This window comes from Cervus canadensis, chromosome 10 (assembly GCF_019320065.1).
Source record: "Cervus canadensis isolate Bull #8, Minnesota chromosome 10, ASM1932006v1, whole genome shotgun sequence".
In the NCBI taxonomy this organism is placed as follows: domain Eukaryota; kingdom Metazoa; phylum Chordata; class Mammalia; order Artiodactyla; family Cervidae; genus Cervus; species Cervus canadensis.
The window spans coordinates 36982981-37051846 of NC_057395.1; the positions used below are offsets into that span (position 1 = coordinate 36982981).

General features: G+C 39.0%; 1 protein-coding gene across 2 annotated transcripts; it reads right to left on the reverse strand.

Annotated features, from left to right (window-relative positions):
- Window positions 1-21280: 21280 nt before the first annotated feature.
- LOC122448225 (mitochondrial poly(A) polymerase) lies at window positions 21281-47310 on the reverse strand. Of its 2 annotated transcripts, none has more exons than XM_043479385.1 (9): window positions 47124-47310; window positions 42398-42570; window positions 41628-41861; window positions 39756-39980; window positions 33147-33358; window positions 30721-30947; window positions 23855-23947; window positions 23701-23774; window positions 21281-22033 (listed from the first exon to the last, which is right to left on the reverse strand). In XM_043479385.1, exons 1-9 carry the CDS (start codon window positions 47275-47277, stop codon window positions 21674-21676), a joined length of 1752 nt encoding a protein of 583 aa, XP_043335320.1. In that variant the 5' UTR covers window positions 47278-47310; the 3' UTR covers window positions 21281-21673. The 2 variants fall into 2 exon arrangements, with proteins under 2 accessions (XP_043335320.1, XP_043335322.1); XM_043479387.1 differs by lacking the exon at window positions 47124-47310 and adding an exon at window positions 46814-47076.
- Between the last annotated feature and the right edge of the window lie 21556 nt (window positions 47311-68866).

The following is a 68866-nucleotide window of genomic DNA, read 5'->3' on the forward strand; positions in this document are numbered from 1 at the left end:
GGCACTGCAGATCGTGCAGGTGGAATTTGTGGCGTGCACACAAGGATTTGTTTACTGGACGAGTGACGACAGCATTGCCCCATTATTTTCAGATGGAAGCAATTCTAAAGCTTAGCTGGGTGTTCTGAGCATCCAGTTGTCAGAAGCACACTCTTCGGTGAGGCGTTCCCTTTATGCAGGCATTTAACACGACTGGTAGGGAGACAGGCAATTCCGACTGCATTCTAGACTAGGGTTCCTGCAGACGGACCTAGGCCTGCGAACTCTGTATTACTAGTCCCAGATGAGATAAGTACCAGAAATGGAAAGTGAGAATAGTGTATCTGCTGAATCCAAGATTTAAAATTAAGCTTGCATTTTACATTTCACTTTCTATTTCATTGTTACTTTTTCCAGTAATTCTTTTTTTGTTTTTTAATTTTACTTTACAAAAATGTCAGTCCAAAATAGATTGGAAATTAAAAAACCCAAAAGCACTGGTCCTACACCAGTGCTAGTCTGAGATGCACTGTTCTGGTCTACATTTTCTTCCAGCAAGAATGACAATGAAGTTCCAGTAGAAACTGCGGTGTCCTACATGGCAGCCACTGACCACCACACATCGCTATTAAATGTGGCCTGTCTAAATCATGAGGTGCTGTCAGGGTAAAACACAGACTGGATTTCAAGTCCTGGATCAAAAAAAAAGTCAATGTTTTAATAGTGATTAAGTGTTGAAATGACTGTTTTATGATATATTGGGCTAACCAAAATAATTGAATAGTTTTCATTTTACATTTGAATGTGGCTTCTAGAAAATTTAAATTACATGTGTGACATTTCTGTGGCTCACATTACACTTTTCCTGCATAGAGCTGAGTGCCGCTGTAGATTTTTCCTGTTCCCTCTGAACCAGTTTTGTGGTGTCCAGTCTTTCCACTACAAATTCAGCTCAAATATCACCTCTTCAGTTAAATCTCATGAACCATGATTATAAATAAAGCTGCTTTTTATGTGAATCTTTATAGATTCACATAAGGATTTTTGTGAACAATATTGACTGATCTTAAAACATTGAATCAAACCTGTATTCCAAGAACAAACCCCACTTTAGTCATACTGTCTTCTTTTTTCTTGAGTGATTTTACGTCTCTGTTCATAAAAGATGTTGGTCTGTAGTTTTCTTTACTTGTAATAACTTTGGTTTCAGTATCAGATTAATGCTGATTTTACAAAATGAATGGGGAGTGTTCTGTTTTCTGAAATAGGAGGCATAGAAGTGGTATTATTTCTTAAATGTTTGAAAGAATTCACCAGCTAAGCCATTTTGACCTGGAATTTTCTTTGTCCTCTGGTTTTCAATAGTTTGGATAGGAAATCTCCCGGGGGCTGTGTGTGTTTTGGTTTTATCCTGCTTGATATTCTCTGAGCTTCTTGATCTGGTATTTGTGTCTATCATTAATCTTACAAAATTCTCAACCAAGTATTTCTTCTGCCTTAGTCTTTCTCTTCTTCTCGGGTTCCAATTACACATAGTTACACTATTTGTTATGGTCCCATAGCTCTTGAATGCTTTTATTTTCTACTCTTTTTGCTTTAGTTTGAATAATTTCTTTTATTTTTCCATTGAAGTATAGTTGATTTACAATATTATATTAGTTTCAGGAGAATGGCATAGTGACTTAGAATTTTTTGCAGACTATACTCCATTATAGGCATTATAAGATAATGGCTATAGTTTGGATAATTTCTATCAACCTTCTTTCAAGTTCACTAATTCTTTCCCTAGCTGTGTAAGTCTACTGATGAGACCGCTGAGTTTCTTCTGGACCTCAGGTACTGTTTTTTTTACCTTTAGCACTTTCACTTTATTCCTTTTTTTTTTTTTTTTTTGATTGTGTCCATCTCTGTTGAAACTGTCTATCTGATCTTGCATGGTGCTAACCTTTTCCTATGAACCATTAACATATTTATCAATTATGGTTATTTTAAATGATTAGTCTGATTTCAACACCTGTGCCATATGTAAATCTTGTCTGTCGTTTGCTTTTTTTACTCTCTGTGTGCTGTTTTTCTCGTTTTTTCATAGATCTTGTAGTTTTTCCTAGTGTTAGGCAGTAGTGACTCAGTTAAGTTGTTTTTATGCCTGGAGTCCTTTAGTAGAGGGTTTTAAGTCAATAAGACTGAGCTGGTTTTAGGGTTCACTATGCACCAGTCTTCGAATTCTTCTATAAATACTTGCTTTCTGGAGTAGGGCTCAGAGGATTTCTCTCAATAGCTGTTCCTCCTTCAGCTTTAGTTTATCTCTTTGTGTGTGCATGCATGCTAAGTCGCTTCAGTCAGGTCTGACTCTATGTGAGTCTATGGACTGCAGCCTGCCAGGCTCCTCTCTCCATGGGATTCTCCAGGCAAGAATACTGGAGTGGGTTGCCATGCCCTTCTCCAGGGGATCATCCCAATTCAGGGACTGAATCTGTGTCTCTTACGTCTACCTGCACTGGCAGGAGAAGCCCATTTGTGCTGTACCTCTTGATTCCCGCTCTCACAATTCTTGCAGCAGTATTTCACTGTTACTTGTGACCTGACACAGTCGTGTGGCGGAGGTCAAAGAGGAAGCACTCTCTCTTGTTCTGATTAAGCATCAGTCTTAAGCTGACACCACGTCCCTGAGTCTACGGATGTGGTCCTCAGTGCTGCTTCTGTCCCCACAGTTTTGGATCTGTATGTAATGCTACCCTTCCTCAGGGGGACAGCTCTTTTCCTTTTGCTTTCTTCAGCTGCAATGGTGTTTCCTCAGTGCCCGAAGAGTGAGCATTTGTTACCCTTTCCTCTGCAGTTGAAGGTTTTTAAGGGGGAAAGGATCCGGGTAGGATTTCATACCTTTCCCACATTAGCTGCTATTCCCCTTCTTTGGGCCAGCACAAGAGACCCTTTCTCAGAATTTTCATGTATTATTTCTCTAAACACCTAGTGAGGTCTGTGAAGAAAAGTATACACCTGGATGCAATTTCCCTTTGCATCTGCAGTCTCCATAAGCTCCAAATTCTATCACAAATCCCACTTGGCTCCTACTAATTTTCTAACAAACCTAGCTAAATTCTCCCTATGATATTAGTGTGCATCTTACCCAGGTAAGCTCATATCGTGTCTCTCCCTGCATGTGCTTGCTTCTTATTAGATCTGGGGTTAGCCGGTAGCACTTCAACCTGTTCTCTAATGAGCTCAACAAAGTTGTGAACTTGAACATTCCTCAAGTTTCTTATTGTTGTAATGATGAGAGTGATGATCATTCAGCTTGATACATCCTCAGTGGAAGCGGGTCATAGATTAAGCGTATATTTAGCTTCAGTAACTACTGCTAAATAGATTCCCCAAATGGCCACAGTGTACGACTTAACAGTCAAACCAACAAGGTATGAGAATTTTAGCTGCTCTCCCTCCTTGAAAACATGTGGTAATGTTGATCTTGTCTCTATAAATTTACCTACTTTAAATACCTCATGTAAGTGGAATCATACAATATTTCATTTTTTGTGTCTGGTTTATATCACTCAGCATAATGTTTTTAAAGGTTTATTCATGTTGTGTGTGTGTGTGTGCTGCATTGCTTCAGTCATGTTCGACTTTTTGTGATGTCATGGACTGTAGCCTTCCAGGCTCCTGTGTCCATAGGATTCTCCAGGAAGAAATACTGGAGGGGATTGCCATTTCCTTCTGTCTGTCCATGTTGTAGCACGGACCAGAGTTTCCTTCCTTTTTAAAGCTGAAGAATATTTCATTGCTTTTTATAAACCATATTTGACTTATTTAACTATTCAAGGACACCTGGATTGTTTCTACCTTTTTACTATTGTGAATAATGCTTCTATGAACATTGGCATACAAGTATCAGTTTCAGTCTCTGCTTTCAATTCTTTTGAGTATTTTCCATATGGTGTTGATCATATGGTATGGTATGATCACTCTATGTGTACTTTTTGAGGAACCACTAAATGTTTTCCACAGGGCTGCTCTTCTTTCGTTCCCACCAACACTGTACCACGGTTCCAGTTTTCCCACATTTTTACCAATGTGGGTTATCTTCCAGTGTTTCAATACAATAGCCATCATAATGAGGATTTGAAGCGGTACCATACTGTGGTTTTGATTTGCATTTCCCTAATGACGTCACCGCTGGACATGAGTTTGAGTAAACTCCGGGAGTTGGTGATGGACAGGGAGGCCTGGCGTGCTGCGATTCATGGGGTTGCAAAGAGTCGGACATGACTGAGCGACTGAACTGAACTGAACTGAATGACTAATGATGTTTGAAGATCTATTTTTTGTACCTATTGGCCATTTGTATAGAAATGTGTATTCAAATATTTCACTTATTAACTGGGTTGCCTCTTTGTTGTTGTTGAGTTGTAGGGGTTTATATATTCTGCATATTCTTTATCAGATCTGTGGCTGGTAAATATTTTCTCATGTTTTGTGAGTTGCCTTTTCACTCTATTAACACTGCCCTATGATGCTTAAAAGGCTTTTTTAAAAAAATTTTATAAAGTCCAATTAGTCTATTGTTTCTCTTTTTTTGTCTATTCTTTTGGCGTGTTTTCCGAGATTAGCAAATCCAATGTTACAGAGCTTTTCTTCTGTTTTCTTCCAAAGTTTTACAATTGCGGTCTTAAATTTAGGTTTTTATTCATTTTAAATTAATTTTTATATATGGTAAGGGTTCAACCTCATTCTTTTGCATGTGATTATCCAGTTTTCCCATTTGCTGAAAAGACTGTCCCTTTACTGTTCATTAGCCTTGGCACTTGTGTCAAAAACAAATTGATAATATATGTGAGGATTTACTTTCAGACTCTCTGTTTTATTCCATTGATGTACACATCTGTCTTTATGCCACTGTTTGGATTACTGTGGCTTTGTAATATTTTTGAAATCGGGAAGTGTGAGTTCTCCAATTTTGTTCTTTTTTAAGATGTCTTGTTTACTAATGGACCCATGAGATTTCCTATGATATCAAGGACCTAACTCTCATTGACAATATTTGGAGATAGGGTCTTTAGGGAGGTCATTACGGGTAAATGATGTAAAGAGGGTGGGACTGTAGTCTGATATTTATGACTGTTTCTTTTTTTTAGCTGCACTGATACTGATACGGGATCTTAGTTCCTAGAACAAGGGGTCAAACCCAGGCTCTCAGCAGTGGAAGCGCAGACTCCTAAATCACTGGACTGCCAGGGAATTCCCAGGACTGTTGTTCTTAAAAGAGGAGGAAGAAACCCCAGAGAGCTTTTTTTCACAACTAGTTAAGAAATGAGCTCTACCCAGAGACCAGCCCTGATGACTTCCTGACCCTGGACTTCAGAACTATGTGAAAGTAAGTTTCTGTTGTCTAAGCCACCTGGTCTGTGGTGTTTTGTTACGGCAGCCCTCGCACACGGCTATCTTTACCAACTACTGTGTGTACATGGAGAGCAGGAAATCAAGCACAGTCAGTGGTGACAGCAGCTGGGCACTCGTAATGGGGACGGTGGACAGCAAAGTCTGGGCTACGTTCTGGAGAGCAGCCCACAGGACAGGCTGATGGGCTGGAATGTGAGAATGAGGCAATCAAAGGAATTAAATTCCAGATATACTGTAGGTAAATAAATCAGGCCAACTTTCCATTTTCAGTCTGGACTTTAAAAATCACTGAAAAACAGAAATAAGCTTGAAGATGACACAGAAGCTATTTTCAGATGGAAAGAACAGTGCAGTTGCATAAGCACTATCACTTCATACTGTGATGCCATGTAGGTTTTATAGAACAGGATCCTGAAGTCTGAGGAAACTGAGGCAACGGTATCTGAAGGAGACGAAAGCCACTTCCTCCAAATCCCAGAACAAGGCCTCATCTAGGCTCCCCCCACACAGTAACCTATGACTTCTTCCCTCAGTGGAGGAAGAACGTACATTATGACAAAGGTCTATATTGCTTTTAAATCATTTGGGCACCTCTGAGAATCGTCATCATTTTAACGAGGTATTGGAAATTTCTGTGAAGCCACTACTTTAGACCAAATTGCAGCTCTCATTTTGCTTTCACATTTCAGAGAACACCAGTCCTTTTCAGAGTAAGACTTCCAGTCCATGGCAGCAGCAGCGTAATCTGCTTTAGTAGTAGAGAAAAACAGAAGTAATTAGTTTTTAATACAGATTTTTCTCTTATTACTAAAGGTTTGCTTTTTTTTCTTTTTTGGTCGTGTTGAACATTAAAAAAACTAAGATCATGGCATCTGGTTCCATCACTTCATGGCAAATAGAAGGGGAAAAAGTGGAAGCAATGACAGATTTTCTCTTCTTGGGCTCCAAAATCACTGCAGATGGTGACTGCAGCCATGAAATTAGAAGACGCTTGCTTCTTGGAAAGAAAGCTATGACAAACCTAGACAGCATATGAAAAAGCAAAGACACCACTTTGCTGACACAGGTCCGTATAGTCAAAGCTATGGCCTTTCCAGTAGTCATGTACGGATGTGAGAGCTGGACCATAAAGAAAGCTGAGCACCAAAGAATTGATACTTTCAAATTGTGGTGCTGGAGAAGACTCTTGAGAGTCCCTTGGACTGAAAGGAGAACAAACCAGTCAATCCTAAAGGAAATCAACCCTGAATATTCATTACAGAAACTAACACTGAAGCTGAAGTTCCAATACTTTGTCCACCTGATGTGAAGAGCCAACTCATTAGAAAAGACCTTGATGCTGGGAAAGACTGAAGCCAAGAGGAGAAGGGGGTGACATGAACTTGGGCAAACTCTGGGAGATAGTGAGGGACAGGGAGGCTTGGCATGCTGTAGTCCATGGGGCTGCAGAGTTGGATGCAACTTAACGACTGAACAACAACGTGATGCTACACAACTAACTTTCCAGAACCTTCTGTAGCTGATGGGCCTTCTCTGCCTAGAATACGTGTTCTTTTGAGTACAGTTCCTCCTGGATATGAGGAATAAAAGGATAGAAGAGTACCAAGGTTTGGGGCAGAGATGTGCACAGATGCTCTTAAATGAAGCAAACTGCTGTTCTTCTGTTATATGCCTGATTTGGCTCAAATTTTATTCAGTTATTCATGTCCCATACTAAAACCACCCAATCAAAATTGGAATAATAGCTTTAATTTATCCAACAATGACATGATTCTGATCTATTGACCAATATCCAGACTTACTGTCAGCCACAATGTTAAGCTGTCAAAAAGTACAAAATATTTACCACTGCTTTGCTGCATGGAAATGGTATGTGGCAGTTTTTATTAGGAAAATTACTATTAAATTCATTTCTAAAATTTTTCTTATCCAAGATTATGTAGTATTTTTCTTAGTCACAGCTATAAACTCCTTGAAGATTAATATTTATGTCAAGAAATACAAATCATAATGAATATTCTATCAAAAATGAATTATGACTTATTCATACATTTTAGGACCAAGTATTATTACTGTATGTTTGAGGCATTATTTTTTTTTTGGCATTAAATCTGGGGTACATATAACCTTATTATTCATCATTTGTTAACTACATACTAAAACAATACCCATCACTATTCTTTTTTTTTTTTCATGTCAATGTGAGTCATGAAACTTCTACTTTTCTTCCAACACTTAAGTAAGACTAAGTTCTTTCATTTAAATGAGTGGAGTGTTCAAATATAAAGCAGTTTTCAGAGGGAGAAACCAAGCAAAGATACAGACTAACAAAATTATTTTCATTAAACCTAAGAAAAGATATAAATATCCAAATTTAGAAGTTTCCAACTATCTAAATTAGTGTTTTTAAGATCAGAAGGCATTATTTTTTAAAGAAAACAAAGAACCACATTTCCGGTTGTTCTGTTTCCAGATCAGTAATTAGATGCCTGTTCAAGCTTTCTTTCTTTACCCTTGTAACTGCTGTAATTAGTATAAGTCCATAATGACCTAATGCACACAATTATTTTCCTGAGACACAAAAAATAGCTTACTGGCAACAGACACTTGTCAATGCATTTGAAATTAATTTAGTTCTTCTTACTCTTAGGGGGAAGAAAAACCAAAAGATTAGATCGATATAAAGCACTTTTTTAATAGTAGGTTTAAAAAAAAGTACGATGCTTTTTTCAAATAATATATTTGTCATCATTAAAATGATTTTAAAAAGTCCAAAGGAGCTTTTTAATGGATAATTGTAAGGTTATCAAAATAAATCTAGTTTATAGAGTAACTGATGAAAAGCCAAAGTTTACCAATAAAGTTCAAGCTTGTTAAAGGGTTAAAAAAGTATAACCCTAATCATTATATGATTTCTATTAATCAATACTGTCTCTGCTTCCAGACCAGACAGAGTAATAGACTAGATTTACTATCCCACTTAAGACAACTAAAATGTCTATGACAAAACAGTTTTCATGACTTTGGACATAAGGAAAAAGAAATGAGCCATGAGAGACGGTTTTCCCAGCTCACTGCCTTGAGTTGCCCTGGTGCAGCCATGGGAAGGGGACCCAGGACCAGAGGACGTCCTGAGTCACGAAGATGGAGACCCAGGTACCACAGGCTGCAAAGCAGAACACCAGAGAAAAGAGAGGGGCACAGACGGCATAGCATGGGGCCTTGTTTTTCAGTCCTGTCTGCCTCTTTGCCTTTTAATTGGAGAGTTCAATCTACTTTCATTTAAAGCAATTGCTGGTAAAGCAATTTCATTTCTGCCACTTATTTTTTTTCTATGTCATATTTTTTGGTTCCTCAATTCCTCTTTTACTGTCTAGTGTATATTTGCTCTAGGGTACTATTATGATTATCTAATTTACTTTTCTGTATATTTTTTACTTATTTTATTAGTGGTTATCCTATGGATTAAAATTTGCATCTTAGAACTGTAACAATCTACTCTGAATACCAATTTAGCTTCAATAATGTACAAAATCTCTGCTATTACACAGCTTTGTTCCTCTTTTCTGCTGTAACTGTCACTAATTATATCTTTGTACACTGTGTGTCCATTACATGGATTTATTTAGCTTACATGCAGAGGACATCATGAGAAATGCTGGGCTGGAGCAAGTACAAGTTGGAATCAAGATTGCCAGGAGAAATATCAATAACCTCAGATATGCAGATGACACCACCCTTAAGGCAGAAAGTGAAGAAGAACTAAAGATCCTCTTGATGAAAGTCAAAGAGGAGAGTGAAAAAGTTGGCTTAAAGCTCAACATTCAGAAAACGAAGATCATGGCATCCGTTCCCATCACTTCATGGCAAATAGACGGGGAAACAGTGGCTGACTTTATTTTTTGGGGCTCCAAAATCACTGCAGATGGTGATCGCAGCCATGAAGTTAAAAGGTGCTTACTCCTTGGAAGGAAAGTTATGACCAACCTAGATAGTATATTAAAAAGCACAGACATTACTTTGTCAACAAAGGTCCGTCTAGTCAAAGCTATGGTTTTTCCAGTAGTTACATATGGATGTGAGAGTTGGACCCTAAAGAAAACTGAGTGCCGAAGAATGGATGCTTTTGAACTGTGGTGTTGGAGAAAACTCTTGAGAGTCCCTTGGACTGCAAGGAGATCCAAACAGTCCATCCTAAAGGAGATTGGTCCTTGGTGTTCACTGGAAGGACTGATGTTGAAGCTGAAACTCCAATACTTTGGCCACCTGATGCAAAGAGCTGACTCATTTGAAGAGACCCTGATGCTGGGAAAGATTGAGGGCAGGAGAAGGGGATGACAGAGGATGGGATGGTTGGATGGCATCACCGACTCAATGGACATGGGTTTGGGTAGACTCCTGCAGTTGGTGATGGACAGGGAGGCCTAGCATGCTGCGGTTCACGGGGTCTCAGAGTCGGACACAACTGAGTGACAGAACTGAACTGACACTGTGTGTCCATTACATGGATTTATAATCAATTTTATGCATTCGTTGCTTAAATCATATATAAAACAAAAATTACCAAAAAATACAATAGTAAGTTAACTTCATTCTTGTACTTTATCTTGTCATATGGCTTGAAGTTACATCTAACGCTCTTCACGGAAGTCTGAAAGTTCCCATTAGCGTCTCTTGTCGGGCAGGTCTCCAGGTGACTAGCTGCCTCAGCTTTTGTTCATCTAGGAAAATCCTATTTCTCCTTCATCTCTGAAGGACAGTTTTGCCAGATACAGTATTATTTATCAATTTTGGCTGCACTGGGTCTTTGTTGCTGTGCATGGCCTGTCTCTAGTTGTGGTGAGAGGGGGCTACTCTCTAGCTTCTCATCGTGGTGACCTTTGCTGGAGAGTCCAGGCTCTAGGCACATGGGCTTCAGCAGCTGCAGCACAGGTGCTCAGCAGTTGCAGCGCGGCCTCAGTAGTTGGGGTGTAACAGCTTAGTTGCCCCACAGCAATGTGGGATCCTCCTGGACCAAGGATGGAACCGTGTCCCCTGCATTAGTAGGCGGGTTCTTAGCCACTGGACCACCAGGGAAGTCCCAGCTACAGCATTCTTGTTTGATAGGACTTTTCCTTCCAACACTTTCAATGTATTATCCACTCTCCAGCATCCATGATTTTTGATAAGAAATTGGCTCTTAATTGTAGGTCTTGTACTTATTCCATATCAGAGAAAAGAACTGTATTGGAACCAACGTACTATTAGAAATGCGACCAAATCAAACATCCAGTGCTTTGAAGCACAGATACCAAATTCGATAACCATAACAAAGGCCACTAAACTGATACACTAAAACTAGTATTTCAAAATTTTGCTAAATGTGTGATCGGGTATGCTTTTGATGGTCTTGGAAAACAAACACTCCACATTTCCCAGTGTAATGAACTTTTTATTTTTAAAGCAAAACAGATTTCATTGCACAGAATTTAAAACAGACGGTAGCTTATGTAACTAAATCTAATGGCCTAAAATATTTTCTCCTAAATCATGCTGCACATATTTTATTAATCTATGAATAAAATTTATTCCAGGATGGTACTGCACATATTTAATCATACTCAAGACTTTCTTCATCTAGAAGATCAAATATAGCTAATATTGCTTACAAAATGGGAACTACAGAGGGCTTAAGAATTAAGAAACGTTTTAAACCACATTTAAATTCAAATACTACTTAATGCAATTTTTACTGAAGCATCAAGGAGAAGTTTGAAGAACTGGCTTTGTTCAGAGCAACCAAGATAAAAACATCAAATAATTTCAGTTTTTAAAACGGCATTATGAAATATTTAGAAACTTGAATTAAGGTTTCTGGCAATATAGGAGACCTAGAATACATGTAACAAATTATCAACATAAGTTGAAAACTAACAAAATAAGGATGCTATTTTTAATTGCTATATATCTATTACCTAAACAAATATAAGCTGATAATTTAGCTGAAATCTACAAATATGAAATAGTTAAATATTAGAAAAATAACATAGAAAAGAAACACAAGCTATTTCACTGATGTGAAAATGCACTAAAATTTTGTGTTCATAAATAAGATACTTTAATAACATATGCCTAAAATTTAAAAGAGACTTCTCTTATAAATCATAATATTTCCAAGGAGCATTTTGGCCTAAAATGCTTTCATTCTTGGTCTAAACCCAGATAAATATTTTGAAAAACTGAAGAAAAATTGTATTTCATGGTTGTTTGAGGTATCTGAATATGGCTGGAAAAAGAAGATATTTTCCCCATTCTCATTCGGGCGCTTTGCCACTCATTCACACATGGCATAAATTTAAACTGTGAATTGGCATGGACAAAATCCTCTGTGAGGATATCACAATTCAGAAATAAAAGCTGGCAATTTCTGACTTCTGAAGCAGAGCACAAACAACATCTGTAATACCTTGTTTCCTCAGCGGTGAACTAGGCTTTCAATCTGGCCAGGCATCTGCACGACTCAAGGCTTGTTCGCAAATGAGACATCATGTGAAAGCCCCTTACAAGGAAGTAAACTGTATGAATAGTATACATCATCCCTATAAAAGTAAAAATGTTTTTATATACATATAGGACCAGAAGCTGGAGTCAAAAAGAACTCAGTGGCTTCCAGTAATGGCAGCCTGAGTGGTACATACCAGTTCTCACTTGAAGACGGCTCTGCAGCTGGGCAAGACCAACGGCAGCAGCTTGAAAGCATCGAAACGCTAACAAGGCAGTGAGAGCCTAAGGACTGTGGCCATGCAAATTTACAGAGCTGAGCCTACGACCTGGGGCTGCTTTCCCCGTGGAGACACCTGCCGACGAGGTGATCAGAACTGAGCAGGACTTTCAGAAGGATGGCAGGGAAAGGGGACAAGAACTGGAGCTCAGGGCCGCCCAATGAGAAGGGCCCTGCTGAGCGCTCCTGGCTTTCGGTGATGCTAGAATACGGAACTGAACCCAACTTCAAATCTCAAGCCCTTTCTGGATCACAGTGATCCTAAGTGCCCCCACTCACCTTCCAGAAACGATAAATCCATTCTGAAGGAAGATCAACAGCGCCCTCCCTCATCTGTTTTCCACACACAATGTCAACACACAAAACACCACCAGTCAGGCAGCCTAGGAGGGAAGTCAGCATCACGAGTCACAGAGCAGACCAGATAATTGAGTTATCAGACAGACTTTATAGGAAAATTGAAGAGGAGACTAAGAATTCTGTCAGAAAATTAGAAAAAATAATTTGAAATACCACCTAGAAATTCCAGAACTGGGGGAGAAAAAACTCAATTGAAATTAAGAACTGAATGAATGGGTTTAAAAAATTAGACACAGCTAAAGAAAAAAGTTGATGAGCCATAATATAGGTTAGAAACACCCAGAATGAAGACACGAAAGATAGAGAAAAAAAAATGAAAGTTTTCTGAAACCGATAAAAGATATTTTTACATCATTAAGTAATGCTGAACAACTACACAGCACAGAATCATATGCGCCAACAAAATCAGCACTGTCCTTGTTTGAGAAAACTCCCTACGACAGACAATCCCCTATCTCCAATAAATCACAAGAGAAAAAGAGAGATGAAGCAGAAACCTAAAAATTAAAGACTTTGGAAACAGGTTCAACCAATCACTGTGTGGGGACTGTAACTGGATCCTGATTCAAATATTCTTGGGAAAAAAGACAGCTGTGATGTCCATAGACAATTGGAAACTTGAACTCTAAGTGGGTATGAAGATATGAGAGATTTATTGTTTTTGTTTGTTCTACTTAGGTTTGATAATAACTTGTGATTATGTTATAAAAAAGTTACCTTTTGGTGGTAACTGACATATTTACAGATAAAATGACAGAATGACTGAAATATGCTTAAAATAATACCGACTGGGTAAATAAATGGGGGTTACACATTAAAGCAAATTTGCCATGAGTTAATTACTGAAACAGGTGATGGATTTACGCAAATTCATTATACTTTTCAGTTTACTTCTGTGTTCAAAATTCTCCATAATAATAATGTTTTACATAATTATCAGTAAGCTTGACCATCTTTATTACTTGTCCATTTTAATTGCGTCTGTATCTTTTTCTTTGCCTATTATACATTTGTGGAGCTCATTAGAAAAAACAGCCCCTTTTCACAGTATCAGAATTTTGTTTATGGCTGTTTTGTGGCATGGCTTCTCATTTTAAAGTAGTCAAGTTTATCAATATATTCTTTTATAAATTACATGTCATATCTGAAAAGTCTTTTCTACTCCCTTTTCTACGCCAAGTTCATAATATTCATCCAGGATCTGTTTAGTACTTTATGGTTTCACTTCTCCCCTTTCACATTTAAATTCCAACCCACTTGGAATTTATTTGGGTATGACAGTGAGACTGGGACCAAACTGTTTTTTTTTTTTTTCCTCCCAGTAGCTACCAGTTGTCCCTGGCAGCTCAGATGGTAAAGAATCTGCCTGCAATGCAGGAGATGCAGGTTTGATCCCTGGGTCAGGAAGATCCCCTGGAGAAGGGAATGGCTACCCACTCCAGTATATTCTTGCCTGGAGAATTCCATGGACAGAGGAGCCTGGTGGGCTACAAGTCCACGGGGTTGCAAACCATCAGATACGACTGAAGTGACTAAGCACACACCAGTTATCCCAGAAGGATTTACTGAACACTCCATCGTCCTATTGACCTGAAATGTTGCCCTTTATCACATCACTATAAGTCCCCACATATATCTTGAATATATTTCCGGGCTGTTCTATTGGTTTGTCTATCTCAAACCAGAAATATTCTGTTTTAATTATCTTACTTTATATTTTAATGTCATTTGTCAAAATAAAAAAATTCTTTCTCCTAGTGAATTTTATATATCCTTCTTCATACACTTTCAATGACTTTCAAGTTTCTTTAAAAAATCCTTATGGAATTTTAATTGACTGCATCATCATGCAGAGAAGGCAATGGCAACCCACTACAGTATTCTTGCCTGGAAAATTCCACAGACGGAGGAGCCTGGTAGGCTGCAGTCCATGGGGTCACTAAGAGTTGGACATGACTTCACTTCCACTTTTCACTTTCATGCATTGGAGAAAGAAATGGCAACCCACTCCAATGTTCTTGCCTGGAGAATCCCAGGGACAGGGGAGCCTGGTGGGCTGCCGTCTATGGGGTCGCACAGAGTCGGACACGATGAAGCGGCTTAGAAGCAGCAACAGCAGCAGCATTAACTGATGTGTAGGCAAAACTGTTACCCTTATATTAAACCTTTCTATCCAAGAACAAAAATCATTTTTCTAGCAATTCAAACCTTTCATCTCTTGGTACGTCTCAATTTTGAGTGTCTGGTAGAGAGCAATCATGTGTAAATGTTCACTGAATGAATAACTCCATTATACCAGTATTTTGGGATTAAGTATCACAAGTAGAGAAGTTTGAAAACCTTAAAAAATCAGTGGAGTTTATAAAGAGAATATATTCTGATGTTACAGAAGAAGCAAGTGCTTTTTACTAATTAGAATTTTCAATCAGTATCTATTTTGTATACCTCATATTTAGAATGACCTTAAAGCTCTGTAAAATTCCAAGCTAACTTTAGAATTACAATAAACAAACACAAAAGACTTAATACTAATTTACTGTAAAATGTACTTTCTTGCCTCCTATTCCTTTGAAAACTGATGGCTGTTTACATGGGTACACAAAAGAAGGAAAACATTGGGTTGGGAAATTAGAAGAGAGGTAATGACATAAACCAACAGAAACAGAGTTAATAAAACAAAGTGGAAAAAAAAAGAAAGGGTCCAAAGGATCTCCGAGTTTGAGCTATGGTGGCACAGAATAATGGTACCAACAACAGAAATTGGAAAATAATGAAGCTAGCCGATTTTAAGGAAGAAAATGATTTTAATTTAAAACAGGTCAAATTGGAGGTAAAGCACAAAGTCCAGCACACAATCATGATAAAGTTTTAGAGGTGGGACTAAAATAATGATTTGATAGTCCTATATACAGAAGTGAGCATGACAGTCTGGAAATCAGTGATACATGGAAAAAATATAGTTATTTGAACCCATCTTATCACTTAATAACAGATAAGTGAATTGCCACTGCTCACTGTTATTCTTAGTCATCACTTCTTTAGCAAAGAAACCAAAATATAAAAATATTTTGATCAAGTAAAAATAAATAAATGGGATCTAATGAAACTTAAAAGCTTTTGCACAACAAAGGAAACTATAAACAAGGTGAAAAGACAGCCTTCAGATTGGGAGAAAATAATAGCAAACGAAGCAACAGACAAAGGATTAATCTCAAAAATATACAAGCAACTCCTGAAGCCCAATTCCAGAAAAATAAATGACCCAATCAAAAAATGGGCCAAACAACTAAACAGACATTTCTCCAAAGAAGACATACAGATGGCTAACAAACACATGAAAAGATGCTCAACATCACTCATTATCAGAGAAATGCAAATCAAAACCACAATGAGGTACCATTACACGCCAGTCAGGATGGCTGTTATCCAAAAGTCTACAAGCAATAAATGCTGGAAAGGGTGTGGAGAAAAGGGAACCCTCTTACACTGTTGGTGGGAATGCAAACTAGTACAGCCGCTATGGAGAACAGTGTGGAGATTTCTTAAAAAACTGGAAATAGAACTGCCATATGACCCAGCAATCCCACTTCTGGGCATACACACCGAGGAAACCAGATCTGAAAGAGACACGTGCACCCCAATGTTCATCGCAGCACTGTTTATAATAGCCAGGACATGGAAGCAACCTAGATGCCCATCAGCAGATGAATGGATAAGGAAGCTGTGGTACATATACACCATGGAATATTACTCAGCCATTAAAAAGAATTCATTTGAATCAGTTCTAATGAGATGGATGAAACTGGAGCCCATTATACAGAGTGAAGTAAGCCGGAAAGATAAAGACCATTACAGTATACTAACGCATATATATGGAATTTAGAAAGATGGTAATGATAACCCTATATGCAAAACAGAAAAAGAGACACAGATGTACAGAACAGACTTTGGGACTCTGTGGGAGAAGGGGAGGGTGGGATGTTTCGAGAGAACAGCATCGAAACATGTATATTATCTAGGGTGAAACAGATCACCAGCCCAGGTTGGATGCATGAGACAAGTGCTTGGGCCTGGTGCCTCTGGGAAGACCCAGAGGGGATGGGGTAGACAGGGAGGTGGGAGGGGGGATCGGGATGGGGAATACATGTAAATCCATGGCTGATTCATGTCAATGTATGACAAAAACCACTACAATATTGTAAAGTAATTAGCCTCCAACTAATAAAAATAAATGAAAAAAAAATTTTTTAATAAAAATAAATAAAAATATAAAACATGCAAGAAATGCTGTAATTCTCTTGTTTAAAAATTCAGTGACATAAAGCTGAAGGAGACCACTCAGTCCTGGTAACCAAGCTTTATAACCAGTGAGGCCAAGAAATGAAGCAGGGAAACTTCAAAGATGCTTACTGTAGGTCTAACCAGAGAACCTGGGGAAAGGGAAAATTTTCACATAAATCATACACAAACAACCCTTCTAAAATCACCGAATTAACTGCTAAAAAAGAAAAGCAAGGGTAAGCTTGTGCCAGTTTTATACTGGTATGTGTATCTGTAGAACTGTAATACACATTTTGAAAGTCTCTCAGTAGTGTCTGACTCTTTGCGACCCCATGAACTATACAGTCCATGGAATTCTCCAGGCCAGAATACTGGGGTAGGTAGCCTTTCCCTTCTCCAGGGGATCTTCCCAACACAGGGACTGAACCCAGGTATCCGGCATTGTGGGCAGATTCTTTACCAGCTGAATCACAAGGGAAGCCCTTTAGTCTGTTCCTTCCCCAGGGGATCGTCCCAACCCAGGGATCAAACCAGGTCTCCCGCATTGCAGGTGGATTCTTTACACATTTTACATGAAATGAAAAAAAAAAATCAGTTTTTAAATTTCGAATTTCATTATAAGGCATCAGCCAGCTTCATAATCCATCTTTTACTCAGTTTTTGAGATGAAAAGAGATGATATTAATGTTATTTCATACCACTCTCCAAGTCCATGTGTAAGTTAAGCAAAGATTAATTAATATCCTAATCATTAAGCTACATTAATCTAAACCAAGTAACTGAACTGTGCAATAGGACGTTTCAAAATGTATGACTTCCACTGTGCTTGACACGTTAATGAATTTTGGTGACACAGAATATAACACTGACTTAATTTGTAATCTTTCATTAATTTTCTCCATTTTATTTCACAGCATCCATTACAGCAAGTTTTTAATGTGTCATACTTCAAAACAAACCCAGAAAAGATAATTTATAACTTATATTTTTCATTAAGACTTGGTCTAATCCAAATTAAGTATTTTACCATACTATGTATTCTTCACAGTGTAACAATTAGTGTTTCAAGTCCCATCTTTCCAATACTCTTTAAAAATATCTTGGCACCATATCCTAAAAGATTAGAAATTTTGTTGTGAAAAAAAAAAAATTTAAATGTATTCATCTACTGTCTTTAGTCTAGCTTTGACTCCACCGAGTACTTAAAGATGGGGGGATACACATACACACAGATAACATAAGGGATCACATTTAAAATACAGTCTATTTTTAAAATAATTTGTGTTGGTTTATATATCCTGTGTCATAGATATTTCAGTTTAAAGATTCCATCTAAAATAGACATTTTCTGGGAGTTGCTCCACGGGAATTCCAGAAGAACACTGTAATGTTTATACTCGTTGGAGTATGTATCCACAAGTAATTGAGCTCAGCATGGAAACTTAAAATAAGCCTTTCAAGTATTTAAAATAAATTTTCCAACATCATCCCAAGGTGAAAAGTGATTTCTGGTCATGTTTTCATTCCTTCCCAAGTATATACTGCAAAGAATTTCTCATTAGTAAGGCTTTACATAAAATCATATGTCATGACCTGATGATATTTCCTGGTGATAGCTTTAAACCACTTAGTCTTAACTTTCTTGTGAAATACTCTTGCTAGGTGTATGAGAGTCAGCTTCTGGACCTGTGTGAAAAATTTAACAACCAAATTTTAGCTAACTTAATGATGGGACCTAAGGTACTCAAATTCGCTAAGAAAAAAGGAGCAGCACTTGATAACTATACTTATTAACAGATTAATCACCTAAAAAAGCAACTGATTAACGTTTATTTCTCTCATACGCAAAAACTTTCAATGCTTTACCACTGAAAATATACTCAACCTCCTAACTCGCCATAGGCCGTCCTTCACAATCTCGCTAAACCTTAACTCTGAGCATCACAGCAAAAACTCCACCCCACCTGCCTGGACTGCCCCTTTTCCAAACACACTTTCATCTCCCTGACACCTATTCACACTGTCTTCTACTCCCAGAATGATAATCCTGATGCCCCTCCTCTGGTCTATGGAGATTATGGTCCCTTCAAAGCCTACCCTATTCTACTCGATGAAACCTTCTCTGATCATCTCTGCAGTAAAGATTTCTTCCCTGCTACAGTATTTTGAATGTTCCACTCCTACAGTGTTTCCTGAAGGGGCTGAACCGAGAGCAAAGACAGCTACTGACCAACTGAACACCAACCTCTGGAGGGTGGACAAGAGAGCTGCTCCCTGGACCAGCCACGGCTGCTTGGTGGCTCTCTGTTGGTTTTGCTGCAGCTGTTCACCGTGCAGATGCTAACTCACACAAGTAAAGGTTGCATTTTCGTACGATCGGCAGCAGAGGCTGTAGGGAAGTGAATAGAGCTGTCCTTCTAAGGCCAAGGAATTTCTAGGAAACTGCAGTGACTTAAGAGGCTAATTCTGTTCTCAACCTAGGGCAAGACAAAGAGGGAAGCAGTAAACGAGAGCATGAAGAAAGCCCTACTTCAAATGTCTATTCTCTCTTTTCTAGGATGACTGGAGGTTGTGAGGGAGACAGATCATATGTCGTTTTCCTAGAATGCTTGGTCAATTCTCTAATTTCCTAAAAATGGGCAATATCTCAGGAATCAGACTACTGGGTTTAAAATCAGGAATGTACACTGAAAGCAACCTGATCCAGGTAAGCTCATGTCAAATTATTTTCACATAGAGAATAAAACCCATTGTTCATGAGCTAGTGACTAAAAGCCTCATAACAGCTAGAAAAGAAAAACTTTTAAAAATTTTCTAAAAAAAAATAAAAGTAAAAATTTTCTTTACCTTTATTGCTGCCATTAGTTTTAACTAAGAAATGACAATGACAAATAACTACTGATTATCCCTAAGATTAATAAAATCTATTTTTTAAAAATTTGGAAAGTGATACAATGAACTTACTAGCATCACTGGTAGCTCAAATAACAAAGAATACACCTGCAATGTGGGAGACCTGGGTTTGATCCCTGGGTTGGGAAGATTCCCTGGAGAACAGAATGGCAACCCACTCCAGTATTCTTGCCTGGAGAATCCCCTGGACAGAGGAACCTGAAAGGCTACAATCCATGGGGTCACAAAGGGTTGGACACGACTGAATGACTAACACACACACAATGAACTTATAAGAAAACATCATAAATTTGTTTGCAGTCCTTATGCAGTTTACTAGAATGAAAATTTCATGTAAAAGACTAATGTAGATTAAAACTCATCCCCGTAAGTAAACCTCATTCTGAAAAGTAAAACAGACCTTGGGTGTCAAAGTTATTCTATAAATTATAAAAACGAAAAGAAATGCTAACACATATACACATTAATGCTTGATGTGCTTTAAATGACCATTTTAGACTTAACACCAACCTAAAAAAGAAAAATGTCCAATTAAATATCTATGAACGGAAAAAAAAATCACTTCATTTAAAAACTCTTGAATATTTATGCTTTTTAAACCTCTTTCTAACTCTCAGTACACATTTCCAGTCCAAAATAATTAACCTAATTAAAAACACACACACAGAATTCCCTGGCAGTCCAGTGGTTAGGACACAGTGCTTTCACTGCTGGGGCCCAGGTTCCATCCCTGGTTGGGGAACTAAGATCCCAGAAGCTGTGCTGCATGTAGCAAAAAAAAAGAAAGAAAAAGGAAAGAAAAACGGCTTTTAGTTTACAGACGCCACTTGTATAGAACACTGATGCCTGCTTGTTGGTTTCAGATGTGAAAGTGAACAGCCTAGCCACATGGGCACAGAACTACCTGCTTCGTGACAGTTCAATTAGTGAGCTTCCCAAAAGACCTCAAGCAGGGCTCATAGTTTCTGACCTAAAATTTAGATGGGAAACTGTTCTGAAAACCAGCACAAGCTCTGAGTTCTGAGTAGCATGAATAGTGACTGTCTAGCACCAACGTTACAAATAGGGCACTAAACGCCAGGCCCGCCCGACCCTGCACTTTCCTATGGGCCTCATCTAATAGCCACCGCCACCTGGGAAAGGAGGCACTCCTAGCACCCCCATTTCACAGACGAGACCCAGAGACAGGGGTTCACCACCAAGTCAGTCTGGCTCAAGTCTGTGTTCTCCGACACTATACTATTTGCTTCATAAACTGAAAGTCACTCTACAGGGAATATAAAGGAAACTATATTTCAGTATTATCTATTTCCCACAGGAAGAAAGGAATTCTCAAACAACACTGAAGGAATATTGGAATATCACATACTAGTAGAAAAAGGATTTTATTTTTGAAGATAGAAAAACTAATTAATATTTTTAAATACAGAGTACCAATATTTTTATCTATTTAGCTTAGAATATCTAGAATGTACTAACTGAAGTGTCTACATTCATCTCTTTTAAAAATACGAACGTTTTTGGAAATCAGTACCAATATGTTTTTATTTATATGTGAGAGAATATTTGGAAGAATACAAAATGAAAGAGTACTATCAAACTTCTCAACTTTATTGTATTCATTGCCTACGTATGTACATATCTAGAAGTCCCTTTAAATGATTTACACCCAGAGACTGATGTGGATATCAACAATGGTTTGATTCTAAGACTGATTTTTCCCACCTGCTTTGTATATTTTATCTGAAGTACATTCTAATCTTCTTTCACCTGTTCCTATGGCTAGCGTTTTCATATGGTGCCACTGCTTTCAGACTGAACATATCGCAGAATCTCAGACCAGTTTAAAGGGCCCAACAGGAAGATCATGAGAAGAGAGACACTGGATGGAAGAATGACTTGCCAGGGCTTCGCACGGTTCTTCCAGGCAGTCAGCAACCAGCTTACAGGACAAAACCAGTTCTGAAAGCAAATAAACAGCCATCATGCCTGAGTGCTAATTGCTCTTCTCCCATTAGTGGCTGTGGAATTTTCTGCACTGCTACTTTTTATGGAATCCAACAAGTTTTTAATTCTTTCACTTGCAGGCTTCTTTTTCTTCTTGGAAAGAGACACATTATTTGCTACAGAAGGTAGCAGCAGGGCTGCCAACCCCCAAGGCTGATTACTTGATGGCGAAGGGCGGTCTTTACCTTCCTGATGTAAAATCCAGGCACTTTCTCTGGCCAGATCCACAAATTTTTGCAGTTGGCTTTGACTTACATTTTTGCTAACGTTGAGAGAAGTTTCAAAAGGATTCTGAATGTGCAGCGGAGAAGATTCTGGTTTGTTCTGTTCCTTTCCCTGTAGATCATTACCAGGAAGAAAAAGATGTATGAATATATTAAGGGCTCAGATATAAAAACTGTTTGGTTTAATAAAATGTCAAAAACACATAAAACACCAGCACTAACTTTACAGAGTAAAGGATCTCTTTCCCAAGGGAGCTCGGTATGTATGCATGTTATGTGTTACTGTATGTGTGTGTACTTCTGACTGGCTTTTTCCACTGTAGTTTTATGAGTGCTCTTTAGAGAAAAATAAATTAGGTTTATGAGCTATGGATGATGATGTCACTGCTCCGATGAGAGGTATCTGGACTAAGTCAACCAATAAAAGTATTTTTAACATAACGTTTATCTAACAGAATAGAGCTGGGAAGGAAAAGAAATACGGAAAAGAAAAATGGCAGAAGATAGTTATTTTGGGGACTTCCTAAAAACATACCTATCACACACAAAATAGAAGCACACAGAGTTAGAAGCCTTAAATTAAATATAATAATTAATGTTTCACAAGTATGAAATGAGAAAGGAAGGGAAGGAACAAAGGATTATTCATTACGTATTTTAAAACATTAAAAGCTTCCTATATACATTGCTAAAGATTCGACTTAAATAAGGCTCTGCCAGGTGAGATATCTCATAGAATTAAAAAGAAAAGCCAGAGCTGACTCATGAACATCAGTGATCCACTAATCTATATAATCTTTTCCTCTTTCAAATGATATCACATACATAAATACTACAAAACCAAGTCAGGAGTCTCCAACGTGAGCAGCCCCTGTTAATCCCCTAATGCCTCTCAAGCCACTGTCCAGCAGGGGTCCTGCCCTATCATTATCTCTGAGCCCTGAGTAGTGACGGTATATATAGGGGAAAGCACTTCCTGTGTTCTATGACCTTTTTCTTTTAGACTGCATTCCAGAGCTCTGTGTCTCTTACCCTCTCTATCCCACACTTTTCCTCTCTTTTTTTCTTTTTTAAGCAAGGTCTCCATGAACAGGATAAGGGTCAGGAAAGGATGAAAAAAGGAGAGTTGAAAAAACAACAAAAAAGAATATCTGAGTATGTGTTTTATAAAGCTAGTCTTACATGGGCTGTAACCAAATATCCACATGCTAAACAGAATAAACCTGGAGGCCATCTCACGTATCCTCCACTTGTAAACAGATTCTGCTTGGAGTTTGCTCTGATGGCTCTTCTTTTATGGAAAATGTCTGTCATTCCACCTACTCAGATGAACCAAAATCATAAATTCACTTGCCTAAGTAAATTAAACCCTAAGGGCTCAAACTGAGGGAATTATTAAAATCTATCTTTGGGACTAGGTATTCCATTTCTTCCAAAGAAACTCAATCTGGTTTAAAGAGAAGTGTATATGAAATTATGCTTTCTAAAAAGCTTTTTAGAATATATTCCATATTTTGAAGGATACAGTCTTAGTAGTAGGTGATGACAAAGATATCACGGCAAACTGACAAAGACAGATGCTGAAAAGAATTGGTCTACTAGATGATATCTCAGCCCAAGTCATGTAGCTCCACTAGGTGTCAATTTTTTTATTACTCTCTATCATCATAGAGTTGACATGCAATGACATTTGTTAGAATGCTTTGAAAACTACACTCATTAAATATTAGTACAGTAGAAGACCATATACCTAATAACGAAACATTAAATAGTACTTACCTGCCGAATATTAATGGAATTTTTATTGAATGCGAAATTTCCAAAATACTCAAAAAATTCTTTCAGTAGTAATTCTGTAAGAAAATAAAACAAGGAAGATAATAAGAAAGTCTATTTCAGTCCAAAAAGGAACAAGAAAAAGGAAAACACCTACCTAGTGTTTCTGTGTTTCCTGAAGGTTTAATTCTATTCAAGTCACGAACAAATGTACAGTTGTAGCCTTCTATTATACACTTATCTTCTGCATCTTAAATAAACAGAAATGGAAAATATTTCACATTCTGTTTCAAAGATATTCCCTACTTCAGAAATTTATAATCACACAAATCAAAGCTATAGATTAACATGTCCTATTCTTGGTCAGAGTTTTTTATATACAGTATAAATAGTAGGATTAAAACTCCATTAAAAAGGATTTGAGAGCAATTATGCTACAGTAAAATTAACCTTACATGAACTTTGGTGAACAGACTGTCCATCAACACTCAATGATTCGTAATCTATCCTCTGAGGTCATCAGTTTTCTAATAATAAATGAAAATGTAGACCGTTCCCATCTTTCACCCACTTAAATCCTGGTACTATCTTTGATCAATTATATTTAATTTAGATCTCCATTTTCAGTCTTATTATCCTTTTGTGCATTTACTTTCAACAACTCATCCAAGACACATACAAACTGGATGTTCTAAGAGTTCTGAAAAACTTCTGGTAATTTCAAAGAGGCAGGCCTCTGCAGTGACTGGGATTCAGTATGACTCATTTAACAGCACAGTAGACTCACACAATTCACCTTTCCTAACAGTATTTACATCTTTAGAGGGAATCGTTTCCCTAGTTACGGATAAATATACACCCACCATGAAATCCTTCATCCATTCTAATCCACCTTCCACTGTACAACATGCAGGCAAACAAACTCCCACTCTTAGAAGTCTAATCAACCGCCACTGAAAGGGCTTTCTCCTTTCCTAACCGGAAGGGGGCGCCCAGCCTTTTGTCCCACGCTCCATCAGCAAGCACCTGACCACACAGTGGCTGCAAGCATGCTATCCACTCCATGACCCCAGTCTGGGACTAGAGAGACCACTGCCCAGTCCAAGGCAGTGATGACCTTCCCTCTTCCTACTGGCCAGTCCACAACAACACTGTCCAGCATACAGCAAGCACATAACCAAGAATCTGAATGGTTGCTGATATTTGACTTTGAATGATTATAATAGCCAGAGAGAAATTCAGAAAGAGATAAAACAAGGTTTCTTCAAACTACTGCCTCCCTTTTTTTGGTGTGGTTTTGGGTTTTTTTTGGTTAAAACCCTGGTTACTGACTTAAGTACTCAAAAATCATTCCAGACTCTACAACTGATTCTATATTCTAAAACTAATCGTTACTCATTTTAACAGCAAATTTTATGTGCACTGTTATACAACTGAAGAATTTATATACAGGTCCATTTAGATTTATTTTTCCTGGGACCCAGGCACATGCCTTATTATTTCAAATTATCAGCAGGCCAGTCATATATACTGATGCTCTTTTAGCTGCTATGTCTTATTTTTCTTTTTTCCAGGAATATATTTCCAACAAAAAAGTAAATCCACATTAAAGTATATCTGCATTAAAGTACTGAATACTTCTAGGAATGTACAGTGATGAAAAACAGACTGTGTCTATAACTATTGGTCTTCACCAGAAAAAGTTTTTAACAGAAAGTAGTAAAACTTGAAGGAAAAAAACGATCCCCTGATTTAAGACAGGGCCAGTTTTGTTTTTTCAAAACCCCTAAGGCATTCAAACCCAGGAAACAACTCAGCTGTTAAGTCTTCTCCCTTTTGACTCTCGCTTCTGTTTTTCTGCTATTGAGCTAATATACAAATGAAAGCCATTAAAAAATTCAGTTCCTTAGTCACACTAATATATGGTTATATTTCCAGTGCCTACTGAAGCTGAAACTTCAATACTTTGGCCACCTCATGCGAAGAGTGGACTCATTGGAAAAGACCCTGATGCTGGTAAGGATTGGGGGTAGGAGGAGAAGGGGATGACTGAGGATGAGATGGCTGGATGGCATCACTGAGTCGATGGACATGAGTTTGGGTAAACTCCGGGAGTTGGTGATAGACAGGGAGGCCTGGCGTGCTGCGATTCATGGGGTCGCAAAGAGTCGGACATGACTAAGCAACTGCACTAAACTAGCCACAGGTAACAAGTGGCTGCCAAATGGACAACGTGATGACAGGAAGCTCTACTGAACCATGCTGCCGTAGAGAAATCATTCTCAACCTATTCAAACATATGACACCCTGCTGTATGTGTGCATGCTCAGTCGTCTGTCATGTCCAACTCTTTGCGACCCCACGGACTGTAGCCCACCATGCTCCTCTGTCCATGGGATTTCCCAGGAAGAACACTGGAGAGGGCTGCCCTTTCCTACCCTAGGGGATCTCCCCAAATCAGGGACATCTTCTGCACTGGCAGGTGGATTCCTTATCGCCCAGCCACCTGGGAAGCTCCTATGACACCCTATTTCTCTCTGCTCATTTCTATGGAAATTACTTCTTAAAAGTATTGTATGAAACACTGGTGATCTAGAGACAAGGTCAAGTCCTATTACCCCTCCCACCAGGCCACACATGCCAGTGACACTCAGCCCCTCTGGGTGGCACCTACATGTTGTTTCAGAGCACATGCTCTGGGGTAAAGATGGTGATATAAACTCAGCATCTACCTTCACCCCAAAGCATTACTGAAATGAGAGTAAAATGACATAAAATCTTAAAGATGGAGAATAGGAAAGACAAGAGCAACCAAAAATTTTACGTTGAAGAACTGATGGACAAGCAGCAATGACTGAGAGAGATCTGAGAACACTGGGTCCTAAACTAGCAGTAAAGAAAGCCAAGAAGAAACCAGACATTCAGGCAGAGCCCCCAACAGCTTGGCAGCTGAAGTGCCAGATCTGACCAGAAGGACCCAGCCTGGATGCCTGATGCTTAGAGCAGTGAGACCCCCAGGTCTCTTCCTGACAGAAAATGTCAGGTTTATCCTGGAGACAGTACAAGGAAGAATCTCTATACTGGGAGATGCAAGACACGTTTGAGGGTGGGAAAACTGTTCTAAACACAATAAATGGTGTAATAAACGCCAAAGTTTCAGCATGTTAGAAGCCAGGCCTTCTCTTCCAGAAAAAAAGACTGAAAGAGCATGTTCTAACATAGGAAACTTAGATGATGCAAAAAAAATTTCAGCCAAGTGCCTGGAACTCAATGAATTGTCACTGGGTCACGGAGAATGAGCAACTAAAGCTCTCTTCTATGTTGGGGTCTCTGCATCAAACTTGCTGAAAGTACCACCCATTTATTTCTTCTTGAAACCTTTAATTCATCATAGGAAAGAAAAACAGGAGTCCTAAACAAAAGAACTCTAATCAAATGACTGATTATGAGAGGAAGATGCTGGATTAAAAGCATTAAGCACAGAAGTAAATATTACAAAGGGACCAAAGCCAAAACAAGACAGAAAACACAAGAAAATAAAAGAGACACATGGGGGAAAGTAGTAGAGACTGTAAGAGAACATAAAGAAACAAAACTTCAAGAATAATCAAAATATGAAAGCTGCCATCGTGCTCAGTACAAACAGCCTTCAACTTTAAAATATTCATCCAATCATCTGAATCTATTTACTGAACTCCTCTAAGCCAGGAGTGGAAAATGCAGAGACAAAGCAGACAGCCTGACCTAGAAACACTTGGTCAAGGCAGCCAGATCAAAGAACAACAATCTAATAGTTGTCATAATACAGGTGTGTTCCAGGTGTTTGGTAGGCAACAGGGCACCACTTCCTAGAAGGAAGGGAGGAGAGAGGAAGCCAGGAAAGACTTAACAAGTCAGATTCTGGACTGGGTTTGCCTTTTCTCTTCCCTGGCTTGATCGGGATGGGTTTCTCCGGGTAAAAAGAGAAGGCAGGAGAAGAAGCCACTGCAGGCGAAGGCACAAGATATGCAGAAGTGCAGAGGCTCTAGGATCTGTGCGGAGCGTGGAGAACTGCAGCTCCTGAGCTGCAAAGAGGAGAGAAGGTACAAGAAGAGGAGGAAGACAAAGGTCGTGAGGGACCCTAAACGCAAGGCTAGAAGGTCTGGACTTCAACTTCCAGATTTCAAACAGTGGATGACAAAGTCCTAGAAGTGCTGACAGGTGTTCCACAAACTGACACTGCCTTCTACTAATAAACTAGCAGGCAATCAAGCAAGCTTACTCTTTTACTTTCTTCTTTTTGAAACAATACAAATTGATAGGCTCTATCTGAATATCAAACGAGAGGCACAGTTACGAAGACTGTGCCAAGACTCAAGACTGTAACAAGACTCAAGACCCTCAGCTCATGAACCACAGAGTTCCCACGATGGCGATGATTTCACAGTTTAACACTGTTTTTATTCTTAGCCATATACTGTTGAAGATACATCAGTCTGGGACCCCTGGTTAAAATCAGAAAGTATAAAAAGCATGGATTTTGAAGAATACATAAATGAGTAGAAAAAAAAATTTAGATACATTCTTCTAAATTATCTTTACCACATCCTTCATACACACATTTACCTATGAAAAAGTATTCCATAGCAAGTTCAAGATTTCACTAGAAGTTCAAAGATCAATGATCAAAAAGTAGCAACAATTATATCAAGTTCACTTTTACATTTATTAGTAATTTACACCTATAATTTGCTACGTGGAAAAAAGCAACTGAAATGGCCTGATTTCTCTGACCATGTTTAAGAATGAGCATGAAAAATGTTAAACAACCAACTTGGTATTTTTAAGTAGAAAATAAAAGAATTCCTATCAAAGGAATGTTTTGATGCCATAGAATGTGAATAAACTTATATTTGGCTTAAAATAGATTTGGAATAAAAACTCAACATGTCATTTTAAATTTGTTCACAAATCATATTCTTTTTCTAAAACAATTAGTGGAAATTTTAAAAGATAATAGGAAATTACTGAAAGGATTTCAGGAGAGTGAATACTACAATTAGATGTGAATTTCTGAAAATCACTGTTAGTTAAGAACAGAGCAGTGGGAAGGGAAAAGCTGTGCAAATGTCCCCAGGCAGGGATGTGAAGGGCCTGACAGCGGCAGGGGTGGAAGAGAACCACCAAGGTGTGATGGTGTGTCGCCAACATAAATCTGCTTCAAAGCAGCCTCCTTTTTTCAGTTTCTATTCTTTCTTTGCTTCTGAACTCCAAAATCCATGATACTTCCCCAAATAGTTTCTAGGAAAGTAGTCTTAAGCATCAGCGCATACAGCAGGACTGAACAGGAAGTGATCTTTCCAGGCTGCTAACAGGTGAGATCTACCCAGGTTTTCTGTTTGTGTGCATCTTATCTCTTTACTAGATTTAAGCGTTGCCTGAGAACACTGTCTATATAAACCACTGCACCAAAAACCACACCTGAAACATAGTTTGTAGCCAATAGATCCAGAGTGAATGAATGACACCGAATGAGGAGATGAACACAGGCATGGACCTCAAAGGTGAGATACAGGCCCACAGCTCTACCTCCCTCTAAATTTCCTACTTTCCATAACCTACCACACAGAGCTTTTTTAAAGCTTACTTTCAAGTGGTACCAACACTTAGTGTTTGCAGGAAAGAAGAGATTACTTCTAATTTGAATAATAAGAGAAGTGTCACAGAAGTGAACTTAAAAGAATTTATAGATAAGAAAAGGCATGTTCCAGGATGAAAAACAAATATCGTAAAAAAAGGAGCTAAGAGGAAATGTTATGAACATGTTATTGGCTGAAATGTGGGAATACATGAAGAGAAACAGTGGGAGAAGAGGCTGGAAAAATAGTTACAGGTGAACATCCTATATAATACAAAGCTAAGCCAACTGCCTGGGGTTTATTCTCTAGGGAAAAAAATCCTTTTAAAATCCCTTTAAACAGGGCCACTTTAGGAGTGTACTTTAAAAGAATTATCTGGCAGCAATATATAGGAGGGGCAGAAGATGGAGTGCATATACATTTTCTGAGTAAATCCCTGAATTATCTTCCTTTCATAATTTAAGACTGTAATACTTTAGTATCTCCTCCAGCAGCCTATCAAAATTTCAATTTATTTAAAACACAAATTAAATAGTATACTAATTCTAAAGCCATTCACTTAAAATTGCCTATAAACTTTCAACCAAAAAAAAAATTTAGGACCTTGAAACACCATGAAACGGTTTTTGGCATTTCTAAGAGAAATCTGGAAATAGCTTCAAACTTGGAAAGCCATTTGTAAGCTGGGCTCCAATCAGAAGCTGCATCTGGGATATATTTTTCTCCAAGGTCATTCCAAACTTGGTCAAGCCAGCAGAGGCTCCAACTGGCTCAGGAGATGGTAAACAATGTTGCCAACTGACATAGCAAGACAGAGCGCTTGAAAAATTTTAAAGGCTTCAGCTTCACAAATCATCAGCTCTCATGACCCCTGGTGGACATTAAGAAAATTAACAGCTTTCAGATTTTATTAATAGAGGCACAACACTTTGAAAATACATGACCCTTAAACAGAGTATCCAAAAACTGATACTTTCGAACTGTGGTGCTAGAGAAGACTCTGGAGAGTCCCTTGGACAGCAAGGAGATCAATCCTAACAGAAGTCAACCCTGAATATTCATTGGAAGGACTGATGCTGAAGCTCCAATACTTTGGCCACTTGATGCAAAGAGCCGACTCACTGGAAAAGACCCTGATGCTGAGAAAGACTGAAGGCAGGAGGAGAAGGAGGAGACAGAGGATGAGATGGTTGGATGGCATCATCAATTCAATGGACATGAGTTTGAGCAAACTCCAGTACATAGTGAAGGACAGGGAGGCCTGGTATGCTGCAGTCCATGGGGCTGCAAAGAGTTACCTGACTGAGCAACTGAACAATAAACAAACATACACATGGCTTTGATAACACATGGTAATGCTATCCATTCAAACGGTTAGAGAGAAAACAGATGCTTTGCGTCTCACCTGCAAGGGTTTTTAGGTAGTCTAGTGTTGGAAGAACAGGAGGTGACCTCCTCTGGAGAAAAAAGATGACCATCATGGTGAGGGAGAAATTTGTAATCCAAGCACCAGGAATACTACTCGTTAACGAATGTGCTCGAGCCCAGCATCGGACACTGAACACCAAGGCTCTAACCCGCGAGTCCAGGGCACCATACATGTAAAGCAGTTCAGAACTTTTCAAGGCAATCCTTTGAAAGAAAAAAATAACAGAAATTTTCAACCCCCCAAATTATGATCCCAGAGTAGAACAAAACACAAACCTGGGCACATATCTATCTTACTCTATCTAAACATATTCAGAACAATAAGAGCAGATCATCAAATGCATTATGTATCTGCAATATAACATTTAATATGAATGGTAACCTTTCATTACCATTAAAACATTCTTCTAAATACTGACAACCACAATGCAGTTATCAAACTTAAAAATTTTAAATCAAAGTTCCTAAACATGATGTAATAAGTGAAATAATACCTAAGTGCTGTTCATTAACTATCAATAAAGACACAGGCAAGTCTGTAAGTAAGAGACTGCATACTTTAGTTGCACATGTAGATTAACTAGTCCTTTTCTGTTTTGAGTCATCATTAATTCCTGTGTTTATTTGTTGTACCCACAGCTTTTCTAGTGTTTTAGGGGGCACTGAGGATACATGCAGAGGAGACAGAGAAAGAATGAACAAAGTCAGAATCAGAATCTATCTGGGCTATAGGCATTCCAATCCAACGGTTCTGCAGAGTAATTAAAACGGTGCTGCATGATGTTTCTGATCTTCCTATCAGATGAAGCTGGAAGGGAAATGAAGTCATTTGTAGGATTTGCACTCGCCACAGGAAGAAAAATATGACAAAGATTTCCTGATAACTGAATTTTGAAAACAATTTGATCTTGTTATGGATTGATTATAGGTGACCTACCCTTATACTTTACCATCCAAATCAGGACACTTCAGAATGGGAAAAGGAGATTATCTAGTCCTTCCACAGACAAGGGAAATACTATACTTATTTTATCAAGAAAATATAAGTCTTTTAAAATTCAGCCAAAATTACTTAAGTATACTATTTATAAAAACCACAACTCAGGAAGATTAAATATGTATTAAGAAATCAGTCTTCAGAGCCTATTTTCTAAGTCTTCTAGTCATATGTTATAATGCAAAGAGTTATAAGAAATATTTTAAAATTAAGTTCCTAATGATCAAGACATGTCTTATAATTTCTCAAAGACCCAAGAGAGGGCACATGTTATTTCACAGTATCAACTCCAAACTGCCTACGAAGTACCATCATGGGTGGCACTTCCTGAGTTTAAGGAAAGGAGAGGAAATGGCAGATTAGAAATTCATGGTGATTAAATGTTTTAGCTATGTAAATGAAGCTAAATTAAGCTGAAAAATAAATAGCTTAAAAAAACACACAGTACAAGGTATCTGATATAAAAAAAACATGCAAGTATAAAGAAATATGCAAGTATAAAAAGTCTGATGCATATTAAATAAATTTTTAAAAACTATGGCAACAAGACAATGAAAATAACACTACTACAAAGATAAAAGTCATTTTATTTGACTTACATACTATAAAGAAAATATAGTAATGATAGAAAGTATAGTATGTGTTTTTATTTATTTTTACTCTATGAGCCACTTGAGAGAAATTCAGAAGTACTTAGCACTGACTTGTTAGTGAACACTTGAGTTTATTCAAAACTGCTCTAGACTGGATTTTCTGAATCTATTTTTAGTTATGATTATTTAACAAACAGTACAGGGAGATGAATGCATGCAATGAGCATACTAGAGTATAAAGAAACAAACGTCGCAACTGAGAAGTTTTCCCTACTGAGAACCAAAGAAAAGTTATCAGAGCATAAAAGAACTTGTCACTCTCATTACCCCCCCTTTTTTAAGCAAACAGGTTGATAATAAAATGAAAACATGCTGAAGAAAACTATGCAGTCTTATTAGGCTGCTCAGTCCACCATCTGTTTGACACAAACTTGACTATATCTGGAGGCAATTCCGAGGACAAATTCAAGATGCCACTTTACTTTCTAAGTAAACTAGAAGGCTAGATACTCAGGAACTTTTGAGTTGTTATCAGGCTACATAAATAGGAACAATGAAACACAGTTCTCAGAAGATGTTTGTTAGGTATGTTAACATTTTAACACAGTATCTTAACATTTTATTAAGAACACCAAAAAAAAACTCCCAATAGATATATATAGTATAAGAGAAAGTACTTCCTACTTTTCAAGTTTTCACGTTTAAAAAAAATTACTAGTAAAGCATATCCAAGAGTCAAAAATCACTGTTTCTGCACAAGAAAAACTATGCTAATACCTTGTAACATTCATTTAAGATAGTAAGAGACCATACCTGTTGTTAGTAGTCAAATCACACTGAAATCCAGAGGCCTGGTGTGAGAACCTGACAAGGGGACAACGGGCATTCAGTATTTTCTGTACTCCCACGCAGCCTGGGACAAACTGGTCTAAGCACTCTCCTATCACAGACAGGATCTTCTGAGTCGCAACTCTTTCCGAAGGAACGTTTTTCACTTGAAATTCCATCAGAAAATTTCCTGAGGTCTGAATAATAAAAACATTAGCAAATAGGAGCTTTTTTAATAAAAAGGAACTTCTGAAACTTTTCTAAAAGGATGCTCTAAGTCATTTCTGGTCAAAACACACACACACAAAACAAAAAATTAATAACCATACAGACGCAAAAAATTCTCCATGCAATCACAGCCAAAAGCAGACCAAAAATCCTCAATTGTCAAAATGAAAAGACAATCAACAGACTAGGAGAAAATATTTGCAAATAGTTCGACTGGACAAGGGCCAATACATACAAATGGCTCATACAACTCAATGACAAAAACAGAAACAAACAAAAAAAGACCCAATCAAAAAGTGCATATAAGACTTAAATAGACATTTCTCCAAAGAAGACACACAGATGGCCAATAGGCATATGAAAAGATGCTCAACATCACTAATTACTAGAGAAATGTAAATCAAAGCTAAAATTAGGTGGGAGGGAGGTCCAAGAGGGAGGGGACATATGTATATCTATGGCTGATTCATGTTGATGTATGGCAGAAACCAATATTGTAAAGCAATTATCCTTCAATTAAAAATTAAAAAACAATTAAATATCACCTCACACCAGTCAGAACAACCATCATTAAAAAGTCTACAAATAATAAATGCTGGAGAGGGTGAAAAGGGAACCCTCCTACACTCTTCGTGGAAATGCAAATTGGTGAAGCCACTATGGAAAACAATATAGAGGTTCTTTTAAAAAACAAAAATAGAGCTACCATATGATCCAAAACTCCATCTCTTGAGCATTTATCTGGAGAAAAATCTGAAAAGATACATGCACCCCAATGCTCATGGCAGCACTATTTACAGCAGATGAGACATAGCAGCAACCTAAATGTCCACTGACAGATGAATGGATAAAGATGATGGGATATACAGTCACTCACACACACACACACACGGGAATAGTACTCAGCCATAAAAAAGAACGAAATAATGCTATGTACACAACATAAATGGACCAAAGATTACCATGAAGTCAGAAGGAGAACAACAAATATATGACACCACTTATATGTGGAATTTAAAATGATACAAATACACTTATTTATAAAACAGAAACAGACTCACAGACATAGAAAACAAACTTATGGTACCAAAGGGCATGGGGATAGGGAAGGGATAAATTAGCAGTTTAGAATTAGCACATACAAACTGCTATATATAAAATGAACAACAAGGTCCTACTGTATAGCACAGATAACTATATTAACTACCCTGTGATAAATCATAATGGAAAAGAACATGCAAAAGAATAGACACAATATAATTGAATCACTTTGCTGTGTGCCAGAATGAACACGACACTGTAAATCAACTTATACTTCAATAAAAACATTAAAAAAAATCTTCAGTTGTCTTTTGATTCTCTAGAGTATAAAATACTACCTTGAAAGATCATTGGCTTTTTATAATTGACTTATGTAATACTACATGTAGAACCACAGACTCTGTGAACATATACATGCCCTTCCCAAGTCAGCCTTTCCACTTTCATAAGATCTGCAAACCCACAGTAGTTATAACAGGAAGTACATGCATGAGAACAGCAGATCAACAGAAGGAAACAGACAATATAACTAGATGTAACTATAGGCATTTAATAGTTAATAAAATGAACTCTGCAAATTACTGCAGAAATGCTATTGAAAGAATAAGTGGCCATCAAAAAAAGAAACTAGGCTAGTTCAAAACCAAAGTAAATTCAACATGGAGCATAAACTTCAATAAAAAAGGTTTTAATCAATAAAATACCAGAATACAATGGCAGAATGTTTATACAATCATAGAGTAAAGGATTCTCTAAGCATGACACAAAATTCCAGAACACACAAAAGAATATGAATGAATAAAAATGAAAACCATCTTAAGGTCAAGCATATTTATTACTAGATAGAAGACAAATGAAGACAATAATACATGTCATATAAAGGGATCATGTCCCTAATTTATGAAGGGTTTGCACAGAGCGTAATTCTACAAATGGCCAAAAACATTTGAATAAGAAATTAACAGAAGAAATAAAACTGAGCAAGAAACATCATAAAAGATGCTCTTGTTTTCCAGAAACTAAGAAGAAATTAAAATAGCAATGAGTTTTTTTTGATTATCAGTCTGGCAAAAACAAAAAGGCTGACAGGACCAGCTTTGGTGGGTGAGGAGAAACACACCTATCCTGACAAGAGGAGTGTAAACTGGGACATACTTTTGGGACAACTTCAATATTGAAATAGCAAAACTCTGAATATGTAAGATTTTGATTAGTTACTAAAATCCTAGGAAATCACCCCAAAGGAATGCTAATACAAATGAGCAGATTTACAAAGCTGTTCGCTCACTGCAGCACTATTTGTGTGGTAGATACCTTCTAAAAACTCTATCTAGCTTAAAGCCCTCTACCTTCAACCCACCCCTCTTCAAGAACTCATTCCTCCTGAAAGGATCAAGGCCCTGACAAAGCACGCGGACCAGACAGGGTTGCGGACAGAAGCACCACGGAGGCTCCCCATCACCACCCAGTGTTTCCACCAGGAACTGCAACTGAGGGTCAGAGGCTCCCACGTGGCTGAAATAGAACTAAGAAAATTCGGGGCAGGCACATGCTATACCACCAGGATGAAAATGTAAAGAAAATCAAAGTGGGGTGGGGAAAGGAGAGTGAAGGGGTGGAAGATATTAAACAAAGCAAAACATGGAGAGAAACAGACCCTTCGTGGATTGTTGGTCATTTATACCTTAGTTCTAGTCTTTTCCTAGGACTCACCCACACTCCTGATTCCTGACTCCTGAGTTCTAGGATGCTTCCTCTACTTCTTCCGTTTGTTTAAGCTGCTCTGGATTGGTTTCTGTTATGCACAACCGAAGAATATTACCTACTATAGTTGGCAATAAAGCAGGAAAAAAGATACTGCTCCCTAACTAACAAAAAAGGACTGGTTATGAAATAAATTATGGTACATTCATTCAATAGACTATTCTGCAGCCATTTTTAAAAGGATACAGTAGACTGAAGCTAAGACATATATATAGATTTAGTTATAATCTCTTCCTAACTGTCCTCAACTCAGGCTGAAGAATAAAACAAGTCCCAAGAATTACAAACCAAGGTGGGATACCGAGACACAGAGCACCAAGAGGAAGGAGAGGTCCATAACGGCATACAGCAATCAAAGAAGCTGCTCGTATGGAAGACAGACTTAAAAGTAGTCCTGCTTTTTGTGTTGTTGTTGTTAATTTATTTTTATTTATTTAAAAATTAAAATTAAAAAACGCTCCTGTTTTTCATTGTATTTCTAAAATGTTTCTATTAGCAAAGCTATTACAATCTTATATAAGCACATATTTCAGAATATAAGTATATAACAACACTGCTTAAGTTAAACCTACATACAAAATTATGTCAAATGGTTTAGTGAGACTGGACCACTGTCTTTTAAAATACTTTTTTTCTAAATAGCTCTCTAGTCCAGAAATCTAACATCCAACTAAGTTTCCAACTCCTTCGTCTCCTTCCAACAGAAAAAAACTGTTTCTTACTGTCTCCCAATCCTCTCAAACATTCTATGAGTTGGTTCTATAGCACCAATCCAGTTTTACAGCTAAGAAAATCAAGGCACAGAGAAGGTAAATAACCTATCCATTGTCACACAGCTGTAAGTAGAAGAATTATTAATCTGCAGTGTGGCTCCTGAGCCCAAGCTTTCACCATCACAACATATTGTTAGCCATGTTAATTATTTAATATAAAAATAACCTAATATAACTTAAGTGTCCCTGCCAGGAATTTAATACAACTTCAAGTATTAAAAGCATGTTAGTCTTAATAAGACTGATCCGTTTCACTGTGATATGTTTTATATTCCTTGGCCAGTTTTGACTCTGTAATTATACACCGAGCATATAGGCACTGTATGGGATGAGAAAATGAACAGAAATGGTCCTTGTTCTGCCCACGTTTATGATACAGTGAGAGACACAGATCAACCACTAACTAAATGTAACCCAGGAGGAATCTGGAGACAGAAAGATGAGCAAGACACTGCAAAAAAGGAGTGATTAATTTTGACTGGAGCAGAGAAAAAAAAATCAAGTATGGTTTTAAGAAGGTGGAATCAGAACTAGGCCTTGCAAGACGCTTAGGAATGGCGGTCAGGAATGGAAGGAAATAGCACTCCTCACTGGAGAGATATAACAATCGTTTAGTTGTTACCCACATCATAAAAGTGCCTTACAGTTAGGTAATTAAATGATGTGACTGAAAAACTGGGTGTGTGAAGATAGAGAATGAGAAATTATCACTAAAATGAATTATGAAACAGATCATTTCAATTCTATGTTAAAAAGAACAGTTCTAAGTTTGTGGATGATCTGTGTTTTAAGGTAACTTCAGCAGAACCTGAGGGCTAGAATACCAAGGCATGAGGCGAGGAATACATGGAAAGCAAGATGTTGTTATAATCATTTAACTGAGAATTTATAAGGGACCCTGTGACTGCAGCTTTGAGGATGTAAATGAAGAGGCAGGCCTAAAAGATTAGCTTAGATTTCTTTGCTTAGGTGACAGCAAATATCAGGAAAGCTAAAATGCCACTAATAAACATGTGACACATAAATAAGAACTTTCATAAGAACTTAAGAATATTAACAAGGAAATGAAGATAAACTTTTGTTTTCAAAATGTTAAGTTTGAAGATTCAACTGGATAGTCACACAGAGATCATTAGTTTGAAATACATAGGAAAGAACCGTCATAGAAATCTAAGATTGTACAAAAACACAGAAGTTTTTCCAAATCAAAGTTGTAATTAAAGCCCCTATTATATTGTTTGGGATGATACCAGACACACTGATTAACTTCACTCTGTCAGACATGCATGTTAATAAACCATAAATGGGATATAAAATCTCTAAACTGTAAGTGGAAAGAAAGTAAGAGATGAAAGGACAGAATAAAGAAAGAATTCAACAGGAGGAGGAAAGGAAGAAAAAGCAAAGGAAAAGCATAGAAAATGGGAAATAAAAAATTAAATAGTAGAAATAAAATCAAATTGTACCAGTAATAATAAATAAAAATACTCAAAGATAGGAGTAAAAGCATAAAATTCAGTGATTTGCTATTTATACCCAAAATATAACAACATATGTTATGTTGCTGAGAGAAATATCAACAATCTCAGAAAGAGCCTCTTGATGAGGATGAAAGACTGAAAAAGCTGACTTAAAACTCAACATTCAAAAAACTAAGATCATGGCATCCTGCCCCATCACTTGATGGCAAATAGATGGGTAAAAAGTGGAAACAGTGACAGATTTTCTTTTCTTGGGCTTCAAAATCACTCCAATGAGTCAGTTCTTTGCATCAGGTGACTGAAGTATTGGAGTTTCAGCTTCAGTATCGGTCCTTCCAATGAATATTCAGGACTGATTTCCTTTAGATGGACTGGTTGGATCTCCTTGCAGTCTAAGGGACTCTCAAGAGTCTTCTCCACACCACAGTTCAAAACCATCAATTCTTTGGTGCTCAGCTTTCTTTATAGTCCAACTCTCACATCCATACATGACTACTGGAAAAACCATAGCTTCTCATTGGAAAAGACCCTGATGCTGGGAAAGATTGAGGGCAGGAGGAGAAGGGGCAACAGACGATGAGATGGTTGGATGGATCACTGACTCCATGGACATGGGTGTGAACAAGCTCCAGGGGAGAGTGAAGGACAGGGAAGCCTGGCATACTGCAGCCCATAGGGTCTCAAAAGAGTCAGACATGACTTAGCAACTGAACAAAAATGTGAAAGCTGAAAATAGTGATACAGAAGAAGGTTTCTGAAACAGATAACAAATGGCCATCTTAATAAACAAAAAAGAATTCAAAGAAAAGGCATTTATAGAGATGATGGACATAACAATGATACATGAACAACCCAATAAAAAGGCATAATAATCATACACTGAAATGTAGCTAACATAGTCTTTGAATACTGTAAAAATCAGAAGAATTCTGAGAAATGAATGGAAGCAAATAACATGAGATGTAAAAAGTATTTCAGTAACTAGGTTATACAGACAAAATGATTAGTTAATATACACATAATCTGAAAAACACAGTAAGTAACCTTGATCTACCCAAAAAGTTTCTCAACCCCCGAGGGGAACAATCATTCTATTACATGTTTAAGATATTCACAAAAAAATGCTCACATATTAGACCAATGCAAAGAAGATTTTACAATTCCAAAGAAGCAATATCAAGTAGACTTTATTCTGTTACCACACTGCCTCTTAAGCTTAGAAATCAAGTTATAATCTTATTAAGTCCAAAGATTTCCTTTATTTCTTCTAATAATTTTAACTTTGTGATTTAAAGAAATGCAGTTACCTTTTGAGCAGTAAATTTTCCAATTTCATCTAGATCCAAAAACATGTCCAAATCACATCCTAGTTTCCCGAAACTATTCACTGAGGAGCCAAAGGGTCTGACTGCACAGTCCGGAAAGTACGCAGCCGCTACGTCTTCAATGAGAGAGCAGGTGAGATACCGGAGCCTGGTGTTCTCCTCTGTGAGCTGGAATTCCCTCAACAGAGTGTTCAGCTGATCATCTACCTAGCTGGCCAAAACAAAACAACAAAATACAGAAAATGTTCAGGTCATGTTGCATAATGGTCATTTTATTTCAGATATTTGATGGCTTAGGAGAACGACTTTAAAAATACACAATCTTTTTACATTGAGCCTTATTAAAAATGCCCTTTGTACTGAAGAATGAGGAAGGATACCAGCAAAATAAAAGTTGGCTAGAATTAAAACTACTACTTTTCTTAGGCACTGAGTATAAAGTATTGCTTCGGGAAAATGTAAAGTGCTCTAGTAGAGGAGGTAGAAACCACCACAAAGCTGGACATTTAAAGGACGTTGCAGGGGAGAGGAGAGCCAATGTTAAAGGCAAGGAACACTAGAAAGCAGCAGTTTCAGGAATGAAGGCCCATGATCCCCCAGTTCCTTAGAACAACAATCCTGTATGTTCCCTAGGAGACTGGTGTTAAAATGATCATACCATGAAGGTGCCTGCTGGAGCTTAAATATTCATATTTAAAATAAAAACCACAGCCTTAAAGGCCCACAAAGTAGAGGAAATATAAAAGCTTAGAAGTTTTTAAAATTAGAAAAATCAATACCCCCAAATAGTATACTTTGATAAATAAAACCATAAAGATATTCTTGAAAAGAACTAGCTAAACCTTTGACAAGCCTGTAAGAAAAATCAAAACTAACATAAACATCATGGCATCTGGTCCCATAGCTTCATGGCAAATAAAAGGGGAAACAATGGGAACAGTGACAGACTTTATTTTCTTGGGCTCCAAAATCACTGCAGATGGTGACCGCAGCCATGAAATTAAAAGACACTTTCTTCTTGGAAAAAAGGCTATGACCAACCTAGACAGCATATTAAAAAGCAGAGACATTATTTGGCCAACAAAGGTCCATATAGTTACAGCTACGGTTTTTCCAGTAGTCATGTACAGATGTGAGAGTTGAACCATAAAGAAGGCTGAGTGCCGAAGAATTGATGCTTTCGAACTGTGGTGTTCGAGAAGACTCTGGAGAGTCCCTTGGACAGTAAGGAGATCAAACCAGTCCATCCTAAAGGAAATCAGTCCTGAATATTCATTGGAAGGACTGAGGCTGAAGCTGAAGCGCCAATACTTTAGTCACCTGATGCGAAGAGCCAACTCATTGGAAAAGACCCTGATGCTGGGAAAGACTGAAGCCAAGAGGAGAAGGGGGTGACAGAGGATGAGATGGTGGTATCACCAACTAGATGGACATGAGTTTGAGCAAACTCTGGGAGATGGTATAGGACAGGGAAACCTGGCGTGCTGCAGTCCATGGCGTCACAGTCAGATACAACTGAGCGACTGACCAACAACTACAAACCTTAGAGCAGAAAAAAAGAGAAAAAAACAGAAATAAGATCTTTTAGTTTACAAAAAGAATATCATATACAATTATATGTCATGTTGACAAGAGAAAGAAAACTAGAATAATCCAAAGGCCCAAAACTTTGGAAGAATGTGATTACTTATGATTACAAATGGTGCACCAGGTAAGGAGTGGAGAAGGATTGGTTTTACTTTTCACTTGGTCAGTATGCTCTGTAATTTGAATATTTAATAATAAAAACTTAAAATGTGCAAAACAAGTCAAACACACATATATCAAGTTGGGGAAGTATACCTAAAAACTTACACTTTCTGCACAACAAAGTAACTGATAAAGCTTCTTGCTTGAAGGAGAAGACTGGTTACTACATTGAATACTTGACAGTTCAGAAGTCTGGTTTGATGAATTTCTCAATTTTAAATTGAAGTAACGTGACTTGAATGGAATTGCAGCCTCTGGGCCCAGGCTTGGAGTCCGAGTTATATTCTGCAATGAAGTTACACTTTCCTTCTGACAAAATTCTATAACAGCGTAAAGACCCTAGATCAAAAACATAAGAATAGAACACATTCCTAAATACTATTAATATTTTTAAACTAATAGTGTTTTAGTTCATATTTCAAAGCAACTATCACAACATGAAAAATGTTCATTATTAAAATCTACAATGGTATGCACACAAGCAATGGTTTTAAACCATTATAAGCAGAATAATAAAAGGAACACTATAAAATGGTATGTGAAGCTGAAAATAATGCTGACACAGAAAATCAAAAGGTAAAAAAAAGATCTCCCACTGGCTCCAGTGCCTAAGATAATGGAATGATTTAAAGTAGTCAAATTATGATTCAGTTATAATTCTGCTTATAATTCTGTAATACCCCTATAAGGACTTCTCATATTAAAAAAAAATCATTAAAGAAAAAGATAAAGAAAAAAAACCTCATTAAAGATAAAGAAAGCTATAGGATATCAACAGAAAATATAACTTTACCATATTGCAGAGGCAACAGAGCAAAAGATAACTTAAAAAAATATATATGACTGTTAAGTCAGACTGTTTCTCAAACACTTACAAAACTTTCATAGAAGAAGTGGCTGTTAATAGGTCCGTGCTGGGCTAAGAACTTGAGAAACTTTTTCTCATCGATTTTGTTTGGGCAGTGGATCAACACAGTCCGCTGAGCCTGCTCTCGTCTCTCGTTTTGCACCTCAGAGAATCTCTTTTTTGGAGTCCTGTCTTCAGAGTCTATGAATGAGACAAAGACATTACCAACACACACGTAAAATTTAAAGCGTCTCTTGATAAGGTATATAAAGACTGTACACTTGACTACAGTCAACTTTATCCTAACCTCATCTTATTTCTTCTCCTCCTTTATCAAAGTGAAGTTGTGCTCCTCTCAATCTTTCTATTACCATTCCCTTGTGATTACCATTAAACTGTCCACTGTTTTGATTGACTACATTCAATGAACAGTGCTAAAAAGGAACTGTTCCACAAAATTTTCAAAGTAAAACCACTTTTATAAATACACACATAGTAAGTCTATATAAGCTGTAACATTTCAAAATCTAAATGAAATTCTTACAAGCCTGAGTGCAATGAAACAAAGGTGCCAAAGTCCTCTTTATAAAATAATCTTTTTAAGAAAGCCTTATTCTTTGACTTCTTGCTGTGTTTCCAGTCCGGTCTAAGCTCCATGGCCTGAGTATGAAGCTCCCAGCACCTTGGCCCCTTCTCATCCACCTCAACTTCCGCCACCTCCTCCTTCTCCACACTGCTTACCTACAGTGCTCTTCACACAACATCATCACACACACTATGAACTTTTCACAGACTCTTCTCTCCGGCTGCAATGCCCACCTCCTCATTTTCTGTCTCACAAACTCCCATTCATCCTGCAAATTGTGCTCGGGTCTGTGGAGACTTCTGACTCTTCTTGGCAGAATCGCCTCCACTCTGTAATACCTCACTTCAACATCTCTGGAAGAATGTCAGTCACAGTGTTGTATTTATTTTAACAACACAGAAGAGAACCTGTCTTCCCTCCTGAGGACAGGGATGACCTCAGTCTACTGACAGCCTTTCCACCTGGTCCCTATTTCCTTTTTTTAATGGTCCAAGTTTTTCTCATCCACTCTTCCAGTTGTAATTACCACCTCCATCTTTTTGTTGCTGCTATTTACTGAGTCTACACTGATGTTCAACTGCTAATTGTAAAAGTAAAATTAAACTGCAAAATTTCATAGAGTAAATGTATAAATGCTCCTCCAGTTCTAATACCCAAGTATTAAGTGTGATACTTTTCCAGATATTTGCAAGGCATATATAAACATATACATCTGTACCTCTCCAGAGATAAACATTTTTCACACAACTGAAATTACTGAAAATGTACTGTATATTCTGTTCTGTAATATGCTTTTAAATATTTAATACACTGTCATATCTTTTCACATCAGTAGATATATATTTACCTCATTTTAAAAATAATTGCGAAAAAAATAATTGCATAAGTATTCTTGGATATTTATGGTAATTTAATTAATCCTCTATGATAAATATTGAGATTTAATCCTCTATGATAAATATTGAGATGGTTTACCTTTCTCACTATCACAAGCAACACTGCAATGTCAGCAGTATACACTGTCTTTGCACTTGTCAGTATCTGCCTGCAGGTGGACTACTGAGGAGACACAGAAACTGAATTTGAGAAGGAGCTCGAGAAGTTTGATGAATGATAGAGAAACATGCTTGAGAAGACAGGAGGTGAGGGGGGAAGGCAGAGTCTACAGGACTAACAGCTCTGGCCTTGAACAACAGAAAGTACGAATGATGTAGACAGAACAAAGTCATGAAAGAGGGGTCAGGAAGTTCAGGTAATATAAGTTCATTACCTTGTAAAAAGGCTGTCAAATGTACAAAGAACACAAAGTTGGAAGGAAAAAGTAGTAAGTGCTAATATTTTAAGACATTCAAATTTGCAGTGGTCGTGATAACAATCTGATAAGCAAAAACACAGAGAATATTGCCCTTCATTTAGAATAAAAAACAACATAAACATACAAGCACACAACGGGGGTGGGGCGGGGTGGGAGGAGGGGAGGGATCAGCTAACCGTAGATGTATAAAAGAAGAACAAAAATGTGATTTGATGAAAGTTCAATATAAGCCAAGGGAATGTATCAGCTTCTGGGGTGAGAATGGGGAGAAGATAGATACAGATATAAAATCCAAGTTCGAGGGGTACTGGCACTTTTTCACTATTCACTGGTCAGGCCACACGTGGAGTACATGCTCTCCTCCAGACAGAGGGATCTGAAGGATGCTGATTAACCAGAGAGCATCTGGAAAGAAGTAATAAAAGGTCTAAAACTCTGGTAGAGAAGCACTGCAAAGAAAGTAGAGATTTACAACCTGGAAACAAACCAATGTGAACACGACAGCTATCCTTCCACTGGTGCAGCACTTTCCAGTTTTCACAAAAACATTCTCTTCTGAATCTCCTAATAACCTTTTCAGATAGACAGGGTAAGTATCATTAATGATGAAAAAACAAATCAAACATCTAACAAGCTGGGTAGCCTCCTGCAGAGTTTAGCTGCTCCTTGGTTGCCTGACACATGTCCCCTGTTCTGGTAACACACAACCCTGTCTGTGAGGTTGTAGGGGGCGGCTGTCAATAGCTGTCTTCCCATACATGTGCCCATGTCCCACTAGGCGGGCCAGGACTCTCAAATGATTTGAAACAGCTCCTCTTGGTCCAGTAGGTGAGGGTGGTGGGGTGGGGTTCGGGTGATGATCAAAAACTCTTTCTTAGGATCTTTCAAATTCAGGCAAAAGATTATTCTCCCATTGGACAAAGTTGCAAGCTACTAGGGGCCATTCCTCCCCACCTACCATGAACAACTCCTGTAGAAGAAGAACCTGAGATAAGGAGGCCGCCAAACAACAGGGGCGGAAATAACTCACTCTCATCACACCCATCCAGGTGACCTTAAAGCAGTCACGTCTCCTTCTGGAGTTTGGTTCCATGGTTGGTGTATCCTCCCTTTAATTTGAGTTAGTTGCTGTCATCTGCACCCAGAGTCCTGAACAATACAAATTCTTGTTCTTAAATCAGGGTTCTTTCCATTTCTCACACGAAAGCTATGTCAAAACCAAGACCAACAGGGAAATGGGAAATTAGTAGCTTTAGCTCATTATAAATATTTTCCAGCCATCGGAGCCTCATCAAAAGTGAACTGACTGATTTATGAAACAGTGTGTTCCTTGTTACTAGAAAATGTAACTAGCAAAACTTTGGCAATGAGTTCTCACACTGAGTGAATAACTCAACAGGGTATTTCTCAATTTTCTTCTAATTATAAAATTACATAGAGTAATCACCTTTTTCTCTTTAAAAATAGGAAAGCAATTCAAATGAGGATTTTGTTACTTATTATGCCTCACAAGAATCTCTAAATATTTAGCCAGTCATATTACCCTAATGATACAAAATGAAACACATTTCCTAAAGAAAACAAAAAAGTTCTACTAAATGAAGCTTTGGAATCAGAAGGGTTTATTCTTACCTTTGCTACTGAATAGCTGAGTAAGCTTGAACCACTTACTCGCCACTTGGACTAACTTGTTTCTACATCTATAAAATGGAGTAATAATAATTCCTTCCAAACTGAGTTCACATAGTTCTGTATCTCAAAAAGCATATGAAAATACTCTAAAATTAAGCCACTATAGTCATGTTAAATTATAATAGCTTCTTTGGCAGAAGCCTTACTCAAATTTCCAGTCACTTAGAGAGTTTCTAACAGAAGCAGTTTCTACTACACACAATCCAATCAACATTTCAATGAACTTTCATATGAAGTAATATTTCCCACTCACTGTCAACGAGTCTCTCAGTCTGATGAGGACAGCAACCCTATCATTTATTTTAAGGAAAAACACTTTCCTTGTTTAGCCTTTTTTAGAGCTGTTCCCAGAAATAATTTCATACCTTAAAACTACAGCTCCAAGAAATGGTAAAATCAACACATTATGTTTAACAGCGGGACTCGAGGTATAAATCAACTCAGCTGCAAACCACTCAGCACCTTGGGCCTCTGTCTACATCTCTAAAATGGAAACAATGATACAACTCCTGCTAGATTGCTTTAAGAATTGTAAATAGCATACAGGCATCTCTTAGGTCTCAAGAGGGGTGGCCAGACTTCTGAACACACCAACACATAAACTTAAAACTCCTGCCTGTTCCAGCCCCTGCAGATCTGTTACCAAGCTGATTTTGTTCAAAATGGCCAGAAGAATAAAGCAAAAGGCAGTAACTTTAGAGGCAGAGCCTCCACTGGAGGACCAGGGATCCCAGTTACTCATTCATCAAGGCTTCGCTCGGCCTCCGTCAGAAACCTGTGAGCATCAAAATCAGTTACGTTTGTGAGCGAGGAAGCTACCGAAAAAGGAACTGTGGAAGCACTACCATTACCGGCAACAATGTTTCGCCAAACTGTCAAACACTGGCAAATTGTGTTCCTGGCCTGCAAACGAGCCTTGAACGACTTCATTGCTGGACACGGAGTCCCCGAAGGCAGAAATGTCACAAACCCCGCTACTACCACGAGCCACGGCGGCGGCTCTAGATACCCCGAGCGCGGTCAGACGAGGTCGGGACATGGCCTCTCCGATGGCCAAAGGCTCCCCGGCCGCTTCCACAGGTCAAGCGCCCGCCCGCGACTCCAGACTCTTCCTTCTGCCCTGGCCCGAGGCAGATCGCGGCTACAGCCCCGGCACCACACCTGTCTCCGCGCTCCCCGAGGACTGCTCTTCCCTCCTGAGGTCTGCGGCCACCGTTCCTGGGCAACTGAGAAGCCTGCGAAGAGGGCACTGGACTTGGCTTCTCTGAGCGCGCAGGGACAAACGGGTCAACAGCCCGACGCCGCGAGCCGCCATTGTCAAAGAGGCAGCAGCACGAACTAAGGGGCGCCGGGCCTCCGCGCACGCGCGCTGAGGCGAAAAGGATGGGAAGCCTAGAGGGTCAAACTAGGCAAAGGACGTTTCCCTTAGAAATATGAAATGCGGCCAGAAAAAGGATGCCTGACCTTTCTGACATGTTTTAAATATTTCCACTCTCCCACGGTTCTCTGAAAGAAGACGCTCAAGAGAACGAGCAGGCGACTTACTCTTTCACATTGAAAATAGAACCAGAGACAGGGGCATGAGGAAGGGGCGCTGACTTGGGAATCTAAGAATATAATAAACTCAACATTTTTTCTTTACCAAACTCTAAGCCCTTGACGTGTGCTGACTTTTTAGGAACTCTTATTATGCCCATTTATTTATGGGGAATTTAAGGCGTAGAGAAGTTAAGTAACATTCCTAAAGTTCTACAGCCAGACTGGGATAGAAATGGAAGTTAAACCTAGGTTTCATAGTACAGGGTTTCCCTTCCTCCCTTCCTCTCTCTCACTGTCATTTTTTGGTAACATTTTTATTGAGATTTAATTCATATACTACAAAATACACCCCTTTAGGTGCATCATTCAGTGATTTTTAGTATACTTACGAAAATGGGCACCAATCACCATTATTTTGAGAACACTTTCATCACCTCCAAAAGAAACCTTGGGCCCCTGTCAGCTACCACCCCTAACCACCACACTCCCCCCAGCACTAAATAACCACTTATCCACTCTGTGTGTCTATGGAATTGCCTTTCTGGACATTTCATATAAATGGAATCATATAATATGAGGGTTTTGTGTTTTTTTTTGTCACTAGCTTCTTTCACTGGATATGATCATTTCAGGGTTGATCCATGCTGTAGCATCTATCCGCACCTTACTTCTTTCTGTGGCAGAATAATATTCCATTGTGTGACTATGCCACAAGTGGTTATCCAGTCATCATTTAATGGGCCTTTGGGTTTTTTCCACCTTTTTGTTACTATAAATAATGCTGCTATGAATTTTCATGTACAAGTTTGTGTGTGAGCATGTGTTTTCACTTCTCTCGGGTATATACCTAGGAGTAGAATTGCTGGGTCATATGTTTAACTTTTTGAGGAACTGCAGGCTATTTTCCATAGCTGCTGCATCATATTCATTCTCACGACTAGTTTATGGGTGTTTCAGTTTCTCTACATTCTTGTCAATACTCCTTATTATCTGTTTTATTTATTTATTCCATCCTATTTTTGTTCAATAGAATTCTAATTATAGCAAGTTTTTAGAATAAGCATGTCCACACATTAATTTAGCCATTTAAAAATTAAACATAGAATTCTTGAAGGATAATGGATAGTGTTTTATTTTTTGAACTGTGTGGCGGGGCTACAATTGTTCATTGGATCAGAATTCTTCTTACCATACACATGTTTATAAATGTTATTTTGTATCTACTCAATATTTAATACAAAGCTACATTCAGGTCATCTGATTATTTTCTAGTTAATGAGTGCTCTTTTGGAAAGTCCAATGCATATACATTTTGGTCAGTAAGTTGGTGATTCTGATTAGCTGAGGTCAGTTCATTCATGTTTCTCTATGTCTGTCAATAATTTGCCCCCACATTGCTAAGGAATAGGTGGATGCGGGAGGAAAGGAATGGGAGGTTGGGACTGACAGATGCAAATTATTATATATAGAATGGATAAGCAACAAGGTCCTATTGTATGGCACAGGGAACCATATTCAATTCCTGTGGTTATTATAGTGGAAAAGAATATGAAAAAAGAATATATATATATATATATAACTGAATCATTTTGCTGAAATTGAAAACCAGCAGAAATTAACACAACATTATAAATCAACTATATGTCAATAAAAAAAAGCTACTCCCATAGATTCTCTCAAACATGGGTAAAAAGAGCCAAACTTCGAGGTATTACGAATATTTGTTACAGACAGCAGCCTTAATTTATTGACTTACAGAGTTTAGCTTCTATTGTGGATTGAATCGTGCCTACCCCTTTTAAAGTTATATTGAAGTCCTAACCCCCAGGAACTCAGAATGTGACCTTATTAGAGATAGGGTTATTATAGATGTAATCAGTTAAGATAAGTTCAAGTGAAGCGGGGGCAGAGGGTATCAATGGGTGTCCTTATAAGAAGGCGGCCAAGTGAAGCCAGACACACAGGAAGAATGACAAGTGATGACAAGGTGGAGACTGGAGAGATGGAGCCAAAAGATGGCCAACAAGCCACAGAATTTTCCTACAGGCTTCAGAGGGAACACAACCTTGCTAACACCTTGACTTTGGATTTCTAGCCTTCAGAATGGTGAGACAATAAATTTTTGTTATTTTAAGCCACCTAAATGGTGCTGTCTGATGAGGAGGGGAGTTAGGGGCTGAGGGGCATAGAAATGAGAGACTTTTGACATTTAGCATTTTTAAAATTAGTTAATGAGTTTGGTTGCCTCGGGTCTTAGTTGTGCCTCCTGGGATCTCCATTGCATCATGAGACTCTTCTGTTACAGGGCACCGACTTAGTTGCTCCGAGACATGTGGGATCCTAGCTTCCGGATCAGGGGTTGAACCTGCGTCCCCTGCATTCCAAGGTGGGTTCTTAACCACTGGACTACCAAGGAAGTCCCAGCATTTAGTATTTTTTTTAAACAAACAGATATTATTTTTATCATTCAAAAGAAAAAGGAATCCTTTGCAGATGGAAAGCCAGTAGAAAAAGAGTAAGGAAATTCTTAAATCATGTCTACATTTCATATGCCACACAGTGCTTTTTACATGTTAAGCTGGTCTTTGATAAAATGTGAAAGTGTGTGATTTAAGCCTCCAGAGGGCATATATTCAGTGGTGCTCATGTAGTTATTAACTCCACACTCTCACAAGTATTCCAATTCAGAGGATAAATTATCTGGCTACCTTACTAATGACCTTTCAGTTCGTGGTTTCCTGTTCAAGTCACCAAGAAGGATTTTCATGTTCAAAGCTGTGTATGTTGTCTGAGAACAGCTCAGCAAGCAGAAGTGCAAAAAGAAGCTTTACTAGCAGAGAAAAGCAAACTTATAACCACGGGGATTTTCAAAGGCTTGAACTATCACAGTCTCACAATTTCTGAGAAATTATGTTTTTTATCTATAAAATCATGAAAATGTTGCATTCTCTACAATATTTATATTTTTGCTGCAATAGAAAAATAATTATTTTCCTCACTGCTGCTGCTGCTGCTAAGTCACGTGCTAAATTACAGTCAGCCTTCTATGTCCATGGGTTCCACATCTGCAGATTCAGCCAACCTCAGAAGGAAAATATTCAAAAAATAAAATTCCTGAAAATTCTAAAACACCAAACTTGAATTTTCCCCATGAAGGCAACTATATAACATTTGCTTTGTATTAGGTATTATAAGAAATCTACAGATGATTTAAAGCAGAGTTGACTTGAACAACTCGGGTTTAAACTGCATGAATCTACTTACATGTGAATTTTTTTCAATAAATATATTGGAACATTTTCTGGAGATTTGTGACAAATTCAAAAAACTTACAGATGAAATTCATAGCCTGGCCTGGAAATGTATTAAAAAATGGTTATGCTATGAATGCATAAAATATATTCAGATATTAGTGTATGGGTTTCCCAGGTGGCTCAGCAATAAAGAATCTGCCTGCCAATGAAGGAGAAGCTGAAGACACATGTTCAATCCCTGGGCCAATAAGATTCCCTGGAGAAGGAATGGCAACCCACTCTAGTATTCTTGCCTGTAAAATCTCATGGATAGGAGAGCCTGGCCAGGTACAGTCCATGGGCTTGCAAAGAATAGGACATGACTGGGTAACTGAGCACTCATTCACAGTGTGTCTTTAATAGGCATAAGGTGAGTGATATTTACTATATAATTAATGATGGGTTACTTTCCTTATTGTTTTACAGCTTTGCTTTCAAAGAATTTCATTACTGTACAATATCCCTCTCATAATTGGAGAAGCTGTGTATCAGCTGTCATCATAGGTAAGTGGTTTTTAAAAAAATGTAGCAATGTTTCCAATACTGTATTATGAATATGACTAACACTCTATGCCATAAAATTTTATAATGATTCATTCATTTGTGTATGTTAATTGTGGAGCAATCTTATCCATGACACGAGGCAACCATAAAGTTACCAATGTGTGATTTGCTATACCTATAAATAAACAAATTTCCTTTTCACATTATCTTTTCATTTTTGATGGCTAGTGTTAGTAATATGTATGACATCTATCATGTTTTGTACCATCTAAGACAATATTGACGTAGGTACTGACAAAATGACCTACGTCATGGATAAATGTATGGATGTATGTATGGACAAATGTATGTATGGATAAATATAATACAGTACCTGTATTTTCCTTATGATTTCCTTAATAACATTTTCTTTTCTCTAGCTTGTTTTATTGTAAGAATATACTGTATAAGGGTGGAAGAGGATGAGATGGTTAAATAGCATCACCGACTCAATGGACATGAACTTGAGCAAACTCCAGGAGACAATGGAGGACAGGGAAGCCTGGAATGCTACAATCCACAGGGTTGCAAAAAGTCAGACATGATTTAGTGACTGAACAACAACATACAGTATAATATATAAAACATACAAAATATGTGTTAATTGACTGTCTGTGCTATTGGTAAAGCTTCTGGTCAACAGTATGCTTTAGTAGTAAAGTTTTGGAGGAGTTCAAAGTTATCTGGGATTTCCCACTGCCCGGGAGTCAGCACCCCAACCCCCTACATATAGGAGGATTTGTGTATATCATATGCAAATACTATGCCATTTTATATAAGAGATTTGAGCATCTGTGGATTTTGGAATCTGCAGGGATCCTGGAACTAATGCCCCAAGGATACTGAGAGAGGTTATAGTTTACTTTCCCTCTCAAATCATGTTTGAATAAAATCAGCAATCCACAATTCTCATCCCCAATTGCCAGGGATTCCTGCCCTCCCATCTGTGAGGCCCAGGGGTGACACTGAGACTGAGGCTCCTTTATCAAATGCTTCAGTGTTCCATCGAACGTGCAGCTGCAAGCTTTCACTGCCTTCTTGGCCTCACAGCACTGAATCAGGAGAGACCCCAGATGAGAAACGCTGAGTCTACAAAATGGTCCACCTCGCCCAGCTTTTCACCTGTCAGCAGCAAGGAAAGCTCATAAACCCCTTTCACTTGCTTGAGACCAGCACATGTAGGAAGATTTACTTCTCTATCAGCAAACAGAAATTTATACTAATGTATAGTAATTCCACCCATCCATTCATTCATTGTTTAAGACCAAAGAGCCAACCTCATAGCTGTTTCTCAAAGCTCTGCATGGCACTTTGTATGCGGGCAGCCCCTGGCTAGTAACCTGAGATCAGGCAAAAGCATCAGGAGGTGTGAGAAAAGCACTGGCCTGGTGGGTGGGGAAGATTCTGGTCTAGATTCTGGTCCTGCCTCTTCCGGAAACCTGCCATGTGTGTCCTCAGGAGAGAAACGCAAATTCATTTGTCATTTTCACCTTGATAGACTTTACTTTCTTGGGCTCCAAAATCACTGCAGACAGTGACTACAGCCATAAAATTAAAAGATGCTTGCTTCTTGAAAAAAAAAGCTATAAAAAACTTAGCGTATTAAAAAGCAGAGACATCACCTTGCCAACAAAGGTCCGTCCAGTCAAAGTTATGGTCTTTTCAGTAATCATGTATGGATGTGAGAGTTGGACCATAAAGAAGGCTGAGTGCCAAAGAATTGATGTTTTTGAATTGTGGCGCTGGAGAAGACTCTTGAGAGTCCCTTGAACTGCAAGGAGATCAGTCAATCCTAAAGGAAATCAACCCTGAATATTCATTGGAAGGACTGATGCTAAAGCTGAAACTCCAGTGCTTTGGCCCCCTTATGTGAAGAGCTGAGTCATTGGAAAAGACCCCTGATGATGAGAAAGACTGAAGGCAGGAGGAGGGGGCAATAGAGGGTGAGACGATTTGATGGCATCAAGGGTTCTTCTCTTTCTTCACAACTCCAAGACTTAGAATTCAGTTAAGACATATTCCCTTATAATTCTGAGCCAGTACTACATGGTGCTGTAATGTTTATATCAAGAGTGAATTGTGTTTCTACTCTCAGGGAGTCTACCTTCTGCTGAGGCGATTAGATTAGTTGATAGGTTAAGTAGCATCTAGTGGTAAATGCTAGAAGGGAAAGCAAGCATGAAGCAGATGTTTCCCAAAAGACATGGTGTGTTGTGAGGGAGGGGTGGGCCACAGGAATAGACAAGCATGGTACACAAACTCTCTCTCTCTCTCAAGACTGTGAGCAGCTTGCTGTTATAGGAATTGTGACTCAATCATCCTTGTTCTTCTAGCACTAAGAACATACTAGGAAAAAAAAAAGAACATACTAGATTCACAGTTCATTGAATTATGAACCAAAATTTTAAAACACTTGTGCCAACACAGGGCATCTATTAAAAAACTAGCATATTACTTTTCATTTTTATTTGGTTTAATTGGTACTTTCTTCCATTTACTCCCTTACAGAAATTTCATTATAATTTTATATGTCTGAAGACAAAGGATTTGTTAATCTTCTACCAATGTGGAATTAAGATAATTTGGACAGACATGAGACTAAAGTTGCCTTTCCGTTGTTTATGAAACCGGACTTTGCAATGAAAATTAAATGTCAACTATGTGTGAATTTATTTGAACCAGTTGAACTTTTAGAAATGTTCTTCCGATAATTTGTCTATACCTCTCAGAAATATAAATCCATATAACCTTTGATCCAGCAATTCTATTTCTAGAAATATGTAGTAGAGACATATGAACTCTTAGTGGAAGAGGTAATAAATGACCTAAATGAAAGAGGAGGCTCTTTATCTACTGATCTGGAATAATCTTCAAGATACATTGCTAATTCAATATCCTGTAGTAAACCTTAATGGAAAAGAATATGAAAAAGAAGATATCTGTGTGTGTGGAACTGAGTCATTTTGCTATATATCAGAAACTAACAAAGCGTTGTAATCAGCTATACTTCACTTTAAAAGATTTTTAAAGAGAGATACATTATTAAAATTGCAAGTGGAGAAACCAGTGGGTAGGACCCCAAACACACACATTTGCTGGTGTGTGTGCAGACTATCTCGGGAAGGATACACAGATAATCTGGTAGCCTTGGCTGATTTTGGAGATGAGACTGAAAGGCTGGAAGACAAGTATGGAAGGTGGATTTTTTTTTTTTTTTTTTGCCTTGTGTAGCTTTTGAACTTTTAAACGTTTTTAAACATTGTAAGTCTAAATTTGATTTTAAAGATTCAAAATACTTCTTCATTAAAAATATAAATTATCTCATATCTATAGCTTGCCTCTGAGGAGGTTAATTGAGGATCTAATGGGGCTGGTGGGGAAGGGGGGAGACAACTTACTTTCATTGTCTGCCTTTCATTCACATCTTTTTTTTTTTTTTAAACATGTGTATCTGGGGGGAGAAAGGAAGTATGTACCTTTAAGCATTTTAGATCGTCCATATAACTTGGTATTTGAAGTTATTATATACATTCTTAAACACTACATTGAAAAAAATCTTATAAAGTTTTAAAATTACATATTCTAAATTTATTCCAATTCAAACTGAACTTTCACATCCATATCTTTTGATGGTTTTGATAGTTTATGGAACTATAGAACATTTTTCAACTGTTACTTGAGGTTCTGTAGTTCTAGATGCTGTCTACTTAAAAAAGTAAAAGCTTCTTTTAAAAACATATTCTCTTACTGACGATCCTACTTGCAAGGCAGCAAAGGAGACATAGACATTCTGGACCCAGCAGGGGGGAAGGAGAGGGTGGGATGATATGAGAGAATAGCGTTGAAACATATATGTTACCCTATCTAAAATAGATAGCCGGCGGGAATCTGCTGAATGATGCAGGCAACCCAAAGCCAGCGCTCTGTGACCACCTAGAGGTCTAAGAAGGGGAGGGAGGTGGGAGGGGGGTTCAAGAGGGAGGGGACATGTGTGTACCTAATGCTGAATGATGTTGGTGCTTGGCAAAAAGCCATCACAGTACTGTAATTTTAATCCTCCAATTTTAAAAGATATTTTAAAAATTCATATTCTCTTTTAGTCGATCCTTTTGAATAGATTGACAATTAAGGTCGACATGGTGCTCTGTGAAACACAATCGATGAAATATGAAAACGGATCATCTGACAAGCCAGTTGTTAAGTATATTCAATGTGCTCATTACATAAACTCCAGGCTGCACCAGAGGGTCTTTGGGGGAGTTACAGCCCCACTAAACCACTCACTAATATTCAGTATCAGAATTTGTCGGGCTTTATAAGGGACACACATAATTGCCAAAGTGCTGTCTCATGGTTATATTGTGCAAGGAGATCCACTGTTCCTTTGCAGTTTCTGTAGAAATGATGACTAACTCTTTCCACAGTTTACGTGTATCTATGAGGTCATAATCTGTCAACAATTAAAGTAATCGCTCAGGCCTTTCTCTTCAGGTTGGCAGCGCCCATTACCCCGTCCCTGAGTCTGTCTGTTTCAGGTCGTTCAAGAATCCCAGGAACAGGCTTCAACCAGGGGACGGTCTGGTCAAGGGACACCAGGAGAATGGAACACAGGAATCGCATCGTTTCTAGCAACGCATGCCTTCCTTCTCCGGCTGCTGTTTCTAGTATGGCCACACGGGGTCACTGTTGGACCCTGGTGATTTCACAGTGCTTGGAGGACAGGTCCACAATGGGGCGTCTGCTGAATGATGGTGAGTGGTTTAGTCTCTAAGTCGTGTCCGACTCTTGCGACACCATGGACAGTAGCCCGTCAGGCTCCTCTGTCTCCTCTGTCCATGGGATTTTCCAGGCAAGAATACTGGCGTGGGTTGCCATTTCTGTCTCCAGGGGATCTTCCGGACCCAGGAATCGAACCTCCGTCTCCCTCAAGCAAGCGAATGCCTGCTTTGCAAAGGGATTCGTTACCGACTGAGCTACGAGGGAAGCCCAGTCTGGATGGACCAGTAAAATAGCTTACCTTCACTGTGAACTCACTGTGGACCAGTACTGTATGCTGTCTACTTGTATCATTTTATTTAAACTTCACAACATGCCTGTGTTAAAACACAGAATGCCACCGAATAAAACTGAAGATCTAATTGGTTTTATTCAGTGATTCGGAAACAGGGCAGCACCTCACCTCGTATCTAAAAGGCACTCCAAGGGGTGCTACCAAATGGATGGTTTCTATGAGAGAAGGATGGGGCAAGGGAACTATTAGTAAAAAGAAAGGAAAAGATTATGTGAGGCCCAGACACTTTTGGAGTGGGAGGGGAAAGGGAGTTTATCACACAGCTGGCCTCCTCCCCCTTTGGAGTTAGGGGAGGGGAGTGGAAAGGGCCCATGTGACCAATGATGTCATTGGTGCTGACCAGAAAATTCCAGACTGGTTGATTAAGATTACATTTCTAGGGGAGGTTGAAACTGCAAATAGGAGAGCCATTAAGTCTAGGCCTGATATCCTTCTGGGATGTGATGCCCTTCTGGGCCTGTGGTTTTTCTCTGTAATACCTGTGAATTTTATCATTATTCTCATTTGATCTATGCAAAAACTGAGATGCAGAAAGGTTAAGTAGAATGACTAAGAATCCTTTGGAGAGCCTAATCCAGATTTGACTGACTTTTTTAAGTCCAACCTTTAAATACCATTCTTGCTTTTTGACCTTAGTAATTTCACTCTAGCAGTCTATCCTAATTATAGGTGGACATAAAGGTTTACATACAAAAATATTTGATGCATATATAATGGTAAGATTCTTATCCTCCATCAGACGGCAGACAGACTGAAAACCACCATCACAGAAAACTAACCAATCTGATCATATGGACCACAGCTTTGTCTAACTCGATGAAACTGTGAGCCATGCCGTTTAGGGCCACCCAAGACAGACGGGTCATGGTGGAGAGTTCTGACAAAATGTGGTCCACCAGAGCAGGGAATGGCAAACCACTTCAGTATTCCTGACTTGAAAACCCCATAAACAGTATGAAAAGGCAAAAAGATAGGGCACTGAAAGATGAACTCCCCAGGTCAGTAGGTGCCCAATATGCTACTGGAGATCAGTGGAGAAATAACTCCAGAAAGAATGAAGAGATGAAGCCAAAGCAAAAACAACACCCAGTTGTGGATGTGACTGGTGATGGAAGTAAAGTCCGATGCTGTAAAGACCAATACTGCACAGGAACCTGGAATGTTAGGTCCATAAATCAAGGTAAACTGGAAGTGATCAAACAGGAGATGGCAAGAGTGAGCATCAACATTTTAGGAATCAGTGAACTAAAATGGACTGGAATGGGTGAATTTAACTCAGATGACCATTATATCTTCTACTGAGGGTAAGAATCCCTTAGAAGAAATGGAGTAGTCATTATAGTCAACAAAAGAGTCCAAAATGCAGTACTTGGATACAGTCTCAAAAATGACAGAATGATCTCTGTTCATCTCCAAGGTAAACCATTCAATACCATGGTAATCCAAGTCTATGCTCCAACCAGTAATGCTGAAGAAGCTGAAGGTGAAGGGTTCTATGAAGACCTACAAGACCTTCTGAATTAACACCCCCAAAAGATGTCCTTTTCATCATAGGGGACTGGAATGCAAAAGTAGGAAGTCAAGAAACACCTGGAGTAACAGGCAAATTTGGCCTTGGAGTACAGAATGAAGCAGGGCAAAGACTAATAGACTTTTGCCAAGAGAATGCACTGGTCACAGCAAACACCCTCTTCCAACAACACAAGAGAGGACTCTACACATGGACATCACCAGATGGTCAACACTAAAATCAGATTGATTATATTCTTTAGAGCCAAAGATGGAGAAGTTCTATACAGTCAGCAAGGACAAGACCAGGAGCTGACTGTGGCTCAGATCATGAACTTCTTATTGCCAAATTCAGACTTAAACTGAAGAAAGTAGGGAAAACCACTAGACCATTCAGGTATGACCTAAATCGAATCCCTAATGATTATACAGTGGAAGTGAGAAATAGATTTAAGGGACTAGATCTGATAGACAGAGTGCCTGATGAACTATGGACAGAGGTTCATGACATTGTAGGGAGACAGGGATCATGACCATCCCTAAGAAAAAGAAATGAAAAATGCAAAATGGCTGTCTGAGGAAGCCTTACAAATAGCTGTGAAAAGAAGAGAAGCCAAAAACAAAGGAGAAAGGGAAAGATATACCCATTTGAATGCAGAGTTCCAAAGAATAGCAAGGAGAGATAAGAAAGCCTTCCTCAGTGGTCAATGCAAAGAAATAGAGGAAAACAATAGAATTGGAAAGACTAGAGATCTTTACAAGAAAATTAGAGATACCAAAGGAACATTTCATGTAAGGATGAGCTCAATAAAGGACAGAAATGGTATGGACCTAACAGAAGCAGAAGATATTAAGAAGAGGTGGCAAAAATACACAGAAGAACTGTACAAAAAAGACCTTAATGACCCAGATAATCACAATGGTGTAATCACTCACCTAGAGCCAGACATCCTGGAATGTGAAGTCAAGTGGGCCTTAGGAAGCATCACTAAGAACAAAGCTAGCGGAGGTGATGGAATTCCAGTTGAGCTATTTCAAATCCTGAAAGATGATGCTGTGAAAGTGCTGCACTCAATATGCCAACAAATTTGGAAAACTCAGCAGTGGCCTCAGGACTGGAAAAGGTCAGTTTTCATTCCAATCCCTAAGAAAGGCAATGCCAAAGAATGTTCAAACTACTGCACAATTGCACTTATCTCACTCACTAGCAAAGTAATGCTCAAAATTCTCCAAGCCAAGCTTCAACAATACATGAACTGTGAACTTCCAGATGTTCAAGCTGGTTTTAGAAAAGGCAGAGGAACCAGAGATCATATTGCCAACATCCGCTGGATCATCAAAAATGCAAGATAAGTCTAGAAAAACATCTATTTCTGCTTTATTGACTATGCCAAAGTCTTTGCCTGTGTGGATCATAATAAACTGTGAAAAATTCTTCAAGAGATGGGAATACCAGACCACCTGACCTGCCTCCTGAGAAATCTGTATACAGGTCAGGAACAACAGTTAGAACTGGATATGGAACAACAGACTGGTTCCAAATAGGAAAAGGAATACATCAAGGCTATATATTGTCACCATGCTTATGTAACTTATATGCAGAGTACATCATGAGAAATGCTGGGCTAGATGAAGCACAAGCTGATATCAAGATTGCTGGGAGAAATGTCAATAACCTCAGATATGCAGATAACACCACCCTTACGGCAAAAAGTGAAGAAGAACTAAAGAGCCTCTTGATGAAAGTGAAAGAGGAGAGTGAAAAAGTTGGCTTAAAGCTCAACATTCAGAAAACAAAGATTATGGCATCCAGTTCCATCACTTCATGGCAAATAGATGGAGAAACATTGGAAACAGTGGCAGACTTTATTTTGGGGGGCTCCAAAATCACTGCAGATGGTGACTGCAGCCATGAAATAAAAAGATGCTTACTCCTTGGAAGAAAAGTTATGACCAACCTAAACAGCATATTAAAAAGCAGAGACATTACTTTGCCAACCAAGGTCCGTCTAGTCAAGTCTATGGTTTTTCCAGGAGTCATGTATGGATGTGCGAGTTGGACTATAAAGAAAGCTGAGCTCCAAAGAATTGACGCTTTTGAACTGTGGTGTTGGAGAAGACTCTTAAGAGTCCCTTGGACTGCAAAGAGATCCAACCAGTCCATCCTAAGGGAAATCAGTCCTGAATGTTCATTGGAAGGACCGATGTTGAAGCTAAAACTCCAATACTTTGGCCACCTGATGCGAAGAGATGACTCATTTGAAAAGACCCTGATGCTGGGAAAGATTGAAGGCAGGAGGAGAAGGGGATGATAAGAGGATGAGATGGCTGGATGGCATCACCGTCTCAGTGGACATGAGTTTGAGTAAGCTCCGGGAGTTGGTGATGGACAGGGAGGCCTGGCGTGCTGCAGTCCATGGGGTTGCAAAGAGTCAGACCTGACTGAGCGACTGAACTGAACTGAACTGATCTGATAATGGTAGAAGGGCTTCCCTTCTACCTCAGTTGGTAAAGAATCTGCCTGCAATGCACGAGACCCCAGTTCGATTCCTGGGTCGGGAAGATTTGCTAGAGAAGGCATATGCTACCCACTCCAGTATTCTTGGGCTTCCATTGTGGCTCAGCTGGTAAAGAATCCACCTGCAGTCTTGGAGACCTGGGTTCAATCCCTGGGTTGGGAAGATCCCCTGGATAAGGGGAAGGCTACCCATGCCAGTATTCTGGCCTGGAGAATTCCATTAATGGTATAGTCCATGGGGTCACAAAGAGTCAGACACGACTGAGCGACTTTCACTTCGCTTCCCTTCACTTCATAATGGTAGAAATAGTGGAGATGACCTAAAGAGCCACCAAAGAGGGACTAGTTAATTTATAATTTACCCATGGATAAGAATACTAATAGATTATATTTATTAAGTGATTCATTATTAGCGAGTCACGGTTCTAAGCATTTTGTTTCTTAACTCAGTTAACCCTCACAAATGCTTAGGATATCCATATTATTATCATATTTCATCCAACAACAGCAAAAGACATCATCATTGTAGAAAATTCCATTATTTTATCCACCCCTAAGAAAAATGTGCCAGTTAATTTAGGACACAATGCTTTAAAAAAGAAAATTATCAGTGAGGAGATGCACTCTGATTTCAGACATACTAAAATATGGGGAAAATGTCCATCTTAGAATCGATAAAATAAGCTGTTATCATCCTTATTTAATGTGTGAGGAAACTGAAGCATAGAGAGGTTGAATAATCCATTGTTATTCAGTCCCTAAGTCATGTCCAACTCTTTGCAACCCCATCAACTGCAGCATACCAGGCTTTCCTGTCCTTCATTATCTCCCAGAGTTTGCTCTAATTCATGCCCACTGAGTTAGTGATGCTACTTAACCATCTCATTCTCTGCCACCCCCTTCTCCTTTTGCCTTCAATCTTTCCCAGCATCATGGTCTCAAAGTTAAAAAAGAAAAACAGGCTATGAGTAAAGGTAGAATAATAATTAGGATATCCAACATTCCCAGCTCAGTTGATATCTTTCTTTCTCAAGGAAAAAAAATGTGTTATTTAAAGAATATTTTTAAAAAACAACAAAAGACCCTTAAAGAAAGTAATTCAGGTGCCTCTGAACCCAGAGGGCTTTTGTACAGACCTCCAATCACAGGAAACATTTCTATTAGGACCACAAAAATCTCTTCTATTTGGTGAGCTAAGCAGAGGTCTGAGATACAAAGTTACCTTAATTGAAAGCTTATCCTATCATCTTCATTTTCCCAGAGAAGCACTAGCAGCAATGACAGATTTTCTCTTTCTCCTGTAATTTATTTTTCTAAGAGGTTGCTCCTATTTGGGGAACGTGAAGTTGGAACATTAGACTGAAAGTCCTGTACACACACTTGTAATTGTGAGCATTGGCTTTGGGAATGTGTCAGCGATGTTCCTGCAGTTTTTACTTTGTGTATTTCATACTAAGTATGCTTTCTCTTTTAGGGTTTAAATCGCTAGGGTTTCTAAAGTTAGTTTTGTGGCTTCCCAGGTGGAGTGGTGGTAAAGAATCTGCCTGCCAGTGCAGAAGACACAGGAGTCGCAAGTCTCATACCTGGGTTGGCAAGGTTCCCTGGAGTAAGGAAATGGCAACCAGCTCCAGTATTCTTGCCTAAAAAAATTCCATGGATGGAGGAGCCTGGCGAGCTACAGTCCATGGGGTTGCGAAGAGTTGGACACAACTGAGCGACTGCATTTGGTGAGCTTACTAAAGTAGAGAGTTCCAGGTTATATCCCCAGACTTATTTAATCAATCTATCTAGGGGTAGGATTCAGGAGTCTGCATTTTTTTTTTAAACAAGCTGTTAGTGTTTTGTTGTGGTGGTTCAGTCACTCAGATGTGTCCAGCTCTTTGTGAGTCCATGGACTGCAGCACAGTAGGGTTGCCTGTCCTTCACCATCTCCTGGAGCTTGCTCAAAGTCATGTCTATTGAGTTGGTGATGCCATCCAACCATTTCATCCTCTGTCGTCCCCTTCTTCTCCTGCCCTCAATCTTTCCCAGCATCAGGGTCTTTTCCAGAGAGTCGGTTCTTCACATCAGGTGGTCAAAGTAATGGAGCTTCAGCTTCAACATCAGTCCTTCCAGTGAATCTTTAGAAGAGTTGATTTCCTTTAGGATTGACTGGTTGCTGTTAATGTTAGGTATGCTCAAGCCTGAGAATTATTGCTGATCTAATCATTAAGTTGACCTGAGACAGACTGAACAGAGAATAACAAACTGAATTTTTGTATGGAAGGGAGTCCATAAAAATAGGAGATTCAAAGAATCGAATAAGCAGGCAGCTTTTGTACCTCTTGGACAAAGAAAGAGTAAATTTGTGAAGAATCGATAGCATGAAGAAGTGTAGGCTTGGGGCAGTAAATTAGTGAGGAAGCAAAAAGGTTTGTTTATACAAACTTCTCAGCCTTGAATTCCCTATCTCTGATGATAAGGATGTCTTTCTACCCTCCTGGTACACAGAGGATCACTTCACTCGGAAGACTTATTTCCTGCTTTCAGGGGATAAAGGAGGGTCAGTGTGTCTTACACCAGCTGCTGCTTAAAGGGATTTAATTCAGAATAATCTATATAGTAACATGGTATATTTTGAGGTGGAATATTTTGCTCCCTTTTTAAAAAAATTCATTTATTTATTTTATTTTTGGCTATGCTGAGTCTTTGTTGCCGCTTGGGGGCTTTCTCTAGTTGCAGCAAATGAGACTACTCTTTGTCACCATACATGGGCTTCTCATTGAGGTGGCATCTCTTGTTGTGGAGCACGGGCTCTACACATGTGGGCTCAGTAATTTTAGGCCAGAGGCTTAGTTGTCCTGCTTCATGTGGAATCTTCCCAGACCAGGGATCGAACCTGTGTCCCCTGCATTGGCAGGAGGATTCTTAACCTCTGGCTCACCAGGGAAGTCCTTGCTCCCTCTTAATAATAATAATAATGGCTATATTTGCTTACATTATTTTTTTTCACTTGGATTACAAAGAGTTCTACTGACTCACTTAGAAGTGAGTTTGAATTGTCATTCTGTCTTTAATGATGATGTCCATGACCTTGTGTTAGTCAATCAGACATGTCCGACTCTTTGTGACTCCATGGACTGTAGCCTGCCAGGCTCCTCTGTCCATGGGATTCTCCAGGCAAGAATATTGGAATGGGTTGCCATTGCCTTCTCCAGAGGATCTTCCTGAGCCAGGGATTGAACTCAGGTCTCCTGCACTGCAGGTAGATTTTTTTTTTTTTTACCATCTGCGCCACCAGGGAAGCCCCTTAGATGCCAAAAAGTCCATGAACCCAGACACATAGTCACCAGTGCAGAAATATTCATTTTTATTCTTACCACATTTAATGCTAGCTCGCATCTTATTTTATATATATACACACACACATATATATAGATAAGAAAGGAGAAAGAAAGAGTCTTCAAAGAGAGAAGCGAGGTTGCAGTAACACGTTTCTTTCCTCTGCAGGCTGGTGTGCCCTCTTGGAGCCATGTGTCACTGGCTGCCTTGTGCATCTCTCTGGAAATGTTGCAGCCAGCAAGCCAGCAAGCCACAGCGAGGATGCCTTTTTCTGCGCAGAACTGCCTGCCAGGGACTTCAAAGCAGAGGAAAGGAGCCCCAAGTTGGAGGGGATCAGTATCTGGGATCAGTGAGAGCCCATCCTTGGGCTGGAGCCCACATCTTCTCTCTGGGTCAGACCATTTCTGTTTGGTATGTGGGAACCCAGCTGAGTTAGGGAAAGAGGAGCCTGCTTGAGAAGCCTCAGAGCTAAAGGCTCAAACACATTAATATTAGACTTCTTCCTATCTCGGTGTTCCCCCCAGCCCCCCAAAAAGAGCATTCCAAGGAGATCTCTGAGACCTAAAAATAGACCTTTAACTGGACCTTTCTAAGGAGACAGTTAAGATCTCCCTAACACCTCTGCAAACTGTGTAGAGCAGTCAGTGATTTCTTAGCTGGGTATTTCCTTCAAATACCCTGGGTATGTACTGGCTCTTATCAATTTCAGATATTTTTCCAAGAACCCCAGGGAGATTTGCAGAGGGATAATCCAGCTCACTGGTAAAAATGAAACTACTACCACACAGCCGGTGATGCAGTCAATAAAACAAGTTTAGAAAAGAGGCACCAAAGAAAACCGGAAGGTTTGGTATCTTAAAGAGAAAAACCACAGTGATACAGCTTCAACCTGCTGGTTTGGTTACGAGGTTTCTCCACGCACTGACCCAGGGTTTCTGTTACTAATCAGAGCCCTAGTGAGTTGTAAGAAAAACCCAACCACCAGCAAGCTTGACTCTGTTTCCCCTGCCTTGAAGACATTAACTTGTATCACTCCATGTATGCTATTTTTCCCCTTTTAATCTTGCCCAATTCTCTCCATTTAAACATTGGAATAAAAACCACCACTTACAATGCATGCTGGTTTCATAAACAAGGACACTAAAGTTCAGGGGATTAAGTGCATTTTCCCAATCACACAGCTAAGGAAAGGCAAAAGAAAGAATAAATGAACGAATGAAAAAAGAAAAAAAAATCTGGATGTAAAAAAAAAAAATCTGGATGTAATGTAACTAACACTAAAACCCTTGTTCTTTTTTTTGCCCCAGACTTTGCATCAGAGGGGAAAAAAAAGATACGAGTTACAATGTGATTGGTTATATTTGATTACAGTGTATTTGTGACAACAATATAAAGCAACATTTCTTTATATTAAGCTTCTCTAGAAGTAATTAAAAAGCAGAGACATTACTTTGGCAACAAAGGTCTGTCTAGTCAAAGCTATGGTTTCTCCAGTAGTCATGTATGGATGTGAGAGTTGGATTACAAAGAAAGCTGAGCGCCAAAGAATTGATGCTTTTGAACTGTGGTGTTGGAGAAGACTCTTGAGAGTCCCTTGGACAGCAAGAAGATCCAACCAGTCCATCCTAAAGGAAATCAGGCCTGAATATTCATTGGAAGGACTGATGCTAAAGTTGAAACTCCAATACTTTGGCCACCTGATGTGAAGAACTGACTCATTGAAAAGACCCTGATGCTGGGAAAGATTGAAGGCAGGAGGAGAAGGGGGCAAGAAAGGATGAGATGGTTGGATGGCATCACTGACTCAATGGGCGTGAGTTTGAATAAACTCTGGGAGTTGGTGATGGACAGGGAGGCCTGGCATGCTGCAGTCTGTGGGGTTGCAGAGTCAGACACAACTGAACAACCGAACTGAACTGAAAAGGAACTGTATGTTACAGTAATAATAGATGGGATTTATGGGTCACCAAAGTTAGCCTGTAGATGAGGCTCTGCTCTTTGCTAGTAACATGGTTCTGAATAAGCCACCCCTTGACATCATCCTCCTCATTTATAAAGTGAAGGTGTTGAGTTAAACCACCTCTAACACCGTTGCTTACTTTGAGAATTGACCCACATCAACTCAGAACAAAATTGAAATGTGGAGTTAAGTGATAAGCAGCTACACCTACACAGCAACGTTTGACCTATATCATATTGCTATCATCTCCATCACTATCTTTATGTGAGGGGCACATTCTCAGAAAGGTGTTCTCTGAGCTTTGCAAGATCTAGTTCATAAGTATCTTTCACTTCCCTTTACTTCCTCCACCTTGTTCATTTCCGTCAGAGCGCTTGTCAGAAGTTGAACTATGGTATGTATGTGTGTGTTTGTCCAGCGTCTTGTTGTGCCCAGGTGATAGGCTCCCAGAAGGTCAGTGGGTTTGTCCACTGCTGTTTCCTAGCACCTGGAGCTGTCCCTGCTGTAGACCAGCCACTCAGATGTTTGGTGAATAAACAAGTGAGTGAGCAAATTGCCTGTCAGATCATGTGCTGGTTATTCTCTGCTTCTCACTTGCAAAGCTGACTTTAGAAGCAGTCCCCAGGGGCAAAAGGCAAGGAAATCTTAATTTCTGTGCATTACAAAGAAAATCAGAATGCTGTTGATTACAATGTTGACAGTAGTTATTGGAGATCTGAGTGTTAGGACTGGAGGTAAATTTCATTATCTCTATTTTCCAGAATGTCTTTAGTGAACATAACTTGCTTTGCCATCAGATTTAAGTTTTCACAAAGCGCAGAGTCTTAGTGTGATCTTTAATATGGAGTTTTTCTAGGAGTCATTAAAGCTACAACCTGGGCACCAGGACAGGGGTGCTTACGGGATCCGTGTGGTGTGTTGGCGCTTCTCCATCTTTAATTAGCTAAGAAGAGGCATCTTGAGGCTTCCCTGGTGGTCCAGTGGTTAAGGAGACCAGTTTGATCCTTGATTTGGGAAGATCCCACATGCCTCAGTGCTACTGAGCCCATGTGCCACCATTACTGAATCCCATGCACCTAGGGTCTGTGCCCTGCAACCAGAGAAGCCACGGCATCGAGAAGCCCATGTACCGCAACTGGAGAAAGCCCTCACATAGCAACGAAGACCCAGCACTGCCATAAATAAATAATACTTAGAAAAACTAGAATAATAATAAGAAGTATCTTACTCTTCCAGCCCTGCTTGGAGGTCTGTGCCCAGAATATGCTCGTGAATCTTTAATCTGGTGGGTGAAGCCAGAGGAACTGATTTTGCAGTGGTTCAGTTAGCCAGAACCACCCACATGGCAGGTTTCTAGCAACCGAGGAGGTAGGGGTTGGGGGGACCCAAGCTGGTGTGGCCTCTGAGAGCATGGCTGCAGGCAGAAGTAGGGAGGACTGGCCAGTGTCTTCCCGGACAATAAACAGCAGCAGATGGACAATGTGGGTTGTCCCTGGAGTCTACTGCTCCCCATAAGTCTCTTAAATGAGTGACACAGCACCAGCTAAGTCCAAGAATATAGAAATCTAATGGCTGCAGAGGGTTTTTTTCCCCCCAGTTTGTTTCTATATTTAATTTTTAGATTATTTTAAAATTTTGTTATTTTGTTATCAGAGTACAGATAATGCATAGCTTTGAACTTAGCAAATGTGAGTTAGAATTTTGGTTCTGGGTATTATCTGACTAATCTCAGATAAGTTCAGTTCAGTTCAGTTCAGTCACTCAGTCGTGTCCGACTCTTTGCTATGGTTTTTCCAGTGGTTGTGTATGGACGTGAGAGTTGGACTATAAAGAAAGCGGAGCGCCAAAGAATTGATGCTTTTGAACTGTGGTGTTGGAGAAGACTCTTGAGAGTCCCTTGGACTGCAAGGAGATCCAACCAGTCCATGCTAAAGGAAATCAGTCCTGAATGTTCATTGGAAGGACTGATGTTGAAGCTGAAACTCCAATACTTTGGCCACCTGATGCGAAGAGCTGACTCATTTGAAAAGACCCTGATGCTGGGAAAGATTGAGGGCAGGAGGAGAAAGGGACAACAGAGGATGAGATGTTTGGATGGCATCACCAACTCGATGGATATGGGTTTGGGTGAACTCTGGGAGTTGGTGATGGACAGGGAGGCCTGGCGTGCTGCGGTTCACGGGGTCAGATAAGTTACTTATTTCCTCAAATGTCGAACAAGCCTAATAACAGTCACTTTCAAGGTTATTGTATGAATGATAATAATGGACAAATATATGAAAGTATTGTGTTTTGTAAAGGTATTTCAGTACAATGTAAAGACATGTAATAATTGATTTCACTTTTCTCTTAGTGTCAAAGCTGTGGGTTTTTGTAAACACTTGATGTTATTTAAAAAAAAAAAAGGAAAGTGTAAAAAGTAAAATGAAAACCAAGTAGTTTCCCCCCCCTTCTATAAATAAAGAAACTGAGGCTCCACAAATGTATTAATTTGCCTACGGTCACATGGACAGAAAGTAAAGCAGAGGTTTGAATACAAACACCTTTTTACTTGCCCCATATTTCCATTCTCCTCAGTTTTCTGAGTTCAGATCTCAGAGGAACAAGCCCCCTTAAGTGTGTGTGTGCTCAATTGTGTCTGACTCTTTGCGACCCCATAGTCTGTAGCCCGCCAGGCTCCTCTGTCCATGGAATTTTCCAGGCAAGTGACTAGAGCAGATTGCCATTTCCTACTCCATGGGGTCTTCCTGACCCAGGGATCAAACTCATGTGTCCTGCGTTTCCTGCATTGGCAGGTGGATTCTTTAACACTGAGACACCTGGGGAGCCAAAGCCCCCTTATACTGAATGAGAATTCCTCAGGGGATTCCTAAGAGGCAGTGGGCAATACTGATCGTAAACTCAGCCAGCATCAGCTTGGGAGTCAGATTTATGAAGGAAAGTGTCTGCTGCCTCTGCCCCCAAGGGGCCACCCTAGGCTGTAGCCTGGCTCTCAGGACACACCCCTGATGCCCTTCCCCACAACCCACGGCTTTACTGTTAGAACAAGGATGAAGGTCCAGGGGTAACAGAGAGATGGTGGCCCATGAACACCGTTCACTGTCAGGCATTTTCTACTTGGGTAGAAATATGAGATATTCTGATGGATTA

What these genes read in the sequence shown, in the direction of transcription:
- LOC122448225 (XM_043479385.1), bottom strand. Translation starts at nt 47,277, where the DNA reads ATGGCGGCTCGCGGCGTCGGGCTGTTGACCCGTTTGTCCCTGCGCGCT. An exon ending in TACTTTGTTGTGCAGAAAGT is followed by an intron (nt 39,981 to 41,627) that starts GTAAGTTTTTAG and finishes TTGGCCAGCTAG; the next exon opens with GTAGATGATCAGCTGAACAC. An exon ending in AGGAAACACAGAAACACTAG is followed by an intron (nt 23,775 to 23,854) that starts GTAGGTGTTTTC and finishes ATTTTCTTACAG; the next exon opens with AATTACTACTGAAAGAATTT.